Source organism: Saccopteryx bilineata, chromosome 2 (genome assembly GCF_036850765.1).
Source record: "Saccopteryx bilineata isolate mSacBil1 chromosome 2, mSacBil1_pri_phased_curated, whole genome shotgun sequence".
Lineage (NCBI taxonomy): Eukaryota > Metazoa > Chordata > Mammalia > Chiroptera > Emballonuridae > Saccopteryx > Saccopteryx bilineata.
The window spans coordinates 246,345,922-246,418,010 of record NC_089491.1 but is presented as its reverse complement, the minus strand read 5'-3'; the positions used below and the strand labels follow the sequence as shown (position 1 = coordinate 246,418,010).

Below are 72,089 nucleotides of genomic sequence, written 5' to 3'. Positions count from 1 at the left end.
TAGAGTAAAAGAGAAACATGTCAAATGCTGAAAAGCCATGATAATGGCATGTATTTCTACACTTTGAGCTGATTTCTATTCCTGAGCTGGACCCATTAGTAAAGACTGTAGGTGCTTCAGGAATGGGCTCATTAACAATTGTTTTAGGAAATACAAATGTAGTAATTAATAAAAATTGAACTATTTTATCAGCTGTGTAGTGAGAATAAATTTGGCCTGTAAAATTTGCAAAAGCAATTTGCCATTTAGTGGAAGTTTCCCAGAGCCTTTATTGTTGATCCTTTGAAAAAAGAAACAACAATTTGAGGCTCAAAACCTATAAGCTGTAAGAGTCATCTATGCCCCTTGATAATCAAGGAGGCAACAAGATCAAAATACGGAGATAAAACTTTTTTAGAAGTAACAGCCAAATGAATCTATTCAATAGGACCCCAAGTTTGCCACAATAGTCCTGTTGGAGTGTAATCCACAAAAATAGTTAAAAACAGGAGTTGAAACTACAGTCTGAATATTGAGTCTGACCCACTGTTTGTTTTTTAAATAAAGCTTTATTGGAATACACAAAAAATAAATCTTTAAATGCTAGAGATAGCCATATACTCTTAATCATTTCAATCTGGATGCCAATGACAAAATTGAGAAGTTTATAAGTAACCACAACTCTTTCACAATGTTGCTGGATGCGTAACTCAGTCACTTAGTGACTTACCAACTAGATGATATGAATGCTCAAAACTCTGTTCTATGATAAATGATAGAAGAAATTCAGAGAAATAAAGGTTCCTGGTAGCTGTTTTCAATATTTGAAGGGTGGTGGAGTAGATGAAAGATTTGGATTTGTTCTAAATGATGCTAAAAACTACAACTAGAGTAAGATGTAAAAACTGTGTAGAAATGTAACTGCTACTGTAAGATCTATATATTAGTAATAATAGCAAAGAGAGAGCTAGTTACTGAAAGGAAATGAGTTTTGGGATAGAGTAAGACTTCAGGAGGAAAGGCATGGACAGTTTCAGACATCAGATGGAGGCCTGGATCATAAATCCCTTCCAGTTCTGAGCAGCAGTAATTCTAAGGCTCAAATGAAATGAAGCTTAGGAGCAAAGCATATAACAAGTTCATCTGAGTCACAGAAGATGCAAAAAGAAAAAAAAATCTATAGAACTATAGACAGGATTTTTGCTAGAGAAGACCAAACTCACACAGAGAGGACTGATGTCCCTTGTGCATTGGGCTTGAACAGCCAGGCTCTGACACTCTGTATAAAGCAACCGAATACTAAGAAAGAGACACACAGTGGTCCGAATAACATAAAATCTGAACAGATTAATATTCTTGTCAATTGAACCAAGAATGTTATAGCATATGTGTTGCTAGGAATGACAGAAGTTATTACTAAAATGAGATTAGAATCTTTTGAAATATCAACAGAAGCATTATAGTTGGTAACATTCCCTTCTAAAATAAATGGTGCCAGTGCTACACAACCCACTAAGGAGAACAGTGTAAAAAATTACAGACTAGATTATTTTTTTCTATATTGATTTTTCCTTTCGGAGTTTTTTATTTGCCGTCAAATCAATTAGTTTTACTCTATCCTGAGTACAGTATCAAATTTCTCTGTTTATTGTTTGTTTGGTTTTGGTTTTGGTTTTTCTTTTGGAGAACAGTAGGGCAAGTTGGTTGGCTTTCCTGCCATTTATGATGACCACCAGGGTGTAAATAGATTAACCAAATAAATGGGTAAATGAGCTGTAAACAATGCCCAAGGTTGGGGTGAAGGTGTTTCTTCTGTCTCATCTTCACAGTATTGGTCAGGGTGACCTTGCCTCTCAGCTGGTTAAGTGCAGTGTGAGTTCTTGTGTTCCAGGTTTTATAATCCCCATGAAAAGCAAAATACAGTAGGAGACTATGTTAATATTGGAGTCTGTTCACCTCATCTTTCTCATCCTGTAATGAGTCAAGCAGCATCAAGAACTTTGATATAACTCTGTCCTTAAAGTAAAGCTAATACCAAAGTGTTATATTCCTCACTTTGGAGCTCTTAAGTACATTTGGGTAGGTCTAGAGCAGGGAAAATAATCTTGAAAGTCATGCCTTTTATTGGGATAACTAAATATTTTAAATAGAAAAGGACCATTTGACCTCTTTGGCCTTACATGTGGAAGTGCTAAGGCAGTATAACAAGAACGGATGGGTCCATATAGGTAGAGAGATGGAAACTGAGAAAGAATCAGAAGAAAATATTAGAAATAAAAAGCATGGTAACAGACATGAAGAACATCTTTGGTAGGCTCATCAGTCTGGCCAAAGAAAGAACCAGAAAACTTAGGAATATATCAATACTTCAAGTTTCAAAACTAAAATGTAAAGAGAAAAAGAAATGGAAAAAGTGAGACAGGCTATCCAAAAACTGTGAGATGATTACTAAAGGTGTAACATAAGTATAATTAACATAACAGAAGAAAAAGAAAAAAAGGAACAGAAATAATTTTTTAAATGAACAATAGGTACCATATCATACATCTAAGAAGTTTAGAGGGCACTAATTATGAAAAATACTTTTTAAAAATCGACACCTAGACATATCATATTTAACTTGTGAAATAATCAAAGACACAGAGAAAATCTTGAAAGAAGCCAGAGGGGGAGGAAATTCTACCTCACTTAGAGAAGAATAAAGGTAAAATTATATCAGACTTCTCTTCATAAACCATTAAAGCAAGAAAAGAGTGGAATGAAATATTTAAAATGTTAAAAGAAAAAACCCACCAAACTAAGATTCTGTATCCAGTGAAATTATTCTTCAAAAGTAAAGGAGAAATATATATAATTTTTCTGCCTGTAAGAAGCAACATTTGCACTATTTTTTCCCCTGACAAAATAACCCTTGGTTGTACCTGGGAACAAATTCATTTGCATAGAACAAATGTAAAAGGGTAATTTAAAGATAAAAGAAATAAAATAAGGAAAAAAAGCTTATCAGAAGTATATTTTACATGTAGTGCTTTAAAAAAGATAATCCAGCCTTGATTGATTATTGCAAAAAAACAAGGAATACTAGGAAGCTTTAACTGAAACTTAGACCTCTGTGAGATGTGGTTCTCACAGCACTGGTCTGTAAGAGGAAAGAGTTCACTGGGAAACAGAAGAGTTGGACTTTTGCTTGGTTCTGCAACTTATTTATTTCAGAAACTTGACCTAATCCCATAACCTCCCTGGTTTTATGGTCACTACCACCAATGAATTCTCATCAAATGCTTTTATGAGCATGAAATACCAGATAAGAAGGGATTTGATATTTTGGATGAGCAATTCTGAGTCCTTAGCCTGAATACAAGAGAATAAACATTATGCATATTATATGCAAAAATGATAGTCCTAGTGAATCATCAAGGAACGCACTAATTAACATAATGAATACATAAATGCAATGCATGGTTTGTTATATTGGAAATCTTTGGTAAATACATATGAGTGAAGAACGAGGTCCCCCAACTTGGCCCTTTGGTAAAGTCACAAGAATTGTGAATAGAATTCATCTTGCATTCTAACTCCTATCAGTTGTTAGCAGCCTGGAGTCCTGTGTGGAGAGACTGGTGATTTTTTCCAAGTAGAGCAGGGAAAAATGCTGTGAGTTATCAAGTATGTAGGAGAGAAAGGGCAGGGGTTTGAGTGTAGAAGAAACTTTCAAGCTCCAAGATGGCTTTGTACTTACACAGAACTGGGTTGGAAGTCTTGCTTTGTCACCTAACCAGGTGACCTAGGACAGACTGAGTCCCAGCTTCTTAATGTAAATAAAGTATCTAACACCTACATTCCATGCTATTATACATATGTCATTATATAAAGCATCTAGCACAGTGTCTGGCAAATAATAGTTGGTCATTGAATATTAACTTCCATGACTGGCAATACACCTTCTTCAATAGATTACAGAATAACTGGGAGGTTCTCAGTATTGTGATAATTGCAAACGAAGATCTAGAGATCATGTATTTGTAAGGGCTCTAGACTTCTCTCATCCTTGAAGACATTTCTCAATACTAATTCTTTGCCACTTTATTTGCAACCTCATATCTTAGATTTATGTATTTCTTATCATCTTCTTCTGTTGCTTCTTGTCACAATTTTCCTCTAATTTTTAGATTTGCTATATTAGTGAATGTTGTTAACATTTATGTCCGGACTCAATACACAAAACCTGAGAATCAAGGATGCCCTCCATGGCTACTATTTTGATAAAAGGAACCCAAAGTACAAATTATGTAGCAAAGACTGTCACAAGGTTACCCTACTCAAGATTTGCTCTGTTTCCTAAATAACCTGTACCCTGTTCCCCTGCAGTTGAGTCAATCAGAAGCTCCCAATAACCAAGGAAGTTACATATAACTACTCTGAAGGCCTCTAAATACCCACTTTCTAGTTTAGATCCATTGTATGACTGAATAAAGGGAAAGAGCCATGTGTTTCTTTTTCTTTCATTATTATGTGTATTCCCTTGGACCTCCTAGCCTTCTCAATGCCCTTTGCTGCCTGCATAAACAGACAACACTTCCCAGGGCAGGTCTGCAAAGGATTTTTCTGACTGAGGCAACCTGAGGTCAAGAAAGCACACAGTGGTCAGTTCACAGTTAAGTCAAGGGGAACAGACGCCTGTGACTTGGATGCCAGGCTCTCACTCCACCAATCTCACCAACTCTTCAGCTAGACAATAACCACGACTGATAGAAGAACAAAGTGACTTCCCAACTTTCCTCCCTTCCTCCTTTTCTCCCTTCTTTTCTTTCCCCTTTCCTTCTTTCCTTCCTTCCTTCCTTCCTTCCTTCCTTCCTTCCTTCCTTCCTTCCTTCCTTCCTTCCTCTCTTTCTTTCTTCTTTTTCTCTTTCTTTTTTCTTCTCTCAGTATGGAATCCTTCCTGTTTCTCTAGTAATGTCAATGTGTTCATCTGTCAAACGGAAAGCTGTCCCACTGTCTTAGGTGCAGAGAACTTCAATCACAGCAGCTGCCGCGAGCAGTCTGCGAGCCAAGCTCCCCATTTGTTTTGGCTAACGCTGAGGAAGCAGTTTAGGCATCCCCTAGAACAAAATGGTGCACGGGAACTGAGCCAACTATGGAAGACAAACAGCAAAATTGCAACAGATTATTTGTCTGCTAAAACAGAAGGAGAAAGATATCAAAACCTGGATCCATTTGAATCCAGCCTCCTTAACATATTCTCTATTTGCAACACAGAAAACTTCCTCTAATACCATTCAACAGGTGCTATGAACTGTAGCTTTTCTGAATATTAATCATTGCAACCTTGACAACAAAGAATTAGCAAGTAACAAGGGGGTTTCCAGATATCTTAGGCTATTTCTACTGGATACTCAACATAAGATTCTATCTATCTATCTATCTATCTATCTATCTATCTATCTATCATCTGTCTATTTATCTATCATTGGTGCTTGTTAACTTAATCATAATGAGGAAAATATCATCGCCCTCTATGTCCTCAAAGTATTGCAATACATTGTGCATACCTGTATCTCAGCTATGTAACACATTGATAGTAGACTATATTTGCTTTTGTGTCTCTTAGTTAGGCTGTAAGCTCTTTAAGATAAGTTTATCTTTTACTTAATTCTCATTCTCAGAACTAGCACCTAGTAGCCTCTCAATAAATATGGGTTGAATGGTTGATTTGTTGAACTAAATTGCATAAATGCATAACATGTTCCTATTTCAATTTCATTAGGGAGGTTTGAGTAACTATGGTCATTTCTGGAAATTTACCAGCACTGTTTATCTTAAAAGTTCCAACTACAATTACATTTTTATCTGCTGGAGACAAAGGCCAAAACTTCACAAATGTAAATGTTTAATTGAGTCATTAAGTCAATCTCAGTCTGTGGTTCAGCACCTCCAGATAGCTGAGAAAAAAAAGTAGAGGTTGGGAACGTGAACATAATACAGCTTCCTTTTTTTTTTTCTTTTTTTTTTTTTTAGATTTGTCATAAAATGGCTAATCTGACCTCCTATGTCAATATTGTAGATCTGATTAGGGAAGGAAAACAAACAACGAAGCCAAACTCCAAGCCAAACAAAAATAAAATTAAATGACAATCTCCATGTAGTTAAATGCCTCAACAACTTTGAAGGTGTATCTCAAAACAGGACAGCTTTGTACGATTGTTCTCATATGGGCCAGCCTATTCTGGGAAATATCTAAAATAGGTACTTCTCTAGGGCAAGGGAAACCAGCACCCAGCAGTAGTAGACTACAGATGTTGTAGTGTTCCACTGCTTGAATTTCCTAGCTTTAGATTAGTGATGTGAAGAGAATGAATGGGTCATTCCTGAAGCCTGAAGTGTGTCTAGTACCACTGAGACACTGGCCGGAAAACAGAGGGAGAAAGAATCCTTAGCTATAAGTCAGTGGTTAGATCTATCTTGTATGGCTCTCTTCCCAAACCACAGTGATGGCTGGGATAAAGACACTGCAGAAGCAGCCTCCTTTGTAGAGTCGAAGTTAAGAGGACCAGTGTCTCTCTGAGCTGTTGGAGATGGCCAGACTGTCCATGGAGGAGGAAATAATCCAATCAACCTTGCCTGGCCCCATCCTTCCATTCCCCTTGCACATGATTTCAACAGTAAAATAGTCAATTTATTTTGTTTGGCTCATTGTTTTCTCGACACAAACTCATCTGATAACATTTGGTTAAAATCATTAAATTTAGAAAAAATATTGGAGTAGAATTGTTTGGCTCTGTGATGTTAGTTTGATCAAAACAATTTTTATTTCTTGTTGCTTATTTCTGTTTTTTTTTAAAATAGTACTATGGCATCTAGCTATAAATAAAAAATAGTTACATATTCAGGTAATATAACTCTATCATGTCAAGTATTAGATTTAGGAACATTAGGATAATCAAATAAAGATATTTTATTTCCAGATGGATATTTGATGTGTAGTTATAGCCTATGTAGGGTAACATTTTAAAAATTAACATTATTGGAGCATAAATAGAAGAACAATATGATTCTTCAGCATAAATGTGACATTTATGTCAAATAAGCATAAGATTTAAATAAACCAATTAATTTCCAAAAGCCCATTGCACTTAGCAGAAAACTCTGCATAATGCATGCAAACCTGTAACATTGCTTCATAAGCCAAACTCTTTGAATTATTACTGAAGATTTCAGTCCAATTCAACCAAATGCATTATATATGTGTCTGTACATGTATGTTAAAAATCTGAAGTCTCCTAGACAGCAGGTTTTCAACAACATAGCAGGTGTCAACTTTGCACCAAGAAATGGTGGGAACCCTAAATCAGAATATTATAGACTTAAATTAATTTGTTCCAGTGAAAGACACTCAAGTATCAAATGCTTATTCAAAGAGAGACCACATATGTCTTTTTTATGGATGACTTTCGCAGTTATTTCCCTTCTTCTAAGTATGACCTAGTATCGCAAAGAATTTCCTTAAGACTGAAGTTTGGCTATCTGTGGTATGGGGACAGGATTGGGACAGACTTGACACAGTCCCTTTAGCAATTAGTTGTTGAACTCCTGAAAGTATATTTAAAGTGGCTTTCAAATGGGTGAGAATTCTTGTCTGACATTTGACATTGGAAACCTGTGATGGGAATCAGTCTGGACTTTGAAACCACAATTCAAGAATATTAACACTTGGTGTCTCTCTTTAATCACCAAGCAAGAACTGGATTGGGTTTGATTCTCCAGTGCTTGGCCACTTGAAATAAATTTTAAGATGTTGTAAAAGATCCATTAGCCTTGAACACCATCTTAAGAGTAAAATCTTTCTAAGTAGACCATACTAAACCCAGCAAGTGTATTCAACTGTAAAAACGTCATGATGACCAATGGCCCCTCTCTTGATGTGGGACCTCCATTACTCTTAGGGTGTGATCTATTAAAATTACCAGTGGGTTTTATTTTCAAGAAACTTTGATACTTCACTCTATGTATACTCCAATATCAAGCAAGTGACCTCGAGGTTTGTCAACAACTCTGAAGAGTAAAATTATTGATAGCCCCAAAGGATTTGTGTTTATGTGGATATTATCTATAGATATTTACTATATTGGAAATTAAATCCAAGCATGCAAAATTATTTAATCCTTAAAGAGTAAGAGTAATAAACCCATCCTAAGTTAACATCAAAACAAACGTTTAGAAAGAATAACTGTATTTTGCAAAAAAAAAAAAAATAGAACACTTACATTTTTTTGCAAATTTCTTTATTGTTTTATAGAAGTCAGAAGAGTTTCAAATGTGCATCTGAATTCACTCTGTAGTGATGCCACACTGCATGCTGCCTCTGGGAAACTCCACTGTACGTTCAAGAGCATGGAGTGGAAAAGGTACCCAGAATTTTAATATTAGTATTCAAAATCGTTTGGGTCTTGTGGGCTGCCTGATGCCCACGTGTCTGCAAACTGCATTTTGAGAACTACTCCTTGGAAGAAAAGTGGAGGAAAACAGTAACAATAATATTTACAACTAATTAATTTAAGTATTTTTCACGTGTTATCTTGTTTAATCTTCATAGCAACTCCACAAGGTAGGTATTGTATAGCCTTGTTTTTATCTTTTAGATGAAAAAAAACTGAAGCTCAAAGAATTTAAGTGACTTTTCCATGAGCATAAAGCTCATAAATGGTGGAGTCTATTTTTTTTTGCCACCCATAGCACTTCATTCCTGCTTCTGATATGTACCGGTATATACAGTTGGTGTGGACGTATAGCACATTAATCCACAAAATAATCTTATATACTGTGAACACTTCTGAGTGTGAGGTGGCAGACTCTACTCCAAATAGCTCACTGATGATGGAGGACAAGGATGTTCAAAGGAGCCGCCCTCCTCTCTGAGGACATTCATGGGGGCTGTCTGTCCCCCTCCCCAGTACTAAAGCCTTCCCACGAGCCATCTGGGCCTCCCACCTGCTCTAGGCTCTAGCTGTTTCCAAAATCTTTCTCCTCAAGTAGAAGAACACTGGTTGGGGCAGAAGCTTCAAGCTTGGTAAGCTACAGTCCTTACATTCAGAACTTCAGGCTAAGGAAAATAATAAGGGTAAGAGGCCATTTATCTTTATTTTTTAATTTTTATTGAACTTATTACAGTGACATCAATTAACAAAATTACATAAGTTCAGGTATACAATTCTAGAATTCATCATCTGAATATTGTAGTGTGTGTTCATCATCCTCTCCCCAACAAGATCCTCTCCCCAAGTCAGGATCCTCTCCATCAACATTTAGTCCCCTCTTTGCCCTCTTCTATCTCTCCTCAACCTCAGTTCCCTCTGGTATTAACCACACTGTAGCCTGTGTCTATCAGTTGTTTGTTTATTCATTTATTTAATATTTGCTTAATCTTTTCACCTATTTCACCCAGCCAACCAACCCCTCCTCCTCTGACAGCTGTCCATCTGTTCTCTGTATCAGTGAGCCTGTTTCTATTTTGTTGGATAGTTTATTTTGTTTAATAGCTTCCACCTATGACTGAAATCACATGGTACTTTTCTTTCTCTGAGTGGCTTATTTCACTTAGCATAATACTCTCTAGGTCCATCGATGGTGTCACAACATGGGATACTGCTTGGGGAAGGCCAGCTCAGCAGCTCTGTTCTAGGGGACAGTATTAGGGGATTCTGGTAGAGTTCTAGATTAGACCTGAAAACAGTGGAGATAGTGGTGGAGGTTTGGGAGAAAACTAGGAAAAGAAAAAGAAATATTTAAGAAGTTGTGAAAGAAAATTTGATGTGAGCAGCAAAACCTAAATTTCTCCAATGTGCAGTTGTATCCAAATCTGGGTTGATGTGATAACCATCAACACTATTCCATGAAGCAGGAGGCCAGCACTTTGTAAATACTCCCAGAGGAAAAAGAGCAAGTTTAATTGAAATAGCAATACACAAAACTCCAACAGGGGAGCTGAACCAGGGATACCCCTTGTCTTTATCAAACATTTCCCTCTCCATCCTTTGTCAAGGCTTGCTCTGTTCCGAGGGAATTAAAGAATCCATTTCCCCACAGCACCAATCCCATAGGAGGCTGAAGTTTCCTGTAACTGATCCTGGCATTTAGAATGAGCATAGTGACTTGTGTACGTTAGCAGGGTCAGGTGCACATCTGAAACAAGAACCATGAGTTGCACCAGAGCTTATACCATATGCTATGGCTCAAAACTTTCCTTCCAGTCTTCAAGTCAAGCCAAACTCATTTCAGTTTGAAGTATCCCAATTTAGCAATCAGTTAGCCTGGGCTGCCATCTCTTCCCACTGAACAGTCAACCTACCTAGATGACATTTGGATAAAATTTGGTAGAAAAGCTGGGAGAGCTCCTTGACAAATTCCTGTGAATCCATGTCAAACTCATGGGGCATGGCCCAGTGAGTTTGGGGCATGTGATTGGGGCATGGCCCAGTCCCCAGGGGAATTCTGTGGGCTGTACAATCCACGGGAAATGAAGCAAAGGTTATTTTCAAAACTACTTCCAAGGAAGTGGGCTCTGTGGAATCTCAGTTTTATGAGCTCTAGATTCTGGAACTTGCACCACAGAGTTTAAGTGTTCCCACAGCACTTAATGTACTTTTAGGGGATTGCCTCACCAGGCATTCACTTTCCTTACCCATCACCCTATCATATATCCATTTTAAACCATGGCAAGTCAGTACCTGGGAATGACACATTTTTTACTCGAGATCAAGAAATAAGAAAATGGCTGGACTGAGCTAAGTGCCTGACTCAATGGATTTCATTGTATACAACCTACCAACACTTGATCTTTGACCTCTTTAAAGTTTGCAGGCATTTTGTTTTTCATTGTAGGGTGGTGGCCACAGCAACAACTCAGAAGTAGACATTAGAGCAACAACACATTAGAGCAAATAAGAGATTGCAGCCAAAATCAATAGAGCAAAAAATGGTCAGAGGAACATGAATTGCTATTGTAGTTGAGGGTTTCTCCCAGCAGTAAGGAAAGTGACTACTGTGTCCTGTGGACTGTCGGAGACCAGGGAGACTGAAAAAGGACATGGTGCTAAAAACTAGCACATTCTTTGAGAAATGAAAGCCAGGTCAATGTACCCTTCGCCCCTCCACATCCATCCTGACCACCTGTAGCCAAGCAACCTTTCTGAGGCAAACATCACTGTCCTTTCTATTATTATTGTCTGTTACTGGGTTTCATAGATGGAATAATACATCCTGTGTGGAAAAAAAAAAAAGAAGTCTTAATAAATACGGGGTCACAGAAACGTATATCAAGTTCTTTGGGGAATTGACTCTGAAGTGGAGATTTGTCTGCCAGGAGTTCTTCAGGAGTGCTCTCAGGGATGACAGTCTTGAGAGGGTTAAGAGAGTAGTACTGGGCAGAGGGAGAAGCTGAATGATGGCGCATTCACAGAAGAGGGCGCGACTGACACCAACACCGCAGGGAGTTCTGGAGGCTGATAGTCCTTCACAATTGTCTGGAATTGTGTCAGAGGCCCTGGATAGTAACTACCCTAGCAGATGAGACAATACTTAGCACATAGTCTGGCATTTTATAAACCCACATCCGTCCAATTGAAGGAAGTAGTAGAATGGAGCTCAAGTATATGCGTTGAGGACTGACTCCCCATGACTTTCAGCGATAAGCCTCAAGTCCTCCCCACAGTGCCAGTGCCAGTGGGCAGCAGGCAATATAAAAACGCTGAGGTCATTTGTTTTCATTACCAGTGTAACCTCTCTGAAAAGGATAACCTGATTCTGGGGGTGGAACGTTGTCCACACTAATTTACAAGAGCGAATTATATTCCAGTCAGCACTTGCTTATTCGTGTGGGCATTTTCCACTTCTAGATTATCATGGAATTTTTCCCCCTCCAATTTCAGGTTGCCTTCTCTCTGCCACCCAGTATGTGGCTGGGCCACATCCCATCTCAGCTATTTAGTGTGGGCTTAGAGAATGCAAACTCATTTTAACATTTTCCTGAGCAGAGAGCATCGTTGGGAAGGAATCTGAATTCCCCAAAAGCCATACAAAGCATTCCAGAGTAAAATATAAGAAACGGTTTGATTGTTTTTCTGTTTTGGATTATTTGTGCCACTATTCATTTCCTGTATTTGTGGATAATCAAGAACTGGCTGTAGGACTTTAAAGTTGCTGAGAAAACCGCAGGGCATTGCAATGTGTTAAGGGTAAATTCCTAATCCCCAATATTTACACTCGATAACACATGCTGCCTTAGTCAAGGGGCATACAATAAATAAGGTAGATAGATTTAATAGTTTCAACGTAAGATACCTTTTTTTTAAAAAAAAAAAAAAGGAAATAAAAGCCTCAGCTGTTTCAAATCATATCAAGCCAATTCTGATTAAAATCAGAAAAGAAATAAAGAATGGAGACAGAAAAAAACCAACAAAACACCATCTTAAACTGCAAAGTATTTTCTTTTTTTAAGATTGACTTACACAAATTTTAAAAAAGAAAGAAGAAAGATTATGTTTTATTTATTTATTTTTAGCCAAGGAATTGTTTCGCACCATTTACTAAATGTTATTTCTACACCTTTGAATTGTTTTTACCACCAGCCATCTGAGTGCCTGATCACGGGCACTACGCTTCCGGGAGCACACAGCACAGATAAACCAAATGGAACATTCCTGTTGCCTCATGATCACTAGGGTCTTCATCACGAAGACACTAATCCAAATATTACACATAGGTTATCTTTAATTTGGGTCTCAAGGTACCTAGGGCCACCTAGTCAGTAATGGAGTGCCTCTGAAATCCAGGGGCCTCTTGGGGTGGAAGTGAAGAATTGAGCTGGAACTCAGGGTCTCTGGGACCTTTCCATGGTTGTGTGCTCCCAACTCGACCCCAACAAGACTTTAAAAACACTCTTAGGAAAACAGACCCACAGCTTCTTCCTTTGCAGGGAAGTATTCAATTTTAACATAAGCAATTCAGTTTCATGTGTCTAGTTTTATGATGTGCTAAGCACAGGACATTAAGGTATGAAGTGCAGAGATGAACACTGTGTAATTCCTGTCTTCAAACAGCTTACAGTCTAATATAGGAGACAATTGCACAGAGAGATATGCACCCACTGTCTCAGACACAGTCATGCTGTATTGGTTGCAAAGAGTGCGATGAGAACACAGAGCAGGCATCTTGAATGACATTTTAGGGAAGCTCATGGTGTTTGAGCCAGATCTTAAAGAATGAAGTGGATTTTGACAGATATAAGAAGAAGGGCAAGACTTTTAAGCCATCAGCTGATTTTCCCCAGAGGAAGCTCTACCCTGGGACCATACACTAAGAGAGAACATTGCAAGACAAGCTCAGTAAAGAACTAAGGAAGGAATACTTAAAAGTGATAGAAGTTGGCATTCAACAAGTGAGAAGGCTTACAGGCATAAAACCTTAACTGCTGGAACTCTCTCCTGACAATAGTCATGCCTCCCTCCATGAATTCCTTTCTTTAGTAGAAAGCGACACACTCACACACACACCCCACTCCAGGAGGAGTCCTGACTCCTCCAACCTCCAATGACCTTTTCTTCCTTTAGGATTATTATTGTTACTTTAAACAACAAAATAATAAGATTATGAGCTACTCTGCCTCCCTCACAATCATAATAACAGTTAACATTGTTTAGTATTTATTATATACTAGGCATTTATGCTTAGCCTTTTCCATCTATAATCTCACTCACTAAATTTTCACAACTGCCCCTCGAGTTCTATAGTTTTATTAACATGTTGTATTTTACAGATGAGAAAACTTTAACTTGGAAACTTCAATGTGCCCATGGGGAAACAACCAGGAAGATTGAAATCATGGTTTTCTAATTCCAAAGCCCAAGTCCTTTGCCTAGTATTCAGTCTTCCCAGGAGTGTTACTCTCTTATAACAATAATACCACAGTTTTATATAGTGTCTTACAAATGCATATGGAGTTTATTCCTTTTTATTTGGTCATTTAATTACAAAAGCCTTATGTTGTTATTTTAATGTTTAATTTTGTTTTTTGTTTTCTCCTTGAGAATGGAGCTATTCAGTAAATATGAGTTAAAAAAAAGAAAGGTGAAAGAAGGGAGGGAGGGAAGGAGGGAAGGAAGGAAGGAAGGAAGGAAGGAAGGAAGGAAGGAAGGAAGGAAGGAATGAAGGAAGGAAGGAAGGGAGGGAGGAGGGAGGGAGGGAGGGAAGAAGGAAGGAAAGAAAAAGAAAGGGAAGGGAAGGGAAGAGAAGGGAAGGGAAGAAGGGAAGAAAGGAAAAAGACAATTTTATGATGAAGAACTTGAAGGTCAGAACAATTAAACAAGTGGTCACGAGTTGTAAAAAATCAGTTACAGGGCCTGACCTGTGGTGGCGCAGTGGATAAAGCGTCGACCTGGAAATGCTGAGGTCACCGGTTCAAAACCCTGGGCTTGCCTGGTCAAGGCACATATGGGAGTTGATGCTTCCTGCTCCTCCCCCTTCTCTTTCTCTCTCCTTTCTAAAATGAATAAAAAATTAAAAAAAAAAAAAAAAAAGAAATCAGTTACAATACCAAGATGAAACTTCAGCTTATCGATACTTTTTCATCTTTTCACTGAACTTTGGAAATAAAGGACCAGTATCTGTTCTTTGGATATATACAAATACAGAGTGAAGAGAGATTTAAAAAAAAATTTTTTTTTAATCTTTGGTCTACAGAATGATATCATAATGAGATAAGTGAATTAGCTTTAAGGCAGCCACTATTTCTTTCTAGGAAAGAATAGTATCTGACATGACAAATGAAAGTCACCTAATGTGGTCAGGGCCCATTGCTTTTCATGGCGACAGTCACATACCAAGCATAACACAAGTACACGGAGTGGGGAAGAGATGAGTCTCAATTAGAAATGCATGAGAGGTGTGTGAGAAGCACATGAAGAAGGAGCATTAAGTGTCTAGAACCGTGATGGTGAAACTTTTTATAAAAACCGCCCACTTTTGCAGTGCTGGTCAACCTGGTCCCTCCCACCCACTAGTGTGAGGTCCAGCTTTTATGGTGGGCCAATCGCAGCACTGTTTGATTGCTCCGCTATCTCCCACCATGAAAGTTGGAACACCCACTTGTGGGTGGGAGGGACCAGGTTGACCAGCACTGCAAAAGTGGGCGGTTTTTATTAAAAAGTTTGCCATCACGGGTCCAGAATAACAGCAATGGAAAAGCTCCTGTTACTCGTAATGAAGTAGAATTGGCTAATAAAGGAGTCCGGGATGAAAATTCATTCTGAATGCCAATGGGAAGCAAGTTCACAGTTATCATCGTTAATTTAGGAGCTTTTTGAAGAATATTCCTTGTCTTGCCCCGATACTTAATCCCTAGAATTCCTTGATTCTGAAATTCTTCTATGAACAGATTTATAATAATCAAAATGATACTGTGACATCAAATTTAAGGAAAACATTCACCCACATGTGATGGGAAGAAAAAGAAATTAGTAGTGAGTTTGGGGAAAAGAAAGTAGAAGGGGCAGAAAAAGATTCGACACTAGGAAAAGTCAATTAATCAGCTGGTAAGTGTAATTGTGCCCGGAACAGCTATTCTCTTAAAACAATTCCCAGCTAAGAAACATAAGCCATTAGACTGATTCATGATGAGACTGAAAGAGAAGGTGACAGTGACAATACCATGGGGGTGGGGGGCAATGGGATTACATGAGCCATGGGGAGGCCCGCTAGAATCTAGCTACTTCCTGTACTAGCGTGGTGGAGAGGGAAAAGATTGGGTTTTAGAGTATGAGACTGAGACAAATTCTCATCTTGCTCCTCTTCATCCTGTTACCACAGCATAGGGTTTATTCCACGGACTTACAATGGTAAGGGGGAAAAAAGACAACAGGTTCAAAATGGAATCATTTGTGCTAAGTCTCGTATCAGCCAGCCAAGGTTTTAATACCAAAGCTAATTGCAGACTCAGCCTTTCCCAGGAATGTAATCTTACCCATTCAATCTGGAATTTCCTGATCAACGCCAGTGAGGTAATCTGCCTGACAGACACCCCTGCTTTTGCCTAAAGAAAGGTGACTTTGCTTGAAATAATCCATTCTTTTATATTCCTTTCCCAGCCCCCTTTCTGCTTTTAAAGGTCTCCCACTTTATACAACCCCTCAGAACTCCTTTTCGTTTGTTAGACGGGATGCTGCCTGATTCATAAATCATTGAATAGAGCCAATTAGATCTTCAAATTTACTCAGTCAAATTTTGTGTGTGTGTGTGTTTTTTTTAACAGAAAGACTTAGATCCACTCCTAGCAGATCAGAACTTATAGCCATACGCAAATATTTAAACAATGGGTGGGTTTTTAACCTTAACCTTGGAAGGTCTCAGAAGTCGTCTTCATGCTGGTTATTAAACAAACCTACCAACAAACAAAGCAAAAACACAAAAGCAAATGGTAACTAACTTGAAGAAAAGACAAACAAAAGAATTAACCTGTAGGCAAATCTAGGAGGAAAATTTTCAAAATCATATTTCTTTTTCTCCACACCAGTTTTCACGAAAGGGCGACAAGTGCTCTCTGGGATGCATCACTTTAAGCAAGGTTAAAAAAAAAAAAAAGGATACATATTATAAACTGTACGTTTTCCTAACAAAAGTATTCCAAGCCACCTCTTCTACATGGCACCGCACAGTTTTTGAAAATCAATCAAGTCCCCTCATTCAGTGAAAGCCCAATCGCATTGTCTGCCCCTTCCTCCAGAGGCCGGTTCTGCCAGGTAGAAAATAAAGTTTCTTTTACTCTTCTTTGAACACAATGCTTCAGCATCGCAGAACTGTTGTTCTGTGTGGGAAACCGACTTCCTGTCTCAATAAACAAGCACACACAGGCTTTTCTGCACACATAATGGAGCCTTTTTTATTTTATACAAAAATCATTCCACACTTAACACATCAATGAAGCCACTTAAGCTCTACTGCGTCTGAATTAAAGAGGAATTGTGTGATCAAAGGGTGTGAAAAGAACCACACAGGGTGTTCTTCAGATCCTCTACTTTTGTTACATTTGATACATAACAAACCCAATAAATATGCTTATCCCAGGAGCTAGTTTCATTATCTCATACCCTAAAGCCTGGGGAAAGTATTCCTGTATTACCCTTCATTCCACAGTGTTCATTTTGTAGTGACAATTTTGGCGTTGAAATAAAAGATATTGGCATGTTTCAAGAAGCTGCAGGAGTAGGTGGGGGGGATAAGTAGTTTTCTCTTGGGGTTTTGTTTGTTCCTGTTTTACTGAACATAAATGTACATATAAATGAATATGCGTGTATCTCTGCCTATGTACTCACTATGAATGAAATAAAACATGTAAATATATAATATGTATATTGCTACATTTATACATACACATATGAAATAATACCATGGGAAATGTTTTCTTACCAAATAGCATAATATTAAGCAAAAAACAATGAAAAAATTTTAATGTTCAGAATTGAATAAGTGACTAGGGCATTCTATAATTCTTTTATGGTTTTTCGTGATATAAACATAGATTCTGTGAATGTTACTAGGTATTTAACATTCACTGTATGTTTTAGTATTACGCATCTTAGAGAGGTTGGAAAATTCCTAAAGAGAGTTTGCAGGCATTTTCATAAGCCATGTATCACTGGTATACACATACTGAAGCATATTTTGTGAATAATAATTAAAGTACTGCAAAAATGTGTCTTCCAGGCTGTCGCATAGAAATATAAAATGCATGATCTGCAGTCGATGAATTAAAGTTGATTGAACACATTATTATTTAAATTTGTGTAATCAAATCAATATTGGATTAAAATCTATTCCTTTAGCTATCACGTAGATAGCTGGAATGAATTATTAAACAAGGACCCAAAATTATTCTGGTAAAAACCCTTTCATTGAAGAAAAAGAGTTTAAATTAGAATTAATTCATTCAAATATCATCTGTGGAGTGCCAATTATGAGTCAGCCACTATTCCAGATACATGAGAGGTAAAGATGAAAGAGACAGTCTCCTACTCTGCTCATAGTCTGATTAGAAAAAGAGAGAGAGATATGTGGACAAATAATGACAATACAAAGTGTGACAACAACTCTGTGGGGAAACAATGAATTTGGTCCAGACAGGTCAGCAAAGGCTTTCCTGAAGGAATTCTTACTTGAGCGAGATCTTAAAAGATGCATCAAAGTATAGAAAGTTTATTAGATGGAGAAATTGGAAGAAACATGTATCAGGGAGAACGCAGATAACAAAGATATGCTAAAATCATAAAAAAAAAGCATAAACACTTTTAAACTGGTGCATAGTTTGTGAAATTGGACAGAAAAGCAACAGATGAGGCTGGGATCAAATAACAATGTGATCTGGGTGCCTTATTAGCACATTTCGGCTGTATACCCTTTTAAGAACCAGGTAAGGTCTTAGCAGACTGAGTGACCTGAATTACATTTATATTCTGTCGCAGTGAGGTGTCTATACTGATCAACCCTTGCTCTCAGATTTCACAACTTATAGATTTCTAAATAAAATAGTTGCGTGCATTTTTCTTCCCTAGCATTCAGTGGTTTGGCATTGCATGTCATCAGCCATGGAGATGATGGACTGGAAGGTTTGGCTTATATTCAGATGTCTTTAGCATTTTGTAGACAATCACAAACATTGAAAGAAAATATTATATATCCCATTGAAGGTGAAAGTCTCTTTACCATACTTTCCAAATAAGTCATTGTTGATGATATCACTGATAACAGCTCAGTTCTGTTTAAACACAGTTATTAAGATCAGATGACCATCTGTTTTCTGCTACAGTTTATGCCATGCAAATCTTTCCCGTGAAACTTATAGACTATTCTTTGTTGCACAGTCAAATAAAGCTCAATAAATAACCATAAAAATAACAACATATTGGTACAGTTGTACATTCTCTTCCTAATTAGTTCTGTATGTATATATACCCAAGGTCTAGACATACTCTATTTTTTACCCAATCTGGATTTCTCTGTGGAAAAATAAACCTGTAAGATTGTTTCTCCCTTTACTAATTCTATCCTGAATTTTCTGTCATCTTCCACTTAAACGCATGTAAAACAATGTTTTATTTTGCTTTTGAATGATGATGGATAGAATTCCTTTCTAGCTTATTTTTTATTTGGAATTTATTCATCCTTGAATTGTATGGCCTGCACTTGATGTTAGGATTTAAATGTAGTCTAAGGCAATATCTTTCTTTCTGTAAAAATTTTGAAAATAACGAGAAAGAGATTTTTCAGTAAACAAATACCTACAAACATACCTCTTCAATGAGATAAGCACAGAAAAATTACATGTATTGACTAATGAGGGCTCACAAAAGAAAAAAAATTATCTACTCTTCACTCTATAGATTTTTCAGTGTCTGAACATGAAGAGGCTCAGACATTTATTCTAATTAATATACTTTAGGAATAGAGTGCCACAGAGAAGGGTACAGTGGTGCAGCCTCCTCGATCACCAGAGATGGGTGTTCCAAGTGTGTCCCCATGTTGGCTGAGTGCACCTTCTTGTTATAGTTAAGACTTGATTACTGTTGGCATGGCAATGAGAGTGATTTACACCCCCCCCCCCCCAGGCAGATCGGTTGGGAAAACTGGCCTCAACTATGTTGGAGGAGCTGCTGTGCATGGGCTGACCCCACAGAGCAGAACTCAACTTTAGAGGAGCTCAGATATCTACTGACTTTACCCCTTGAGAAGAGGTGGATGTGGTTGGGTAATGCTTTGGGATGGTGTGAAGCTGTCTAGTTGGTATGCTCACTCTGCAGTCTCCTGGGAGGTGCAGGCCAAGGTCAGGCACTACCAGTGCCCTGCTTGGGACCACCCAGCATAAACTACAAAGCAATCTGCAGATGGCAGCTACTTACGTTGGGCTTGTAGGTGTACAGGAAAGGTCAAGCTGTGAACCAAAGCGAAATGCTGCTAGTGCCAGGCCTGGAGCCACTTAGCAAGATGTATAAGGCACACAGGGGCCAGATGCTATTTGTTTGAGAGATTTTACAGAAGTCTGAAGTATGAACCAAGACTGACCATTCCTATGGAAAAGCCACTGGAAAGGGCATAGGTGGGCCTGAAAGTTAGATGGGGCAGTGTTTTAGGGAATTACCAGGGCAAGATCAACAGTGTTACCCAAGCTGATGAAGATTCAGGTATGGTTTCTGCCTGACAGCTTTGTAGAGGGGTGGGCTGAGCAAAGGAACAATTAGCCTCTGCCAACTCTTCTGTCTGGAAGAAATCTGTCCCTCTGGGTCTTCTCCTGCTGCCAGACAATTTAGTCTTCCTTGTACATCCCTAGTGCCTTCAGAGCTGCTTCTCCAGTGCTGGAACTCAGAAGGAACGCATCAGTGTAAGTTCGTGTAGACCCTTTAAGAGGAGCTGCCTGGGACTCCAGGAGCCCTCCATCTTACTTAGACACAATCTCTGTTGGTTTTCCAGCCAGAAGTTAGGAGTACTTCTCTTCTTGGCACTAGTACCCAGGACTTGGAGGCCTGGGGTGGAGCTGGAACCCTGGCCCATCAAGGCTAACCTCTGTAGCTGAGATACCCCTCCCAATTTTTAACAGCCATATGCAGAGGTGGTATCCACTCGTTCTGAGTCTCTGCCCCTCCTGCCAGTCTCGATGTACCATTTTCTATATAATCTTAATTGCAGAACTCCTGTTCAGCTAGATTTCAGGTGCTTCTGAACAATAGTTATTCTGTAGTTTAGCTGTAATTTTGATGTGGTTGTGGGAGGATTCAAGTATTGCATTTACCTACACCACCATCTTGACTGGAAGTCCTATGGAATGTATTTTTATTTTAAAATCAAAACATATTATTAAAATAAGTTGATTTACTTTTTAATATGCCAAACTATAGAACAAAGGAAAGACGAATTAAGCACCTTAAGTATATCTTTCTTTGCATTTGTGGATAACTTTAGTGTAAACCTCTTAAAATGCTTATTTTCAGCTGATTTTTAAACAACATCTTATTAGTAATTCCACACTAGCATGCTTTTGGCCAGCTTCTCCCTTTGGTTTTAGAAAAGCTAGGTCTGTTTTTCTCCATTATTCTGAAGAAAATATCTTCTAAAAAATAACCTTTATGTTATTTTTATTTAAAAAATTTTAGGTAGACTTTACCTACTAACTGTCTCTATGGAGCCCTCTGAGTCCCAGGGAAACCCTATTACTTATGCTAACCTGAATAATTGTTATTCTGTTAGCTATTCTTTTAGCTATTCTAAAGATGTGTGGTGGTATCATTTTACCTTGATGGATTTTAAATAAAGTACTTACGTTGGCGCTGGATGAATAACTTGACAAGTTGACTTTTAAGCATCCTGGTTTTTAAAAATATATAATATATTAAAGTTAATCATTTAATAATAATGAGCAAACGTATTTCTTCAAAATGGCTATATAATATCAGCTTGATTAAGCGGTGGAGAAGTAGATAGAATGTCAGACTGGGATGTGGAGGAGGACCCAGGTCCAAAATCCCGAGGTTGTCAACTTGAGTGCAGGCTCAACTGGTTAAGCAGGGGTTCACCAGCTTGAGTGTGGGGTCACTGGCTTGACCGTGGATTCATAGACATGACCCCATGGTTGCTGGCTTGAAGCCCAAGGTCACTGGCTTGAGCAAGGGGTCACTCACTCTGCTAAAGCCTCCATACCCACCCCATCAAGGCACATATGAGAAAGCAATCAATGAACAACTAAGATGCTGCAATGAAGAATGAATGCTTCTCATCTCTCTCTCTTCCTGTCTGTCTGTCCCTATCTGTCCCCCTCTTTGACTCTCTGACTCTCTATCTGTCTCTGTCAAAAAGAAAAAATAATGGCTATACAATATCAAAACAATCTATTATTTCCATGAAAAAATATCAGCCAAATAAAATTGCATAAATAAAACTGACTACTACAAACTTTTACATTTTGATTAATTGTATTTTTTTCATGTTGGTATGACATAGCCCAAATATTTGGAATTTTAAGGATAAACTAATATATAACAAAATTTTACAATGCATACATTTATGTTTGTGTGTGCATATGTATCCATCATTAATTATATATATATGAAGAAGAAAATATTTTCTGTTTTATATATATATATATATATATATATATATATATATATGCACAACCTCAGGTAACAACTAACTATTTCAGAAGACAGGAAATAATATGTAATGTGTGTTACATCTCTAGGTGTTATATTTAATAACCTACAGTTATTATATTTAAAATGCCTAAATGCAATTTTTCATGAAGAAAGTATTAAATACCAAATACACATCTGTATTTTCTTTTTCATAATAATGCATCTCATGAAAGCATCCTCTAAGACAGATATAAAAGCAACATGACCAGGTCTAAGTTCTTGATAATCTCAAACAGAAGAAGACATTTGCTATTGATAAAGCCAGTTCATCTCCAGAGTCAGCTTGAGCATTATGTATTTTTAGATGAGAATCATAGATATTGATTGGCATTGGCTCCCTTCTCTCTCTTTTGCATTTGCTTCTCATACAAGCTTCAAGTGTCTACCTCAAAAAGATCTATGACTATGATTCTATGCATTATACTTCAGTTTTATGAGGAAAGAGATTCTAACGCTGATAAAAATAAATTATCTGCTTTCTTTAATTTTGAAAATGTCTTTACAGACATTAACAGATACATCTGATGAGGAATCTATACCACCCTGTAGTCTTATCACCCAAAGGGATCTTCAAATCTTCAATTGTATGTGATATGACACATTGCCAACTACAATGAAGAATTAACTTAGCTCTTAACAATAATTCTGGAAGCTATGTAGAAACTGAAATTGATTCCATGTAGCATTAAAAGAAAAGATTCCTGAGTAGCAAACTCCTGGATCCATTACTTAGGCCAAGGACATTATGGCTTCAAGAAATATTTTTTTAAAGGGAAAAAATATAGCCAAACTGCAGCATTTACTCACAGCTGTGATTGATTTTAATGTTAGCAGGTATAAAATGAAGTAATGGCTACCTCCAATGTAACTCCACTTAAGGAAAAAGAAAAATCTCATTGGCCAAGTGATTTTTTTTCCAGTGGGATGAGTGACAGCATTCATGTTCCTGGAATGGAAGTTTGGGAACACAGTTTTTGCAAATTATTGGTTTGTCCAATGTGTAGATAATGAAAGTAATCACACTGACATCTTGTTTTTCTCTAAAAGATATTCTGTAATATACCTAGAGCCATTCACCACAGTTTTTCTAGCTAACATAGTATCTGGTACTCAAAATGCATTTGTTGGGTGACTAACCAAATTAATGACAATAAATATTTGTATTTTATTATAAAAAAAGTCCATGTATTTGCAACCTTGGTTTTGACCATGTTTTCCAGGGAAATACTAGGGACTCAAAATTAACAAGGCCTAAGTACTGTCCACATTAGAAGAACCCTCCAGAAAAATTACTAAACATGTTTGTTTCATAGAGATCAGTTTCAAAAATGTACCAGATAGAATATAGTTAAAAATAATGAATACATATTTGGTTCCAGTTATTTACAAGTTAATGTGCGTGAATTTTTACTTTCTGGACAATAGAAATCTATGTGAATCAAATTGGTTTTGGCCCTCACCAGTTGGCTCAGTAAACAGAGCGCTGGCCTGGCATGTAGACGTCCTTGGTCAGGGCACATAAGAGAAGTGATTATCTGTTGCTCTTCCCCTCCATCTCCCCCTTCTGTCTCTCTTCCCCTCTGGAAGCCACTGACTCAATTGTTTCAAGAGTCAGCCTAAGGCACTGAGGATAGCTCAGTTGATTTGAGCATCAATTCCAGATGGGGATTGCCAAACGGATCCCCATTGGGGCACATAGAGGTGTCTGTCTCACTATCTTCCCTCCTCTCACTTAAAAAAATAAAAAAATAAAAAGGATTGTAAGAAAATATTACATATAACTATATGTCAACAAATTAGACAATCTGGAAGAAATGGAAAAATTCCTAGAAACATAATCTTCCAAAACAGAATCAGGAAGAATCAGAGAAGCTGAATAGACAGATTACAGCCTGTGAAATTGAAGCAGTAATAAAAAAACTCTCAACAAAAAGTCTTGGACCAGATGGCTTCACCAGTGAATTTTATCAAACATTTAAAGAAGAATTAACACCTATCCTTCTAAAATTATTCCAAAAAATTCAAGACGAGAGAAGGCTTCCAAGTTCATTTTATGAGGCTAACATTCTCCTAATTCCAAACCCAAATAAAGACACTACAGGAAAAAAACATTATAGTCCAATATCTCTGCTAAACATAAATGCTAAAATCCTTAACAAAATACTAGCACACCAGATCCAGAAATTTAGTCTAGAAAGGCAAGGTTGGTACAACATCCTCAAATCAATAAATATGATACACCACATAAACAGAATGAAAAATGAAAGTACGTGATCATATCAATATATGCAGAAAGAGCATTTGATAAAAATCTAACACCCATTTATGTTAAAAACTCTCAGCAAAGTGGGAATAGAGAAAACATTCTTTAACATAATAAAGGCCATATATGACAAACCCACAGCTGACATCATACTCAAGAGACAAAAAATACAAGTGTTTCCCATGAGATTAGGAAGAAGACAGGAATGTCTGCTAGCACCACTGTCATTTAATATAGTCCTGGAAGTCCTAGCAATCAGACAAGAAGAACAAATAAAAAGTGTCCAGACTGGAGACAAAGAATAAAACTGTCACTATTTGCAGATGACAAGATACTGTATACAGTGAAACCTAAAGATTCCTCCAATAAACTACTAGAACTGATAAATAAATTTAATAAAATAGCAGGATACAAAATAAATATCCAGAAATTAGTTGCATTTCTACACACCAATAATGATCTATCAGAAAGGGAAACGAAGAAAACATTACCATTCACAGTTACTTCAAAAAGAATAAAATATCTAGGAATAAATTTAACCAAGGATATAAAAGACCTACACTCAGAAAATTCTAAGACACTGAAAAATAAATTGAAGAATATAAATACAAACAAGTAGAAGTATATATTGTATTAATGGATAGGAAAAAGCAACATCATTAATATGTTCATATTACCCATAGCAATCTATAGATTCAATGCAATTCTTATCAAGATACGAATGGTGTACTTCACAGAAACAGAACAAGTATTCAAAAATTTATATGGAATCTTAAAAGACCCTGAATAGCCATAGCAACTTTGAGAGAGAAGAACAAACTTAACAGGATCAAGCTACATGATATTAAACTATACTAAAATCCGATAATAATCAAAACAGTAAAGTATTAGCATAAAAACAGACATAAATCAATGGAACAGAATAGAAATTCAAAAAATCAACCCACGCCTCTATGGTCAATTAATATTTGACAAAGGAGACAAGAGCATACAATGGGGTAAAGACAGTCTATTCAGTAAATGGTTCTGGGCAAATTGTACAGATACAGGCAAAAAATTAAATTAGACCACCTTCTTACACCATATACAAGAATAAACTCAAAATACATTAAAGACTTAAATATTAGATGAAAACCATAAAAATACTAGAAGAAAACATAAGTAATAAAACCTAGGACAGCAATATTTTTTCAGATATATTCCTTTGAGTGAGGGAAATGAGAGAAAAGATAAATAAATGAGACTACATCAAACTAAATATTTTTTTGCATAGTAAAGGAAACCATCAGCAAAATGAACAAAATGAAAAGACAACCCACTGAATTGAAGACTATATATTTGCAGGTACCTCTGATAAAGCATTAATATTCAAAATTTATAAAGAACTTATAAAACTTAACACCAAAAAGATGAACAATTCAATTTAAAAATGAGCAAAAGATACGAATAGACACTTTTCTAAAGAGGACATACTGATGGTCATTAGGCATATGAAAAGATGCCCAACATCACAAATCATTCGAGAAATGCATATTAAAACCACAGTGAGATTTCATCTCACATCTGTCACTGGCAATCATCAATAAATGTAGAGAAAAAGAAACCCTTATGTACTATTGGTGGGAATGCAGATTGGTACAACCACTGTGGTAAGAAATATGAATTTAGCTCAAAAAATTAAAAATCAAACTGTATTTTGACCCAGCAATTCCACTGGAAATATAGCCTAAGAATCCAAACATTAATTTGAAAAAATATATGCACCTCTATGTTTATTGCAGCATAATTTACAGTAGCCAAGATATGGAAACAACCTAAGTTTTCATCAGCAGATAAATGGATAAAAAAGCTGTGGTACACTCACATAATGGACTACTACATAGCCATGCAACAGCATGGATGGACCTGGAGAGCATGGTGCTAAGTGAAATAAGCCATTTAGAGAAAGATAAATACTATATGATTTCACTCTTATGTGAAATCTAATGAACAAAATGAACTAGCAAGCAAACTAGAGACAGACTCATCCATAGAGAGCAAGCTGACAGCTGTCTGGGTGAGAGTGGGTGTATGAGGGATGTGCAAGGATCGAGCAAAAAAGTACAAAAAAAAAAGAAACAACTCATGGACACATCTGGTATTTGCAATTACAGTATGGTCATTGCAGAGGCGAGGGAAGGCAGTAGCTAAGGTTACAGGGGCAAGAATAATGATGGACAAAGACTTGACTTGGGGTGAACACACAATACGGTGTACGGAGATGAATTGTAGACTTGGGCTTCTGAAACCTGTATAATTATGTTGACTAGTGTCACCGCCATAAATTTAATTTAGATAAAAAGAAGTTGAAAAATGTGATCCATAACCAGGAGAAAACTCAATAAAAACAGACTCAGAAATGAAAATGACAGCAATAATAGAATTAACAGACAAGACCTTCAAAATTACTATTATACACATGTTCAAGGACTTAAAGAAAGATATGGATAAAGTGCAGCTATGAGTAAAGCAGAGAAACACAATAGTAAATAAAAATCTTTTAAAAGAACATAAAAGACCCAAAGAGAAATCCGGGAACTTAAAGAATATCTGAAATAAAAATGTCACTCGTTGAGCTTAACAGCAAAAGAAAGATTAGTGAATTTGGAAAATAAAAAATATAGAAAATAAAAAAATATAGAAAAATATAGAATATATTCTATATTTTAGAAATATAGAATATAGAAAAATAAAAAATTTCTAAACCGAAGCATGGTAAAAAAAAAAAAAGGCTGAAAATGTTTAACAGCATTTCAGTGCATTACAGCAATAGAAAAAAAGTCAAAAGTATGACAGCATTAGAACATAAATAAGCGAAAACTTATGTACGTATGTTTTATATGTGGTTGGTTGGTACTAATTCAAGAAGACTATGATAAGTTAAGTATTCATACACATTCTAAAGCAATTATAAAATAAATAAATAAAATGAGGTATACATAATGAGCCAACAGAAGATATAAAATAGAATAGTAAACATTACTCATCCAAAAGTAAGCTGGAAAGAAGATAAAAAAGACAAAATACAGATGGGATAAATAAAAAATATATAGCAAGACATCAGTCTTACATTCAACTATTTAAATAACTGTACTAATTATAAATTAAGTAATCCATTAAGAAATGGAATTGCTATACTATATTAAAAATAATGCCCAAATATGTGCTGATTACAACAGACTCACATATGATATAAGAATACTAATAGCTTAAAAGTAAAAAATATAGACAAAAGATTGAACACATTAATGAAAACATTAATCATAAGAATGATGGAGCGGCTACCTCAATATTAGACAAAACTGATTTATGAAAAGTAGTTTTAGCAGAAAAAATAGAACAATGATAGAAATATTAAATCATGATACAGTAATTATAAAAGCATCTAATAACAACATTGGAATTCATGAAGCAAAAATGGAGAAGAGGAAGCAACAGACAAATTTGTAATTATAGGCAAAGATTTCAACATTCTGATTTCCACAATTGACAGAATAACTAAACAGAAAATCAAAAGGCATACAGAAGATCTGAACCATCTTATCAACCAACACAACCTGATTTATATGTATTAATCACTACTCACAGTAGAGTGACCAAAAGACTAACCACTTCAAATGTTGCTGAGAATATGGAGCAACTGAATTTCATACATTTTTGACAAAAGCATAAAATGGTACTCTACTTTTGAAATTTGTGATTATTTTTCATAAAATTAAACATATACCTTATTCAGTAATTTCACTTCTAGGTATTTACCCAAGAGAAATTAAAATTTATCTTAAAACACAGATACATACAAAGTGTTCACAACAGCTTTATACGTGATAGCCAAAAACTATCAAGTGACCCTAATGAGCAGTATAGGAGAATGGAGAAATAAATTATTATATATTCATATAAGGGAATAAGGCATGAACTATCGAGAAAAGCAGCAACATGAATGAACCTCAAAGACATGTGAGCTAGGACCCAAACTGTACAGAGTGCATGATTCTATGTATATGAAGTTCTAGAAGCAAAACTAATTCATGGTGGTCGAAATCAAAACTGGGACTGGGACTGGGACATGGTAATTGATTGGGCAGAAGTCTGAGGGAACTAACTGGAAATGTTCTAGTCAGTTAGTTCTGCTACAACCCTCACTTTGAAGATGAACATTTGTTCTAATACAATTGCCATATTAGGGATAAATTTGAGAAAAATGTGAATTTTTTATTTGCTTATGTGTGATCCTGTCTGCAAAAAACACTAAATAAGTGCAGACAACGATACTCAACTGTATTGAGCTGCATAGGAGAACACACGTATCACATCCAGGAACAAACCTGAAACATCTAGTAGCTACTTATGTTCTTCTTGGACATTTTGAGCCACAAGAATCTATCGATTGTTATATATTTTTGTCTCATTTCAGGCAGCCCTCCTTCCTGCTCTTCACAATAATTCCCATACTGATGCCCACGCTCACTAGAAAATTTCAGGTCTTTTACAAGGTGAAGTTTCTTATTTCTTTATTTATTATTAAGTGAGAGGCAGGGAAGCAGAAACAAGACTCCAGCATCTCCCACATGCACCCCAATCCGGCAAGCCCCCTACCCGGTGATGCTCCGTCTGTCTGGGCTGCTGCTCCATTGCTCAGCAAATGAGCTGTTTTAGTGCCTGAGATGAGGTCATAAAGCTGTCCTCAGTGCCTTGGGCCAACTTTGCTTGAACTATTCAAACCATGGCTGCAGGAGGGGGAGGTGGGGAGGAGCAGATGGTTGCCCCTCCTATGTTCCCTGACTGGGAATTGAACCTGGGACTTCCACACGCCAGGATGACACTTAACCGCTGAGCCAACTGGCCAGGGCCTAGTATTATTTTTTAATATAGACAAATAGCTTTTATTGTTTCTAACATCTAAAAATTAATTTTAAAAATTTAATATCTTTTATTCTATATTTTTAAAACTTTCTATTGAATTGATTGGGGTGACATAAGTTAATGAAATTTTACAGGTTTCAGGTGCATAATTCTATAATACATCATCTGCATATTGTGTTCACCACCCCAAGTCAATTCTCCCTCTTCTACCCTCCTCCACCTACTCCCACCTCCTTTCACTCCTGCAATCCCCTCACCGTTGTCTCTGTCTATAAGTTCCTTTTCTTTGCTTAAACTCTTTACCTTTTTTCACCAACCCCCAAACCCATCCCTTCTGACAGCTGCCAGTTTGTTCTCTGTATCTATAAATCTGTCTCTATTTTGTTAGTTTATTTTGTTCATTAGATTCCACATATGAGTGAAATCATATAGTACTGTCTTTCTCTGACTGGCTTATTTCACTTAGCATAATGCTCTCCAGGTCCATCCACGCTGCTGCAAAAATTAAGATTTCTTTATAAGACACTGAAGCATATTTATTGATAGGAAGAATGAACATCATTAAAATGCCCATACACCCAAAGCAATCTATAGAGTCAGTGCAATTCTTATCAAGATACCAATGACATATTCACAAAACTAGAACAAATATTTTAAAAATATATATGGAGCCACAAAAATTTCATTTTTATTATATCATTTAAAAACTTCTTAGTCACCTAATGTGTGAAACTGCACTACTATTTTTATCAAGCTACTATTTTTACATGTCACTGACAAAGTGTTTGAATGTTGTGCCCCAGTCCCATTTTTTGCTTAAGACCTGTGACGTTTATTGCCTGATTTTGCACGGCAGTGGTGATTTTTAAGAATGTATATTCCACATTGCCGCAGACTTGACTATATCTTGTTGGGGTATGGAGTGTAGAAGTGAATTCAATGGTCAAATCGAATCCAATGGTATATCTAAAATCTGTATATTTTCTGGAAAGTAAACAATACCTTATTAAAAGAATAGTAACATTAAATTAATAACACACTTATCTGTTTAATGTTTATACCTTATAAGTATGTTAGTCCTAGATTTCTCATACATTTCACTTTATTTCCTAGTGAATGGCAAACTACTTACTCATAGTCCACTGGATGTGACATGTTTTCTGTCGCTTTCTGAACTCACATTATTTATAACCATGATGTTTTCTTCTCCCATTTTGCCAGATTAATTTCTACTAATCTTTTGAATTTTAGTCAAAATCTCACTTCTTCTAGGAAGTATTCCTGGCTATAATTTCCTCTTCTGTCTGAGTAAATGTCCGTCATAGGCGTTCTCATAGCTTTGTGTGCTTAGCTCATTCATAGGTTTTGTCACACTTTGTAGCAATTATTTGTCATTGCTCTGAGGTCATAGCTTTCTAGGTAAGAGTTGTGTGCTTTATGTTTGAATCCTTATTCTTCACTCAGTGATTGGCATGTATTTTATGCACCAAATAATATTACCTAAAAATTATCTGTGTAAACAAATGAATATACTATTTCTTGAACTAGTTTATTAGTTTCTTATTCCTAATTTCTTATAGGTTATAATTCTGATTTTATCATTTTTCATCTTTAAGCTAACTCGATCTTTTTAAATGATATTTATGCCTTTAATCAGGAGTGTGTAAACAATCTATATTACAATTTTATAAAGACATGTGAACACTTAACAGGTTTGGGGAGCCATTTGCAGTTTAGAATATCTAGATCAATTTTTTTTTCTTGGAGATTATCCTGTACCAGTAACAGACAGATAAAATATTTCCTGTGCCTGTGAGTATTTAGGAGTTCCTCTGTGTGCCTAGACCTAACTTTCTTTTTTCTCTCTTTTTCTCTTTCTTTCTTTCTTTCTTTCTTTCTTTCTTTCTTTCTCTCTCTCTCTCTCTCTCTCTTTCTCTCTCTTTCTTTCTTTCTTTCTTTCTTTCTTTCTTTCTTTCTTTCTTTCCTTTCTTTCTTTTCTCATAAAGGGAAGTGGGCTGAGCAAAAGAAAAATGACAAGATGTGAAAGCTTTGCTGCTATGGGATCAAATTCCAAGCAGAATTCCTTTATAAACTTTCATTTCTGTTAAAGTGCAATGTGGTGTTCGCTTTCACTGTATCTGCTCGCTTAATTGTTTCTGCCTGTTCATTTTCATTCTTCAGTGAAAACATTAGCCTAAGGGACATTTGAAAATCAAAAGGTAAGGTAGGCTTGAAGTTGAACAGGAAATGAGCAGTGGTGTTGCTGCAATATTAAAGTAGAAGTTTAGAACCAATAGGAAAAGCCATAATTCTCAGGGCAATATGTCTTTTTTTTTTTTTTTTTTTTTTTTTTTTGCTGTTTCTCTTTGCTCTCCCAAATGTCAAAATTAAAGAAAAACATTCCACGGTTTCAACATTTTTACATGGCCTGGATATAGAAAGGATACTGGGAAGTTTGCCTCAATGGAATTTATCTTAGATGCAATGGAAATCAAGAGATTTTGAGTTATTGTGTAGCAATATCTAAAATCCAGGACAGATTTCCTGACAGATGTAATTATTTAGTTCTTTTAGACTTATCCTTTCCATCCCCAAAACTCCTCTTTCCAGAATTTTCCAGACAATTAAGGAGGTGGTGGGAAGGTTAAAGTCTAATCTATCTCAAAACCAAAACTAATCAGATAATTATCCAACTTCTCTGTTTCACTTACAATGTAGAACTATGATTTCAGGGTCTTCGTGTGTGCTCCCAAAGTTTGAGCACTAGTAGGGAAGTGATCTTCAGACAGAAGAGAACTTGAACTTTGGAAGTTCTGTACTGGACAGACTAGTTGCCCAACTACGCTCACGATGGAATGGCTTAATTTCAACAAACACCAGTTACGTGAAATGCCTGTCTTTTTCCAACGCAAGATGACATGTCATTATTGTCCAGCTTCTCTCTGATCACCGCGACAAAAGATCAAACCAATACTCAAAAAACCAAGTTCAGAAGATTGCAACTTAAAAGACTGCCTATTTTACAATGACTTTCTCCATCTTAATAAGGAAATCAAACAATTGAAGGGGGGGGCAAAGCAAAGTTGTTTAAAATGGCGCACCAGATGCAGATACTTCAAGAGTCGAACAATAAGCTGAAAAATATCAGACTTAAAATAAATAAATAAGTAAAAGACCTGGTGTGTAAATATACAGTTTATTAGACCATTTATTTTCGGATATAATTTGAAATAATTCAAATGGACACGATGAGGAATAGTCAAACAACAAGTAACTCATTTTTTTCAGCCCTTGAATAACAATGAATTTGGGATGGGTCCAAATTTATAAAGCACAGCCATGATTTTATATTCAATTATCTAATGAAAAGATGGCCACGCTTTTGTATTATTTGCTAATGCCATATTTCATAGGCATTACAGACTTGGAGGAGTCATTTAATCAAAAGTTGTATTCAATTATTGATTGCTCATGTATCACACTAATTAGTTTTAAGAATAGCAGAACAAAAGAAATGTTGATGATAAAACAATTTGGGGGAAAACTGGTTCATTTAGCTACCTTTGCAGTGATCGTTCTCTGTGGAGAATATAATCTTTTGGCTGTTTCTGGTACTGGAGTGAAAGCAATATTTGTGTCAGGGAGGTAGGGGTGCGATACTAGGTATATAGGTTTGAAATGGGAAAGCAAAGCAAATGAACAAATTGAAAGTTAAATACTTTGTGGGGAGGGGATGTATTTTTACAGGTATCAATTATTGTCATTACAAGTAATAAATAATGCTAAATAAAACATGTAACTAAACAGGCATTAAAGACCTTTTACATACATAGAAGAAAAGAAAACCTCCCCCCCCCCCTTCTATGCTGCAGACTGCAGGCATTTTCCTCTCCCTCTGTCAAGTGCAATTCTTTCTTGATGAATGACAAGGCAGGATAATAGGCCGTGGTCACCATGGCAACCAGACAGCAGCACTGTGTGCCTAGCATTTTTTCATCTGAAAATGAAACCAGAAGCAAAGAAAAGCTGAAAATGTAACCAATAGCTTAACTGATACAAAAAAGAAAGAAAGAAAGAAGGAAGGAACAAAAAGGCAAGTTAAATTACAACTAATTAAAATTACAGTACCTAGTCTTTCTCTCTCTCTCTCTTTCTCTCTCTCACTCACACCGAGCATATTTTAAAATTCCATTTCACCAATCACGTTTTATCTTTGTTTAAAAAAAAATCTCATTTGTTTTTGAAATCTAGCAATACTGGAGTTTTTAAAAAGAGGCATTTAATTTCACTAACCATTGCAATTTATTAAGCTTTATGTACTGTGTTTGTACTGGAATTTCTAAAATCCTTTCCTCTCTGTGCCATCCCTGAACTAGCCAGAGACCAAGGGCTTAATGTGCAACAGTTTTATCTGAGGACAGGATTGGTGGGGAGCCACAGAAGAAAGGTGGCCTGGAGCTGAGCAAGAGGGGCCGGTTCTCTACTAACACTGGGGGGAGTCTACACGCCATCCATTGTGTTTGCTAAGTAATCAGTGTTGCTCTTCTGTTGAGTTCAAAGAAAACTGCAGTTCTCTACTATGTCCTCATTCCTAAGCAGAAGGAGGTTCCTGAATCCCCCATTCCTAACACTGTTTATTCTGCCCATGCAACTTCCTTTCATTTACTGATCTCAAAATCTTTCTGGCTGGTTTTCTTCTAGATGGTCTCTGTTTCTACTGAACAGAAACATAAGTAAAAACAGACATACAGGTGGATTTTTCTGAGAACAATCACTCATTTGCACTGATGTCTGGTGGAGGCAAAGAACACTCCCTGGGCTGGACGTCGGAGGACAAAAATCCTGGGAGGAGCTCAGCTTTGCAACGTCAGGCCACTAGCAGGGGAGAAAACAGGCCACTGAAACCAGTACTGTACAGAAGCTTCAGTCATACTCGACCCTTTGGTGACAGAGAGTGGGTATCAGTGTATATCAGGAACGAGCCAGAGGGCTTTCAACTTCTCTGAGCTTCAGTATCTTTTATCATTTTTAAAGTGGGCAACTCTCACCTACTTCATGAGACTTTTCTGAGAAGACGAGTGAGATCATCTGTTAAAAGTTATCTGGCGTATAACATGAGTCAGTTCAAGATTCCTTTTCTTGTAATCAAAACTCTCCATTTTTTAATCTGGTAGCAGAAATGAGTTGTGTGTGAGTGAGAAAGAAAGAAAGAGCAAATGTATACGTAACCACCTATTCAGAAGGACGTGGATCAAATAAGTTAATGTATAGGAGACGCTTTGCAAGTGTGCGATGCTCATGAAAAAGGAAGTTGTTGTCACTCGGAGATGTTGAGAAACTTCTTCTCCGAGAGAATCCTAGAGACGGGTGTCTGACTCTGACCTGTGCTGGGACAGAGAGATGGACTGACCAGTTCAGGAAACTCCGAGGCTTCCTCTCTCACGAACTGCCCCCTTGTGAACAAGGACATTGGCGCGGCAGGCCCGGGGAGCCAGGCCACAGAGTTTTGCGGGAGCATCGAGGTTTCTGAGAGCTGACACCTTCTTGACGTGTCATCTCAGAGCACTCCCCGTTTCCCTCTGCCATGCTCAGTGGTTGCACTGGCCACCCACAGCAAGGCCTAATAAATCCTCCCTTTGTCCCCGTTTCCCCCAACACACACAAATACACAAATACAAAGTCAACAGTTGGATCAAAGCTTTTAATGTGCTTTGTACTGTTTTATTTGAAAAGATCAGGTCTGATATTTGAGAGGAAGAGTCCATCTGGCTGGGCTGAGCTCAAGAAGCCTCCGACAAATTGTAAACAAGACTGGGGCACAAACTCCTCTCCTGCCCACAGACTCACGCTGCCGTTGCCAAAGCACCCACAGCGCTAGCCCGCGTTCCCTGACCACTCATGCAAAGGGAACTTACTGTATTAGAACGGACACTCTTTACAAGCTTTCCCTAGAGTTTCTTAGCCTCAACAATGCCCACAACTATTGCCAGTTCTGTCTAAGCTTCTATTGTCCTGGGACCGTACGTATTTTATAAATTAGTATCATGGTGCTTTACATATTATTAGGACCTGAGCTGTTCAAATGAACTCCTTAATAATTTAAAGTAAAATAATTTGGAATAAAGATTTGAGGAAAGGGAATGAATCATTGTTTTATTAAATGTAATATATATGTATTTTTCAAAACTTTAGCCTGTGGTGGCGCAGTGGATAAAGCATTGACTTGGAACGCGGAGGTCGCCGGTTTGAAACCCTGGGCTTGCCTAGTCAAGGCACACGTGGGAGTTGATGCTTCCTGATTCTCCCTCTCTCTTTCTCTTTCTTCTTTCTGAAATTAATAAAATCTTTTAAAAAATTATATATGACTTTGTGCCACCTGTAGAAGGGTCACATAAATTGCATTTTCTCCATCACAGCAGTTATCCCACTTGATGTTGTTATTTATAGTTATTTGTTCTTGCTGAATTGTGAACTCTTTAGAGAGAAGGGTCACGCCTATCTTGCTTACTTAACACATCTATAGGGCCTAACAGAGTACTTAGCTCATAGTGGGCACTTAATGAATATTTGTTAATCAAATGGATGAGGCTGAAGTCAGACACTTCTATGTTTATACTGTAGTTTTACTATGTACTAGTTGTGACCATGGGCTTTGCTTTCCTGAACTTAAATTCTTATATGTAAAATGAGATGTTAATTCTTCATATCCTTATGACTACTAAGTAAGACGTGTGTAAAAATGCATAGTTCCTGACATAACATAGTAGATATGTAATAGCTACTAATTTCCTCCTTTTTAATTCAATATTTTTTGTTGAATTTTTAAGTGAATAGTTTGCCATCCCAAAGGTCTTTCTTGAAAACCTTTGGAAGCCCATCCAATGCTAATAGAAGAAGTATAAATTCCTAAAAGGTTCATTCCCCAGAAAGTGGTCATATGGATGTATTCCAAAGACCGTGTCTGTTACAGGTGCAGAAGAGCAAATGCCATCCGTAATTCACTAGAACAAGGAAGGTTGAATCTGACTGGAAGGGCCAGGTTGAGAATTTCAAAAGCGAAGACAAACTCTTGGGGTTGGCAACAGATGAGGGAACCCAACATCAGTGCGCAGCAGTCGAGGCATTAATCTCAGGAGGACCACCTGCATTTGAGCATCTGGAGAACAAATCACAGGCCACAAGACAGAACGAGGAGGATGGGATGAACAGAGCATTAGCCGAGATCAAAGAGTAAACTGACATCCAGGCAACATTTACTGAATGCCTGCCATGTGTGGCGCATTGAATAGGTGCTTTCCCATATGTGTACCCCTTAATTTAGGAGCCAATAGCAGAGCAGTAAAGTGCAGGCTCTAGAGTTAGACCGCTGGGGTTTCTATCCAGACTCTCACTTCATAGATTCAGGATGAGGCATATTCCTTCAATTCTCTGGTCCCAGTTTCCTCGCCTGTTACCAGAACAATTGTACCTACCTCCCAAAATTTTTTGTGGTTATGAAATGCCTAAGTACATATAAAAACACTTAGAATAGGGCCTGTACATAGAAAGTATTCCATACATTTGAACTGTTTGGGTTTAATTTGTACTCACTCTTTTTTTAATATATATTCAAGTTAAGAGACATTGTAAACTTAGGACAGAAAAAGAGCTCAGAAGAGCTGGGTTTGAAAATCAGTTCCATCACAGCCTCTGTTTCCTTATCTGAAAATAGAAGTCAGAAGACCTGATTAAAAAAAAATGTGTCATGTGTAGTTCACTTATTAAAACAGACCAAGATTAAGTGTGTCCATTGAGACCACACAGGGGTAAGCGGAGTTTTAGACTACAGGTAATTGTATGGAGGAAATGCAGAAGCTGAGCCCAGGACAAGGGATCAGGGATTAGCAACCAGGCCCTCAGATGCTCAGGCACAGGGACAGGGGCACAGGGATTGTGATGGGTGTTGTTGCAATTCAGCACAACAGCCAACTTAATCCTGAGACATCGTGATGCCAAGTCCACTTCTCAAACACACAATTCAGATGAGATCATGCTCATCGGCCCCCAGCTGCTGCACACTGGTCTGAGAGTACAGATTGAAGCTTCTGATGTGTGCACACATGTTCTTCCAGGAACTTCCTTCAGTCTGTGCTTTCAGCGTTGTCTCCCGTTTGTGGTCACAAAAATACTGTCTTCTGTATATGCACACGGAATTCAGGAACTAGAGAGACACAAACATTTTTTAAAATTGAATTTATTGCGGTGAGACTGGTTAACAAACTATGCAGAAATCAGGTGCAGAATTCCATAACATATTATCTGTACACTCTATTGCATGTTCACAATGAGAACTCCTTCCATCACCATTTTTTAAATGTATTTATTTTTTTTAGAGAGAGACAGACAAAAGCAGACAGACAGGAAGGGAGAGAGATGAGAAGCATCAATTCTTCATTGCGGCACCTCAGTTGTTCATTGATTGCTTTCTCATATGTGCCTTGACCCGGGGGCTCCAGCTGAGCCAGTGACCCCTTGCTCAAGCCAGCGACCTTGGGCTCAAACCAGCGACCTTTGGACTTGAGCCAGTGACCATGGGTCATCCTACGATCCCACACTCAAGCCGGCTACCCCACGCTCAAGCTGGTGAGCTCTCACTTAAGCCAGTGACCTTGGGGTTTGAACCTGGGTCTCCAGCAACTCAGGTCAATGCTCTATCCACTGCACCACTACCTTCCATGACTGTTTCTTCCCCCTTTACTCTGCTGCGCCTTCCCATACTCCTCTCCCTCCGGCAACCACCACACTGTTGTCATGTCCCTGAGCTTTTTCCTTTTTTTTCTTTTTTTTTCTCAATCCCTCCAACCCCAACCTTGACCCCCACCCTCACCCAATAGTTGTCAGCCTACTCTCTACCTCTGAGCTGAGACACAAACTTTTATCTTCACTGTTTTTTCCACCTGGAGCAGTATTCTTTTCCATCTCCATCTGTTCAAGTTAGTCATTACCTTTGAGTCTCAACAAAAGGCAACTTCCCCTGTGAAGCTGTCCCTGGGCCTCCAAGCTGTAAGTGTTCTCTAGCATTCTAGGGCTATTAGCAGTTTCTACTTTGTATTAGAATCATTTGTGTATCTGCCTTTCTCCTTTAAACAATTACAAGTTCTTTCAATGGGCAGAGTGTTTAATTGCTTCACCCTTGTTTGCTTGAAAAAGGGTTTAAACAGACTAGTCAAACAATATAAATTTGTTATTTGTTTGTTAGTTGTAGTGAATAAATAAATGAATGAGTGAATTAAAAAGTAGGCAAATAAACAAATCTCTTACCTGAAGCCAGATTTGGTTTTATAATAAAAACAAAGCTGACATAGACTTTAGTATCATAATAAGAACAATAACTATAAATTTACATTTATCAACACTATTTTGAGTTCCCTTTATTGAATGAAGAGAAGGGGACGCAGTGGTGAGTGAAATATACACATCTCTACTCTCCGGAGCTCACAGTCTGATAAAGGGGCATACATTTATCAAATCATTGCCCAAATATATAATTTTAAACCATGAACGGTATACGAAGAACATTATAGCCAGTGATAAGAACACAAATAAATGGGATCTAATTCCAAAGGTCAGGGAAGGCCTCCATGAGGAATCGATGAGTCCACTCAGATTTAAAGGGTGATAGCAGTTGATCATTGGTCGAGTAGTGACCTGACAGCAGAGACTGAATAGAATAGCCATTTGAAGGCATTGCTACCCTACAATCAGACGTTTCTTCTTATGAGGCTGGAAAGTGGTCTACAGTCAAGGCTAATAATTTTGACTGTATGTTGAAAACAAAGTAGGCAGACAGAAGTACAGTCCAGAGAATAATATGATAAAGGAAGAGAGAGCTACAGTTGAGTGGTGAAAAATAACTCAATTAATAAGTAAGAAACCTGAATAAGTAAAAAAAAATAAACACCAGGCAAAAAGGAAGACATTATGAGCATGCCATCAATCTTCATCTTAGGTGTCAAATAAATCTTATGAATCTTGAACTGGAATTAAATGTGAGGAGTTAGAGTCTGTGCTTTGTGCTTCTGATTCTTGTTAGATATCTACTTGTGAATATACTTAGGTTTGAATTGATGAAAATTAACTTAGCGGTTGCACTTGGAAAAGTGGGAGAGGGCAGGTCGTTACATTTCCTCTGCTTACCAGTTTTCCCCAAGCTAAGAGTGTCAGAAGCACAAATAAACAGCATTTAACCTGGGTTCTCCCCTTTACCTCACAAGTCTGTCATGGTGTCAGGGAAGCCAATCATGGAAGAATTCTTCTCTGAGATAGTCAATCTTTTCAGTCTTCAAGGTTCCCTTTATTAAAGCATATTACCCATGGGAGGAACCCACCTTATTAAATAATACCTTAAAGAAGCATTAATCTATCCGTTATTTTCTAATAGGTACAGAGAGCTGAGCCGGAGGCCCTAAAGGGAGGAGACATGTGACAGAGCGAAGGGTTGGGCATAGGCACTACTTTTATTTTCTGAGTAGAAAAATGCTGGAGATAAATTGTGTTCAGCTGCACAGGGGAGGCTCAACCAGGGTCTCAATTATACCAGAGCCTCTGTTGGCTTTCAACAAACAACTCCTGGCCTAACACAAAGTCACTGGATATGCAACACTTCATTCATAGAGGGGTCACTTGCATCAGTTATACAATAAAAATAAAAACATGCACATCTTTGAAGCATTTGTTCTTTTGTGTTCATTTAACTTCACATGGTCAGATGTTTAACCAGGTGCAAGAAAAAGTCATTATAGGCTACATACAAAATGAAAAGCATGCAAGGCTTCTTCACTACAAACATGATTAACTCATGCCATGTTATTGCGAATGGGCATTATGAGTGGCAACCATCCTATAAACAAATTGGCTAATCAGAATTCAGCAATCCCTTGATTCCAAACTGGTCACAAACACAAGAAATACCAGTTTTCAGAACTTGATAGCATAACTTTAAAAGTTTTCAATAACAAGACTTTATCAACACTTGAAAAGGTGAATTACTTACTCATGGTTATTGGCTAATAATAAAACCATAATCACTGTAAAAACATCTTGAAGAACGCAAGATGATGTGTAGGGCTAATAATGGAAATAAGACATGTTTTAAAAATGGCAAAATATGTGACCTCTGATAAAGGCGACTATTTTTTAATGGCTTTCTTTCGGAGTTCCAAATCCAATTCTAAAATTTTTCTCAACATTCTCTCTAAGATGGTTATTATGTTATTTCTGAGGTCCTGTAACTGAATATATAATGAACTTGACACTCACAAACTGTAGAACCTCTTCTCTTTTTAAGGTCTGAAGAAGGTTTCTGTGATTCACCTTGAGGGGTCTCAAAATCACTTAATCTCAATTAATGTGTGGTATTGGGATTGTGCCCTTTGAAGAAAAGATATGTAAAAATTAAAATCCAGAAGATAATGTTATTGCTCATTACATGTCTTTATAATCAGTTGGTTTGGACTTAGTGTTCATGAGTTGTAAGTTCAATCCAGACAAACCAGTTAGTTTCTACTATACCAACACTTGTCAGTCCTCGTTAGTACCATGATCTAAGATAGTTCAATTTAGGTCCAGCTAGCAAATACTATTCTTTAAAGGAAATGGAACCACAGTTTAAAGAAAGTGTGGGTGGAGCCATGTGTATCTTTGACATATGTGTCTCTAAGTAAATGTGGGTCAAACCATATTGATATATAAAAGAATAACCTGGTCCTGACTGGTGGCTCCGTGGATAGAGTGTTGGCCCAGCATAAGGACATCCCAGGTTTGATTCCCAGTCAGGGCACACAAGAGAAACAACCATATGCTTCTCCCTCTTCCCTTCTCCCTTTTCTCCTTCTTCTCTTCCCACAGCCAGTGGCTCAGTTGGCTCAAACATGGCCCTGGGTGCAGAAGTGCATCAGCCTCAGGTGCTAAAAATGGCTTGGTGCTCAAGCATCGGCCCTAGACCAGATTTCCAGGAAGGGGTGCATGCAGGGGAATCTGTCTCTCCATCTCTGCTCCTCTCACTTAAAAATGAATAAATAAATAATAAAAAATGAAAGAATAATGTAAGGAAAAGGACTGTTTAGGGCAGGGGTCTCAAACTCGCGGCCCGCCGAACAATTTTGTGCGGCCCGCAGACTAATCCACGAAGTTCAAAATATTTTGGATAAAATTAAGTAAGCCTAGGGGCCTACTTGTATTTTTCATTTCTCTAGCATCCTAGCTAGATATTAGCTTAGTTAACAGCAGTTGTGATGCGAACTACAGTTTCTGGTCGTTTTGTGACACTGAGTAAACTGCATGTACAATTGTGCTTGTTGTACTGATTTTTTTTTTGTTTTCAACTGCAGTGAGAAAAGTGTTGCGTAACAGTTGCCTTTTGTAGACCTAGTGTGGCCCGCCTAATGGCTGTGATCTTGCTCTGCGGCCCACATGCTGAGTTGAGTTTGAGACCCCTGGTTTAGGGGATAGAGGCATAATTTGAAGAATAAACATGTTTCTCTGTTGCTAGTGACTCCCCCTGCAAATATTTTTAATATATTTAACTTAATTATGCATAAGAATAGACAGAATAGGATCATGGCATTCTAGACAATCTAAAAGCTATTTCTTTTTTACTTTGGAATACTATGCTCACCACTCCAGCATAGATTTGCTTTTCTTAGGATGTTTTCCTTAACCTAGAACCTGCCTTTAATAGAGTAAGTAGGTCATTAGAACCTTTATGCAAATTCTCATCTTTCAGTTTCTTCTAGATATTTTCAGCAGACTCTTTGTCTTTGTTTCCCCATGCACAAATCAGACAGAAACTCACACTATGAATTTTCCTGGGATTGAATGCAGTGTAGAGCCAAAGAAGGACAATCATTCCTTTACAGGTCTGTTTCCTCTTGGTGAGCACTTTGAAGTCCAGGAGTATCTATTACTCATCTTTCTATTCCCTGGATGTGGTAGTTAACTAATTAATGTTTTTTGAATAAAGTAAGTACAAAATATGTAACAACCCATTCAAATATTTGCCAGTTTATTCCATTTTTTTTCTGAAGTTGGAAACAGGGAGGCAGTCAGACAGACTCCTGCATGCACCCAACCAGGATCCACCTGGCATGCCTACCAGGAGGCAATGCTCTGCCCATCTGGGATGATGCTCTATTGCAACCAAGGCCATTCTAGCACCTGAGGCAGAGGCCATGGAGCCATCCTCAGCACCCAGGCCAACTTTGCTCCAATGGAGCCTTGGCTGCGGGAGGGGAAGAGAGAGACAGAGAGGAAGGAGAGGGGGAGGGGTGGAGAAGCAGATGGGCGCTCCTCCTGTGTGCCCTGGCCAGGAATCAAACCCAGGACTCCTGCACACTAGGTCAATGCTCTACCACTGAGCCAACTGGCCAGGGCCATTCCATATTTTTTTAAACTGTTGGTTTAGCATAGCATTGCATTGCTCTGGGTAAGCAAGTAAGTGGCTATTTCCAAGGCAGATCTATATATAATTACATATAATGTATTCTAAGGGTTTGAATTGATTTGGTTAATGTAATGAAGAGGAAACACCCACACCCATTTCTTGGTGGTAATAAATGAGATTCCTTCTCAAAGCCTGCTGATGGTAACCTGTGTGATCGAAAGTTGGAGCCTTTCACTTTTGCACATAATAGGGGCACATTATAGGACCCTTAAAAGCACACCTAATCCAGTTTTATTGTTTTATAAGCTATCATACTCTTCTTTTTCTTTGTCACGATGGGAAGACAGGGCAGGATCTAAAAAGGGCATAGAGAACCACGAGGCTTGGACAGCTGAAAAACTTTGAGATCATGTAAATAATAAAGTTGGTATGTTAAGAAACTATTTGCTTGCTAGTCTCTTTTTCACTTTTGTTTTAGAAAATATGTAAGTACATGAAACCAGGTAAATGAAAAACGTAGAGATTCCTAATTATCTTGTGCACACTAAAATTGTAAAAATGAAACAGTGCCATAACCAATTTGTAGAACCAGGTAGAAGACTAGTTAACTATAGCAGGGAAACAAACTACACCAAATTAATATGTTTAGTGAACTAAAAGCCAAAGGTGAAGTCACAATTAAAAAGCCATTATTTGTGATCATAAAAATAAAATTCCACATGAAAAATTTTATATTTACATACTGTTTGAGTGGAATTCTTTTAAAAAAAATTTTTTTTTATTAATTTTAATGAGGTGACATCCATAAATCAGGGTACATATGTTCAAAGAAAACATGTCCAGGTTATCTTTCATTAAATTATGTTGCATACCCATCACCCAAAGTCAGATTGTCCTCCGTCACCTTCTATCTAGTTTCTTTGTGCCCCTCCCCCTCCCCCTTCCCCACTCACTCCCTCCTCTTGAGTGGAATTTTTTAAATTAGGCTTAGTTTGTATCTGAACAGCCAATGACAACTTTTACTCAAAACTAAGTACTATTCTAATTTCTTTTTGGACAATAGACTTATAGATCAAAGCAGTTCACCTATATTCAAGAAGCTGAAATAGAGTTTGAATTTTATAAATTAAAGATGTCCTCCAAGATTTCAAAGAAAGTGGTAAACTATGAGCCAGAGAAGCTGAGTTCAAGTCTTGTCCTGCATATCTTTGTGGTAGTTGCTCAATAGCTCTTCCCTCAAATGTCTTCTTTACCAAAATGAGATAATTTCACATGGATATTAGGCAGTTGAACAAAATAATAAATAAGAAAGTCCTGCTCTAATCCTTTGGGAGAAATAAACCATAGAAATATAAGGGGCTATTATTTTTATGATGTCAAAATTAGCCACTGTCTTATATCCAGTTCTAGCCATCCAGCAAAAGATAGATGTGGAAGTAGTTCAAAAAAGAGCCATCTTGATGATGATAAGTTCTTGAAATAAATGTTATTAGAGGAGATTAAAGTAACTAGTAAAATCTGTCTCATTGACAGTTGAAGGAAAATGAAACAATAGTTTGGAATCAGAACAATGTTTCTCAAAATGTTGTCCCAGGACCAATACTAGCAGCCACACATGGGAACCTGATAGAAATGCAAGTTTCAGGTGTCTAGCCCACACCAACTGAAGCAGAAACCCTGGGGACAGTCCCTAGGAATCTGTGGTTTAACAGCTCTCCTAGATGATTCTGCTGCACATTCCAATTTAAGAACCACTTAGAGAATAGGGGTGATGGTCACAAGGAGAATAATGAGCTTGAGTGGTGTTAACCACTGGGGCAGAAGAGAAGGGATGAGTGGGTTATCTTAACATTGTTTTATTCAAAGGTGAAGTGTTGAGAACACAGTAGTAGCATGAGAAGTAAAGTCTCAGGTACACACCAAATTCAAGTAGTGATGTCTCTTATAATACATAATTTTACATAATCAGTAAAAAGAGCCATATATGCCAACAAAAAAAAGAAAGAGGGAAAAAAAAGAAAGAAGGAAGGAAGGAAGGAAGGAAGGAAGGAAGGAAGGAAGGAAGGAAGGAAGGAAGGAAGGAAGGAAGGAAAGAAGGAGGGAAGGAGGGAGGGAGGGAGAGAGGAAGGGAGGGAGGGAGAAAGAAAAGGAAGGATAAGGAATTAAAAAAAGAAGGAAATAAAGAAGAAAAAAGCAGAAGAAAATTGAGGACAAAAAAAGAATGGCCAAGTCTCAGTACAAAAAGAGCAAGGAAAAGAATGAAGGGAGGACTTGAATGCTTCTGGTTAACATTACTATCCAAGAGCACAGTACACTTGAGCCTTGCTAAGCATGCTGTCCTCTGGGGCCAGACTGTGGAACCACTTTGGCATGAATTTCAATTCATTTTAATGATACAAATTACGTTGAAATGCCTTATTATGAGTGTCTTTAGGCAATTTAGTAACTAAACTTATTGAATACGTGCCAGACCATACTTACCTTATATAACTTCCTTCCTCCTTTAGGGAATTTTTACTGCAGGGAGGAACTAAGATTTTTTTAACCTTTACTTTTACTTTATTATGTGGAATAGACAAGTGCAAGGATGTATTGACATGTTAATATCTTTATATATAATAGACATAGATTTCCAACTTCATTTACTCTAAATTTTCTCTTTCAGGGACTATTATTATCAACCCAAAGAGAGCCAGAAAGAGGAGAATTCAGTATTTGAAACATCAACATATGCAACAGTGATCTCACATACGAAATATCGCCTCTTCTGACTATCTGAAGCAAAGAATTGATCCCAAACCAGTAGTCCTTAGCCAATCGTCATTCACCTAGATGGCTACTTCCCAGCATCAGTACGCTTTAAGAAAAACTAATGTGAATATGAGACCGAAAGAAAACAAAAACATCTGGATTAAATTCACTTTTTTCTTGGACAGTGAGTAGACTGACAGTTTTGGGGAAGGATGTGTGGGATCCAAACTTCAAGAAGTCACTGAACCAGGCTTCTTATAATCTTCTCTGGGGAAGTTTGAGTCAAATATGTGAATAAGATGAAACTAAGACATATTTAATATATCAGATATCTTTTTTATTTAAGTGAAGGGGGGGACAGACAGACAGGAAGGGAGAGAAATGAGAAGCATAACTCATAGTTGAGGCACCTTAGTTGTTCATTGATTGCTTCTCATACATGCCCTGACCGCAGGGCTCCAGCTGAGATAGTGACCCCTTGCTCAAACCAGAGAGCTTGGGCTCAATACAGTGACAATGGGGTCATGACCATGATCCCATGCTCAAGCCCCCAACCCTATGCTCAAGTCTGTGAACCTGCACTCAAGCTGGTGAGCCTGTGCTCATGCCAGTGACCTCGGAGTTTCAAATCTGGGTCCTCAGCATCTCAGGCCAACGCTCTATCCACTGTGTCACCGCCTAGTAAGGCTCAGATATCTTAATTAGGATAAAAATATGTTGGTAGACAGACGCATGGGCTGAAGTGAAGGAGGAAGGAAATTGTGTTTGACAGTGGTATGTGCAGAATAGACTCAATGTTTTAGTGGATGGTAAGATGATAAGGGTCAACACTGTTAAATGGTTGCCACGATGATTAATATGAGGTTTTCTCATAGAAATTCAGTCCTTAGGAAAACATTTGCAAGTGATTATTATTATACTTACTCCCCCCCCCCATTTGTCAGTCTACATCTAGAAAATTTTATCCATTTCTGAGTAACATACTGTAAAAGGCAGATAGACAAACTGGAGTGTGTAGAATAATAAGAATAATCAAAGTATTTCAGATAAGACCATGGGAGGAGTGACTGAAGAGGTCAGACGAGTGCAGTCTAGAAAGAAATGGACTCTGAAAGCAATGTGATTTCTCACTTTAAGGATCTTTAGAACTGATAAGGAGAAGAGATCAGACTTACCATGTATGATTTACAAGTAAAATTAGAAATTATGGAAGGGTCTCTTGTGATTCAGTATAAAGAAAAGAGATTTAAAGTATTTGTTTGTCCAATGATGGATTACTCCTCTATGAGGTTGTATGTTATAGGAAGGCAGATTCCAAGCAAAAGATCGACTAGATGGCTTCTATGGCTTCTTCATTATCAAAAGTTTATAGATGTAGAATCCAAAGGAAAATCTGGTTGAAGCATATATCAAAAGCGCCTTCTCAAAAACTGTACAAAATGTTTAAAATAACATCTGCACTCCTACTCTTCTCTATTACCCTGGGTAGTTAAAAACCAATGGTATGGAATTTTGCTCACCTGGCTCTGGTGTCCAGGGGGTCTTGTACTCTTGAGTCCCACAGGACTTTGACAATCAAAGACAGAGAGGTGGCTCTTGGCAGGCTGCCATCCACGAGGCACTGTGCAGATGGCAGACTGAGACCTCCCTTCACCAAGTCTTTCTGTAAATAAAGCCTTTTTGCTTCTCCTGGAGCTTTGGCCCGAGGGGCAGGCTTTAGTTTTAGTGCACAGCAAGTGGGCTAGGGAGCTGTTTTTAAGGAGCATAGGCTGTGAATGCCATCCAGGTGCTTGTCTGCCTTTCTCTGGCTCATTGGTATCGCCTCCCTCCCCCCCCAAAAAAACAGATTATATAGGGGTGAGCATGAGAGAGAGAGAGAGAAACAGAGAGAGAGAGAGAGAGAGAGAAACAGAGATCTGTTCCTATATGTGTCCTGATCAGGGATAGAACCAGCAACCTCTGCACTCCAGGATGAAGCTCTAATGAACCGAACTATCCAGCCAGGACAGGGAGCCTACTTTTTGCAACTGTCACCCAGGGTACACCTGGCCAGTGGGGTTAACACTTGAAGTCCCAAAGAACTGTATATATTGCTATAGATTTAAAAGCTGCTGCCTGAAGATCTGGCTTCCAAACAGCCTAAATCTATGTGCTGATATTCCCCCTGTAGGGATGCTGACAGGTCTTGACACATTCTAAACTACTGAGAGCCATGCAAAAGAAAACAAGCTGCTTGGACAAGAACAAATGCTTGAGAGACAACAAAGAGCTGGGGCAGGGTCAAAGGACAGTCTTCCCTTCCCACGTGACACCTCACCTATGAGAGCAGAAGCAATGGCTGTTTATCTACTGTATAGAAACTAACACAAAGAGTCAAATAAAATGAAGACACAGAGAAATGTGTTCCATATGGAAGAATAAGATAAAACCTCAGGGGGAAAATACCTTAATAAAACAGAGATAAATAATTTATCTGATAAAGAGTACAAAGTAGTGGTCATAAAGATACTCATCAAACTGGAGAGAAGAATGAATAAACATAACGAGAACTTCAACAAAATGATGGGAAATATAAGAAAGTGCCATCTAGAAGTCACAGAGCAGAAGAGAAAAACAATAAATGAACTTAAAATACACCGGAGTTCAACAACAGACTAGACAAAGAAGAATCAGTCAACTCAAAGACACGGCAGTGAAACTCACCCAAAGTAGCAAAAAGAAAATAAGAATTTAAAAAGTGAAGCCAGCATAAGGTGCTTATGGGGCAACACCACATGGACTAACTTTCACTGATGGGTGGGCAGAAGGAAAGAGAGAGAGAGAGAGAGAAAGAGAAAGATATTTGGATTTGTAGAAATAATGGCTGCAAAATTCCCTAACCTGAGGAATAAAACAGATATTCAGATCCAGGAAGCCTAGAAAGTTCCTAATGAGTCAAACCCAAACAGACCCACAGCAAAACACATAATTCAAATGTCAAAAGTTAAAGAAAAGGAGAGAGTGTTATAAGCAGTAAGAGAGTTTTAAGAACATTTTATCATATTTACTTTCAATATCTTCAGAAATTAAGAGCAAGTCAACTACAATGTTTCTCATTTTACACAAAACCTATCTGAATTCCAGAAGTTTGAAGAAAATAATTATTGATAAAGTTAGATCGAGAACATGGGTACTTTGATTCACAAAAATAAAACTCTTAACTATGCCTTTTGACATTCACTATCTGACATATTTTCTAAAATTCTCCCTAATGTTGATTGACTACCATTCAAAGCCATAACTTATTATTCTATAACCATGATAGTATTTTATGAGGGCAAGTGTTTAATCATTTTCTCAGTAGATGGAGAAGTTGTAAAGGTTCTTTCTCTAGAGATCTTCAAGATATTATGATCATTCAACTAGCAGCAAAGCCACACTTCCCCACTAAACCTACTGTTATCACACTGTGGGCAGAGTGAGAGAATACTCTGGAAATAAGGAATGCTGATGACCTACCTGTGCATCTACATTTTGGTTTTCTTGATCACACTGCGCTATGACATCACTTTCTTCAATACATACTTGATTCCATTTAGTGATGATGGTGTGCCACTCACAATCCCTGTTCTAGGTATCAGCAAAAAAAAACAAATGGTTCTTTTTTAGTCCTTGAGTTTAATAAAACTTTAACACTAAACAGACTTACCTGATGTCAGGAAATAACCCTGGTCCTTAGGTAGTTAATAGTCCAAAGGGTAATAATCCAAGAGTTGAGAGGAGAAGCCTAAAGTTTTCTGATGGGCTAACTTAAGTGATTTAGATATCAGGTATGAGTGCTATAATCAGAGCTAAGTTTAAGCCTCGTGTCCCATGTGATTTTTTTACTAGTAGATTAATCTGAATAGTTTTATCCTTGAAGAACTCTCCTCTCTAGGCACATCCCTATTACCTAGGGATCCCCATCACCTTGATTGAGATTCACATCACCTCATTATAACTCTGCCACCTTGTAAAACTTCAGTGGGTTCTGTCCAACCAGGATAACAAACATCTCAATGTGCTGAAACAGTTGGTGGCCAATATATGCATGGCATAAATTATGCATATTGGTTAATAACAATAATCACACACACAAGCATATAGCCATACAATCTTTTTCAGGACTGATTTGTCTGAAATCTTGGCATCATAAAATGTCAAATGAATTTCAAATATGATTATCTAAGCCTCCTGAATGGAAAGACAGTAAACTGGCAGAGAAATAGGAATAATATGATAATTTAACATTCCACATTTTGCTAGCTAGATCATGTCATCCTTGGGGTTCACAGATGCCAGCATCTTGTTCAGTTAAGTAGAACACCACCTCCCTAGAGCTTTCTTTATGAAAACTGAATATCCTGACAGTATGTCGATAATAGTAAGATTTGGCTAAATATTCATTTTTTAAAATTTGAGTGTCATTGAAAATGTAGGAACCTAAAAATATACACAAACCAAATGTGAATGTATTACAGAATTTGCATGTTATGATCTCCTTATTACATCTGGTAACTTCATGTTATTAGCTACACTTGGTACAACTTGATATAGCTTGACAATATTTGGGATTTATTAAAATATAAATGACAAAGCAGAAAAGAATGTTCAGACAATTGGATTACTCCATTGGCTGAGTGTTCCAATACAGAGTCTATTTTTGTCAAAACAATGGGGGCTCCTGCTGGGGAATGCTGAATGGAATATTCCACAGCAGGGTTCTGGGGAGAACTTACTTACATCAAGGAAACTGAAGCCTAATCATTGCATGTTGGATTCACATCTCCAAAGGCAACAGACTGCCAATCCTTTCTAAAATAAATTATAATTTTGGCACATAGTTACTGGAAGGTAATCATCCACAACTATGTATTCAGTATGTATTATTGGATCTGTAACTTTATTCATAAAAACAATGACACATTTGTTTGTTATTTTGCCCTTGGCTTGGGCTTATTGTGGTGATAACATTGTGTGATGAGCATGAGTATACGTGATATGGCAGTGAATATGGACAATGCAAGAGAGATACTTTTCTGATTGGAATTGTTATTATTTATTCCAGCGGAGAGAAGGTTGGAGTTAGGTAGGTGTCTTTAAGGAGTTGAAGGGATTGAGTTTAGAAAGAATGGAGACTAGCTGTTCTTTCTCTCCACAGGGAATGAGGGAAAATGGGATTAGATGACACAGCATGAGGGATTTGGAATAGAAATAAAACAGAATTTCCCAACTGTGTAGGCTCTCAAACACTGAAATGCATTTTGAAGGAAGTATATGAGCATTAGTTTTATTCTGATGCCTTACAAAATGGAAAGGCATGTGTTTACTACACAGTCTTCTATGGTTGAAGCGTGCACTAAATAATTTATGGTTCCTGGATTTTCTTGATCTACTAGTAAAATCTAAACTGCATTGTGGTGGTACCTAAGAAAGCTAACTTTTTTCTTCCTTTTCTCTTTTTTATTATGGTAGCTGATTTTTTTGATGGTAGCTTTTTCTCATGGGAACAGATTGGCCATTTCTACCTGTACTAGGAAATATTAAACAATGAAATGTCATGTAAAAAGGTGGGTGAGAACAGAGAATGTGGGAGCACAATGCCTTCTTATTTTTTTCCTCCCACTGCCATTTCTGGCTATTGAGTTGTTCAAGTTCAAAGGCAAAACGTTCTTCCTAGTTATGTGTAGACTTTAACATATGTTTATTAATTTTTGAATTTATAAGAATGTGGTTAGAGTTTCTGAAAACTAAACTCTCTTTTTACACACACACACACACACACAATGTTGTATGTTGTCAAAAAATGTTGTACTCAAACTAAATGAATCTATAATGTTCACATTTGATTATCACAGAGACATTTTGAGCACAAATTGATCCAAATTCAATTCTTGCTTTAAAAATTTGACCACAGTGGATGCTGGTTGTCTGTTGACTTGAAGATAATTACATTTTCCATTACCTGAAACAGTTTGGAGTAGCAAAGAAAGCACCATGTTAGGGTCAGAAACATGGTGTTAGGTTGTATCTGGTCATGAACTGGCTATTTGCTTGGACAACTAAGTGACTCTTAGGTATCAGTTTACATTATGAGAAATAAAAAGTAAAATGAGGATAGGCTAAACAGGTAATTTTAAATTTTCTCTTTTTGGTGCTAATATGCTATCAATTATCGATATCAAAAGCTCTTGATCTCTGAGTTCACTCTAAGATTATGTCACCATAGGTTAATAGTTCTCAACTTTTGTTGTACATTATAATCACCTGGGGGGCTTTAAAAAATGCCCAGCCCATACCCATACCAATTATATCAGAGCCTTTTGAAGAAGGACCAGGTATCATCAGTATTTTTTTTTAATTCCCCAAATTGTTGCAATGTGCGTACAAGGTTGAGAACTGTTTTGAGTACAATGTAAGGAGAGGAAATGAAGTAATGATATTCATGTTGCTTCACTATAAGCACAAGAATTGTGTTCATATGGTTCCCTCCTATATCCCCAGTACTTAACAAAATATCTGGTACATAGTAGATATTCTGGAAATAATTAACAGTTTAGGTGAATTTTGGCCAATCCTTAAAAAGAAATAGGTCTTATCAAATCTGGTATCTATTTTGATCATTTTCACTTTGATCTTACTCACCGAATAACAGCTCAGTCCTCTATTTTCATTTTCCAGTGTAAAAAAAAAAAAAAAGGAAAGTGAAATAGTAGGTAATCCTATTGCTGTGATACAATTCAACTATTCTTGGACTGAAAGTAAGAAAATCATCTAGCCTCATTTCCTCTAGAAAGGGGGCCCTTTGGAACCTGAAGACTTGTCTCCTGACTCTACATATCTGGGCAAAAGCAAGTGAAACAAAATGTCTACATATCCAGGTACATTATATATTTATTTAGCTTATATTTATAAAGTACTTACATTGTGCCAAGTACTGCAATAGACTATTGAAGACTTTCTCAGGGTTTTATGCTAGAATCAAACCTTAATACCCTGGGCATCTTTACATGTGACAAATTAATTTACTTCCTATGCCTACAGTACAGTTTTAGTTATATTGATATATCATTCCTGGAAGAATTTCGAAAATAGCCACTCAAATAATTGTCTTGCTCTGTGCTTCAGATGACAAACTCTGGTTAAGAAAGGCTACAGTTCTGGGGGTGGGGATGAAGTGACAAATGAAATAGTACTTATCTTCAAAGTATTGTTTTATACAACCTTCTTGGCGATGAAATTGTTCTTCATCTGTGCTGTTCAAGAGGGTGGCTACTAGTCTCACATGTAGCTATTGAGCATTTAGATGTAGCCAGTGCACCTGAGAAGTTGAATTTTAAATTTTATCTAATATAATGGATTTCAGTTGAAGTAGCCACATATGGCAAGTGACTACCCTACTGAACAAAGCATCTCTAGAATGGCATCTTTAAATGAAGGAGACTGGTGTGTAATCTGGGTGGTCAGTGTTCATGTGACATAAGCACAAAAAGCCATCAAAGTGCCTGTGAAAGAAGCTAGTCTTAAGGGTAATGACAGGATGGCTGAGGCGAAGACTTCCAAGAAGAAGTGACTTTCCAGGATGAGACATGAAGGACAAAGACGTGGAGTCTGGAAGCGGTCGTGGAGAAAGTAGTAAACAGAAGGTTTTGGTGTGTGAGAAAACCCAGAATATAAAAAGAACATCAAGAAATGGCAAACGTGTATGGTAACAACATAGAAAAGCAGTGGGGAAGGAGGACTGGATTAGTCCAGAGAGGAATGATGAGCCAGGGTCCAGGACATGAAGGGCTTTAGGTGTCATGAGATTTCAAGGGCAATGGAGAGTCAATACAAAAACTTTGAAACTGTGAATGTTAGGATATATGTAGTTTAGAGATCTCCCTGCTTGCCACTTGGCAGCGAGGAGGGAAAACTGTAGGCAGGATGCAGTAGTTCAGATAAGAAATGGGCATTGTCTTAACTACAGTCGTATAGAAGGTAGAGAGAAGCAGACATATTTGAAAACAGAAAAAATAAAAAATAAGAAAAGATTTACCTGATTGACTGGCCATGACAGGTGAAAGAGAAAGAATAAGGCTCACACCTTGGTTTCTGACTTGGGTCGATGATAGTGACCTTTACTGAAAAGCAATATGGGGTCATTTAGAAATCATCTCTAGAATAAAAATTTCCTAGCAAGATCATTTGCTCCTCATGAAGTCTGAAGCTAGCTTTGATATACACTAGTGAAAACAAACAAATTATGAGAGCATGTTCTTCCAAGAAATCAACACAAATTCACAGTTGAGGCAATATTGCTTTTATTGGGGGTTCAAGGGATATATAACAAAGTCTTATAAAATGTCAACAAAGTCACATTTTGTTCTTGGCTACTTAAAAAAAATCCTGTTTATTTATGAACTCATTTAATGAGAACTGCGTGAGATATGGCCAACGATCATTTTGAAAACAAAACGACCTGAGCCATGACGAGGTCTAAGTCTGACAATGCCAGATGTCTAAGTGGAAATTTACAACAGTCAAATCTCAGGTACTATACTTTTGGATGTCTAGGTGTTTGCCTTTAATTGGACCCGGCTTACCTGAGTCTTTCAAGACAGAACTGCATTCCGAATACCTGTGTTATCCAGCTGACCACTTGATTAATTATTACTAAATACCAATTAAATGCAAAGGGCCTGGTAAAGAAGAGTGACATTTCCTCAATTCTAGCTTTTTATGGCTGAAGTACTCTTGAATTGGTACATTGATAAGTGAGGATTAAATTTTCAAATAACATTGATATTTTCAAAAATATAAGGACTACTGAAATAGTCATATATACATATTCATACAGAAGCACTTCTATGTGTGTACTGTGCACAAAATTTGTTAAGAAAATACTTAGAAGATTTGATTTATTTAGGTGAGCTAAAAATTCCAAACAACTTAAGAATATCATTGAAGACATTGTACTTAATAACTTGGGCCATTCTGTGCTTTGGGGGGATGGACCATTGACAATTTCTGGATTTAAAGATGTTAATTCACGGCTAGCTAATTTTCACATTAACTTGGGAAGCCAAAGAGGTACAAAACTGAAGCAATCCACTAGCTAGAATGATCCCAAATCACCCCAATAAAATGCTTTCATTGGTCAAATTCAAGTTGATACTTTATTGAGGCAAGGTGGAGTATGTAGTTCAAGTGCCTCTGAGATTAGACTCAGGTTTCTGGACCTCACTGGGCCACACTCAAATGTCACTCTAACTTTATGAATGTATCTCATCTGTAGAAAAGAATATTGCATTAGGTGACTTTTAAGCTCCCCCATTCACTTTGTTTTTCTTTTCAAGAATTTGAGACTTTGTGCAGAACAAATTAAAGAATCTCATTAAAGTCTGGCAAAAAAAAAAAAAAAAAGCCTAAAATACTGATAAGTTCTATTCCACTCTATTTTCAATTTCCTATCAGGCAAATACATGTTATCACTCTAATGTCATTGAACCAGAAATCTGAAAAATTTGAGGGGATAATTATATCAAATAGCTCTTTGTTTGCCATAAGAACTGTCAAGGAATATAGAAGTAGTAATATAATGATTCCAATCCTGTGACTTAATATCTTAGATCAACGATTCTCGACATTTTTCATCACATGGCACACATAAACTAATTACTAAAATTCTGCGGCACACCAAAAAATATATTTTTTGCCTATCTGACAAAAAATAGGCATAACTTTGATTCATTCACATTGGACAGCTATCATTGTGTTGACTGTTGTCATTTTTTTTATTGGAGAAGCTCACGGAAAAGAGGTCAGAACCCCTGACTCAATAGTCAGGAGTCAGGTATTGCATATTTTAAACATTCTTGTGGCACACCAGGGTGCTGTGGCACACCAGTTGAAAATTGCTGCCTTAGGCCATGAGCTTTGCAATTGCAATTCTGAATGTGAACCTTATAAAGGGCAGTTTAGCAAGTTACTTAGTCTCATTAAACCTCAGTTTTCTTATCTATAAAATGGGGATAATATCTATTTTTGCAAGATTTTTGTGAGGCTTCGGTGAGTAAATATATATAATGCTTAACATATAGTAAAAATTCAATAAATTCCAATTAATATGTTTAACAAAAAAAAATGGCAAGCTCTCATGTTATTACCAGTCACTCTTACTTGCAATAATTGCAAAGAAATACAATTACAATTTCAAGGAACACCTGGGCTGAGAGAGGAGACATGTGTTATGAGATCTTTACCATACATGCATATAAACATTGGCATTAAATGTCAAGAGTGATGTCAACTAGATGTGTGTATTCATAATGCCCTGAACTCACCAGGTAGGTCACTTCCTCCTAGGCTTTGCTCACACAATAATGCATTTCTCAAAAAAGACTATTTTCTCCTTTCTTTTCATGTATGTAATGCTTTAATATCCTTTATGATTCACCTTATAATTTCCTCCTTAGGGGAACTTTCTTACCTAAACAGACCGGTTTTGTTCAGGTTATGGTGACCTCTTCCGAGCTTCTTGTTTAAATAATTTGTTTGGTTTTTGGTTTTGGTCCTACCATCAGTTGACCCAATTTGTTACATATCCTTTCAAAAGTTTAAGTACCTCTGTCTAACTGGATTTAAATTCTTTAGAGGCAGTGACCATATCTCACAGAACCTAGCTTGCCTAATAAAAAGAATGGTTGGGCCCTGGCCGGTTGGCTCAGTGGTAGAGCGTCGGCCTGGCGTGCAGAAGTCCCGGGTTCGATTCCCGGCCAGGGCACACAGGAGAAGCGCCCATCTGCTTCTCCACCCCTCCCCCTCTCCTTCCTCTCTGTCTCTCTCTTCCCCTCCCACAGCCGAGGCTCCATTGGAGCAAAGATGGCCCGGGCGCTGGGGATGGCTTCTTGGCCTCTGCCCCAGGCGCTAGAGTGGCTCTGGTCGCAACAGAGCAATGCCCCGGAGGGGCAGAGCATCACCCCCTGGTGGGCAGAGCATCGCCCCTGGTGGGCGGGCCGGGTGGGTCCCGGTCAGGCGCATGCGGGAGTCTGTCTGACTGTCTCTCCCCATTTCCAGCTTCAGAAAAAAAAAAAAAAAAAAAAAAAAAAAAGAATGGTTGATTGGTTGATGTTAGGGGGGATAATGTGGCCTTTCTATACTGCATTATGACTTTCCACCATGATTTTATCCTTTGGATTACCTCTGACAATTTTGTTATTTCAAGAGTGCTTTATATTTTTTTTAGGTCGCTCTTAAGTTCAAACTTGGTGTGTGGCTGAACGTCAATCTATTTATAGCATTAATTTTGTTCCTTAAAACATTCACATGCTTATGTGACCTACTCTTTTAAAATTTGGCGTATCGATAAGCATATTAATACCAGGAAGAATTTTAAAAAACGAATGTCGCACTAAATTGAAATGCAAGTAGAGGAATACAAAGGAGGAAGAAAAAGCCTTGGCTCATTCAAGATCTAGATGGCATTATTAAGTTTCTGTTTCTTGAAAACATTGCCATTTGTTGTGAGAGGTCTATGGGCCGAAACTGCACCGCGTGGGTGCGCTGCTGAGCAGGACAGATGCCATCAGGTGATCGCTTTGTTTCGACGTCAGAGTTGGCTGGGTATCCACGGGCAGCACTCTCCGTGGTCCGTGCCCTTTCACTGAAGAGACATTCCTGAGGGGGGGGGAGCTATAGAACCGGCTGAAAGGAACAACACAACTAAAAAAAATAACAGAACATATCACAGAAAGTTATCACATTGACTCTTTAATAAAAATAAATGTAATGATTCTTTACCACCATGTTATTTCTAACTACAAATGAAATACTGAATTACCAGAATACCGTAGCTTTTTTAAAACATTTTTTTCCTATTGATCTGAGAAAGAGACACAGAGGAAAGGAGGGGGAAATGGAGAGAGAGAGAGAGAGAGAGAGAGGAGCATCAACTTGTTTTACTTAGTTGTTTCACTTAGCTGTGTACTCAACTGATTGCTTCTCATATGTGCTCTGACTGGGGGTCAAATCCATGACCTCTGGTGCACTAAGCAGATGCTTGATCCACTGAGACACCCAGCCAGGGCCTGTAGCTCTTTTTTATTGTTCACCTCGCTCAAGAACGAGTTGAGCAACAGCACTGCTTGAGTGTGTATAAGGGCACCATGCTAATCTCTCTGGGAGAAAATGCTTCATAAGAAGAGTCTCAGGTTTATCCAACAGGCAATTTACTGAAATAGGACACAGGAAAACAACAAAAGAGCACAGGACATTAAGGACACATTCAAGTATCTAAGGATTACATGCAAAATAAAATAATTGTTGATACATAAGTGCTTAGCAATGTAGGAGTGAATAAAGTCAATAGAATCGTTAGGAATTAATGTTGATTTTTTTGTATTTGTATTTCTAGTGCCTGGTTCAGAGCATGACACACGGTACCTAATAAAAGAACAAAAGGAAGGAAGGAAGGAAGGAAGGAAGGAAGGAAGGAAGGAAGGAAGGAAGGAAGGAAGGAAGGGAGGGAGGGAGGGAGGGAGGGAGGGAGGGAGGGGAATAAAGAGGAGAGATGGACAGAAAATAAAGGTTCTGCAATGTAAAAGAGGCAGAGCAACAGAATGAGCAGAGAGGAAAAGCAGCACAGGAGCCTTTCAAAGACTTGGAAGCCCGGGAAAACAGGCTTGCTTAATTCAAAGAAAAATTACATATTCAAGTGGTTTTAGAATATGGGGCAGAGCAAATTTCAGGAGGTTTTGAGCATACTAAGATTTAATTTTGGAAGTGTGGTGTGTTACTATAACTAGTGTAGGCTTTTGAAGGGAATATTAACGAGGTTCCAATAAATCAAGTGGAAAGGCATACGTGAAACTCCAAGACGTCAACCAATGGGAGAAAACAAACCAGACAGCAAGAAATTAAACGAAGGCATAAAGACGAAAGAATCTGGTCTTAAAATAGAAAAGCAGGTGCTTGTCTGGATTTCTTCTGTGTTCATGTTGAAGGAAATGGGCTTAGAACACAGATCCAAGAATTTCCTTCTCTCACTGCGGGGCAGTTTACACTTCAGCTGTTCCTCTTTTCTGTCACTGCCCTTCCTAAAAATGAACTTGACTTTTTTTTTTTTAGCACCAAGACAACAACACTGTTAGTAAATACGGTACCTGGAGGTGGAATCAAATATAACTTTAAAGGACAACTGTTGGCACAAATAGATCCCAGATTCAAGGATTCTGGGGCTGTTCTTGTACCTCTACTTTAGAATAGCTTCAAAAAATTCTCAGAGCTATCAGAGAATTTAGAGACCAACTAATCTAACCCACTCATTTAACAGAAAGGGATATTTGGGAAGAGCTGTATTAATGTTTCTTTTATTATACAAAAGATGTTATGAATGAAATACACTTTGCAGGTGGATTTTAATTTAACAACACCCTTTATTGTCAGACTCTTCATTAAGCTGGCACAATGAAGATGCATAATGAGTTAGGTACAGCAACAGAAATATGCTATCACATATCACTCCTTTCTGCCTTAAATACTTCAGATACATTAAAGATGTTTGCCCTTCAGACAGCAGGTATAACATACTTTCCCCTCAAAGCCTGTAAAATAATTTACTGTTAAATATTGTTAATAGGTATTTTTTTGGTTCTGACTGAGAATGCAATAACTGATCCTGGATGAGTAATTTAAATAGAATATACACCGTACAGATTTTAGAATTCATTATTTTGTAAACATAGAGTAGGAGTGTGCGGTGCTAAGCTTTTGCTACATGGGTGTGAGACTCATTTGTGAATGGCTTAAAATACTATTGTGTTAAGGAAAGATGTTTCACACAATATTTTTTTATTCTTTTGGGTAGCTTAATAATAGAAAGTTCAGCTGAAAAATAAACCAATGTATTGCTTGGGTGTATCATAAATATAGCCCATAGAAACATCTCTTTTCTAATATGGAAGCATTTAAAAAATAAATTTGAAGAATAAATAGATAAATAATAATAAGTGAACCACCATATTCTAGGTGTCTATCATGCGTCAGATGTTTAACAAATCAGCTTTATTTGGTGCCTATGCCTACTAAATTGGAATGAACATTATCTTGTATCATCTCAACATGAGCTTCCCTTGGAACACTTTTTGTTTCCTGATGATAAAAGTATAAATTGGGACCCTTGCATTGGTTTGCTCAGGTTCCCTCTGTGATCAGGTTGCGATGATTCTTGAAATTTAGACCAGATAATCATCACCTACTGAGCACAGAGCATGTGCCAATTGCCAGGTTGACCAGTCAGCTTGCTGTTGCTCTGCTTGGATTTCTCCTTCTTAGCAAGATCTTCAAGGGTCAGCATGGAAAAGGGGTTGCAGTCCCAGAACCCAACACATCGAGACACCAAAAGGGACGTAGATGTTAGTGCCCATGTGGCCTAAGGCAGACTTTCAGTTACTCATTGTGTGCCACACAAAATGGAGGAAAATTAGCAGAGAAGTTGTTTATTATTATTAGGATTTTGATCACTTTGATTATATTAAAATTGTTATCTCTGCCTCAGGCCATTTCTCTGGCATTTTATCTCATTGTTTTAATAAAGAAAAGGGATTTATTATAAATAATATTTACTATTCTAATCTTCTCCCTTACTTCAAGTTATTCAAAGTTAGGGTGAATATTAAATCAGTCAATATTTCACAAATAATGCAAATGTATCCCTTTTATACATGATAACCCTTTTAGACATGATTAATTGCCAACATCCAGGTTACACATATTCATTCTTGTATGAGAACACAGACCCTAGAGTCCCTTTATTCTTATATTAATTAGCAAGAATTTTTTTTAATTGACTTGAAAAACATTCTACTCATGAGTCATGTCAAATGGTGGGAAATGCCAAAGGAAAAAAAAAAATCTCAAGTAGGCAACATGTAAAGGAATACACAACTATATGCACATTAGTATAATTACACATCGCAAATTATATCGGATGTATCTAATATCTAATTTTTTGAAAGCTGATTCCACTTGAGATTTCAATAAGAGTGTCAACATTTTGCAGGTGGCTCCTTCTGTATAGTAGCTAAAGGGAATAACGCCTCTAATGTGCTTACGAGCCTCAAGTATAAGCTGAAGTTCTCCCTTAAAGGACCAACGAACAATAAACCCTGAGAATATAACCTTGATAGATAAAGCAAGGGGGTGGTCTCCACCAAATATAATACTCAGTGTGGTTATTTATCCTGTTCCTTCTGTGCATAGTATCCTTATTTGTTTCAAGCAGTAAGAAACAAACTTAAATATGAGCCGCATAACATGTGGGAGAGGCTTCATACATATTCTGCAGCAATAATATGAAAAACTAAAGGGTTCACAATTTTTAGACAAGGTTTTTAGATCACCTGATAAAAGAGAAATATGCAAGTGAATGGCAGATGATATCTTTGACTGAAAAGAGAGAGCCCTACATTAAAGTCTGCTCTTATTAAATGTGTGATTAATTTGCCCGAAAGAGGATACCAGATCAAAACTCCATTTTGAGAAAATCAGCTTTTGTCCTCATCTTTTGGCAGGTATCAACAAATCCTCAAATAACCAAATACATATTGGTGATCTTGGAGAATGGAGCATCTTTTTTTATTTTTTTTCAAGTGGATTGGATCCATTTTCTTGATTCCTCCTTAAAGATATGCCTGCTAATTAGGATTCCTACTTAATTATTTAATTAGCTGCACTTTTGTGCAGTGAAATATGTTGTCATATCACATACTTTATCATGCTGTTGCTGTTCACAATGATGCCTCTATAGTTAGCAGTTTCCTTTGTTCTGCTCAGTAAGTGATTTTAGAAAGGGGATGGGCCAGGAAGGAGGAGCCATGGGGTTTGTAACATGAAATCATACATTCCTGGTGCACATGCAAAACTTTATGGATTTACATGAATTCCTTTTCAGAAATTAAGTCGCGATTCCATTTGGAATGAGCTAATAGGCACATGTTGGTGACTTCAAATGTAGCCAGAGGGATACAACCCTACACCTCTCCGGTGTATTTCCACTGCTGTGCAATGGTAAAGCAACGGTTTCATTTTTTTTTTTTATCAGCAAGGAATGTCTTTAACAAGGAAGAAGTAAATTATGATAATTACTCTGAATAGTCAGATCCTTGAGCATTACTAATTAGCATTTATTGCCTGGATTATAGAACAATACATGCGCAACTGAACTGCCGTTGCTCTTTTCCGTTGAAGAACTGCAAAAGGCAACGGGGCAAAAAGGCAGCACCATCAGTAGTTGAGTCAGGAGTTTAGGTGTCCCTTAAGCTGTGTGGAATCCCTCACTTTTGAAATGTACAAATGCGGGCCTCCATGCATTCGGGCCCATTTACTTCTGGTGTTATGCACGTATTTGCATATGATATCATGGTCATGGGAGACTAATGAGAGGAGTAACATTTTGGGTATGATGTCATTTTGGGACAATTTTAACCACGGTGAGAGTTCAACAACAAAGAGCCTAAAACTTGCCATATCGTAAAAGTGCAAGTTTTCCTATGGAAATTGTAACTTGAAAATGAAACAAAGACTTTAGATCTCGGTGAATAAAATTTTACATTCACCTCCCTGCTTTCATTTAGAAGGACTACAGTTGAAAATAATTGAGTAAAGGTAATCAGTTTCTGGCTCTAGCGCCTTTTTTATTTTTTCCATTAGGAATTTCTAATAAAAATAGATTCTGAAATTAGAAATAAATGAGGTATTAATCAACAGACCAACATCAGCCATGCAAATAAATGCCACTCTTATAATTTGGCAACTAAAATTCCTAAATAACCTGGAAGGTAGGAGAGAAAGACAGGAAAATTAACCATTCATCATTCTCGCTGTAGTCTCACCGTTTCTCCCACACCTCGTGATAGTAAAGGAAGAGAAAAGAACATAGTAAAATATAAAGCCAGAACTAGATACAGTCACTAGTCTTCCTGCTACCCTTACGGATTCCCTACCTTGATCCTTTTAGTTTGGAAGAATAAATTTGACTAAATCTGCGAGGAGATTAAATAGGCTGGTGATAAAGATTTTGCTGAATGAGCAAATGCATTTGGATTGCAGAGATGCAAATAAGATAATACTTTTCCTTTGACATACCAGCAGATTAGTTTCGAATGTTAAATTTGATTTTATTAGAATATATTAGCAGTGTTTTAATTAATACCAATTAAACATTTTCTTTCCCTGGGGCTTGATATATTCCTAACACTCTCTAAATCCTGTCTTTTATCCATCAACTGCCCCCCTCCACACCCCATCAAATCACCAAAGCCTTTGTTACATTCTTTATAATAATTTTACTGTATTCGACAAAAAACTATGAGCTGTTCACCTAAAGGTGTCTCGCTCACAAAATTAGTTCCTGGTTGCTGGATTTAACATGAGTACTGTTCATTAGTACAGTTGATTTTTATTTTTTTAAAGGTGGGATTAGGGACTCAAAAATAAACAATTTTTCTGTGTTTTTCTTGTGAGGAAAATGTTGCAGAAAGGAGTTTTGGGCCGGTTGGTATAACTTGGCAGGATTCTCACCAGAGCTTCCTAAATTTCCAACTGCATTGGTTTCCAGTCGGTAGTTCTTAGGAAACGGGGAAAAGGAATAAAAAAGGAGGGGGGTAGAATCTAGTTAAAATGTGGTGAACCAATGTGCCCCGTGGACTGAATTGTAACTGTTCCAAAGGGGTGCTGCACTGGCTTTCATTCATCACCCTCCCCTTTCTCTCAGCTTCCTGTCTTTCTGTGTCCCAAAGCTCCAGTTCATTTCTTTCTCTTTTCTTCCTACAACGCACAACCCCCCCCCTCCAAATTCCCTGCCTTATTTCTTTTTCTTTTTTTTTTTTTTTTTTATCTGCCAAGCTGGATTTGCACTTTTAAAGATCGGTATCAATAATGCCCTGCTTGTTTCGGTTGCACTCTCCCTTTAAAAGACAGCCCCCTCTAATTGATGCGTCTGGGCTAGTCTAGACTGGTAGTGATTGAACCAACCACCAATTATGTTATTCATTTCACTGAACTTCACTGATGGGCTCGGTGAGGAAGAAGGGGTGTTGAGAAACCTATCCTCACACCGAAGCAGTTCCCTGCTGAAATATCAAATCCTGTGTGTCGTTATGCACTCCTAAATGGCTGTATGATCAGTTGTATGACAGCAGCCTCAGAACACGAGCAACCCGCTTCAAAACACACACAAAAAAAATGGAGAGGGTGCTTTCGAACACAAACTGTATCACTTGTATCAAATTACTATCCCGTTATAATTTAAAATCACAGAAGAATTATATCTAGCAGGCTTGTATTGACCCATGCATACATTTTCATAAAATTAACTGCTGATATATTTTGACTTCAAAAAGCACCGTTTCACAGATATTTTATATAAATCGTGTAGTACTATATATATCCATAAGTTAAATAGATGCTTTTCCATCATTTCCAAATACCTATGCATACACATCTGCTAAGCTGGGGGGGGGGGGATCATTAATCCATTCTATAGAAATCATAAGATGACTTGAAAATCAGATAACTTTTCTTCAAAACACATTCAGACTATCAAAGGCTGGAGAGTGATATTTAAATATTACAAGGACACAAGAGGTTTCAACAAAAGGCCGGGTGCAATTGTTCCACAGTTCATCTTCTCAATTCAGTTTTCTGATACAAAATGGTTTCTTGACTATGATTTGGAGTGAATGGAAAAATTGCCATGAATACTTAAAAAAAAGCAACAGGGGAAGATGAGTTTCCTTAACCTTTGACTAGATGCATAAAACAAGGTTACAACCAATCTAAATTCTTTAAATGAAAAAAGCATTTGAAGTCAGGATTGATTTAGGTATTTTCCCAAAATAGAAGACAAATGTTGGCCCAAGAATACTAAAATTGTTTTAATCAAATTATATACTGCAATTCTGCACAACAAAGGAGAGGTAAGTTACTGTTTCTCTTCTCTAACTACGCCATAGATCTAAATCACTAAAATTATTGTTACAAAATGTTACATTTTCAGAAAACCACAAACTAGGTAATGCTAACAGTTATCTTAAAAGAAGGTCATTTTAAATGTATAGTTTGCTGTTAAAAATATCTATATTGGATTGAATTTAAATCCTGATAAATCCTTTTTCAATTTTAAACAAAGACTAAAAGGCATAGTTACTCTTATAGGATATAATAATTTTGTGTGTGTGTATGTGTGCAGTTATTTCTTTCCTATGCTACACACACAGAGAAAATATCCTTCCAATCCCTATTACTTTTAAACTTATCGTGCATAACATTTAAAAATAAGATCTTGCAAAGAAATATAAATGTGGTATTTATTTACACCGTAACTTCAATCCTTCTTCTAGAATAACAAGAGTAAAATTTTTAGCCTATCAATATTTTAGCCCAAATTATTAGTTTGTCCCTATCTTTATCTGTGTGTTCACCAGCTAACCATATATGATACACACGTGTGGGCACTGAATATATAATGTGTCCACATGCCCATTTTAATTGGGCACAATTTTAAGATTAACTGTTGAGCTTAAAAGTTGGAAGCATGGGGCATGCTGGGACTTCAGCTGATACATTCTGAGGTCAAGCACCAGGTTCTGAGTTGTTCTTGTTGCTCTCGGAAGGTACTGCATGTTGCTCTCAAGGAATAAAGCATGGAAGATAAGTTCCACAAGCCTCAAGCATCAATAATATACACACAGCAGCCAAAGTATGTTATACGTATTATAAAAGAATACGTACTTACTTTCACAGAAATCTAGAAGCTGCCACTTTCTGGTCACCTGATCCCATCCAACAATGAAAACCTGAGATGCACTCAATCACTCCAGACAAAGTTTCTTTTCTTTTGTTTTTGCTTTAAAGAAAAAAGTTCCACCCAATTTCCAGGAGGCTAGAGCACTACTCGCAGCTCCCAAGAGCCTAACCCGTGGATTTAAACGGTAAACATCACAAGTTAGGGTCTCAGGGATTGAGAGGAGTGCAAGAAATTGTTCTTTCTTGAGACAAAACAAAGCAAAAGAAGAATGACAGGCAATTTCTGTTCTTGCTTCATGATTAAAAGGCAACAAACAGGTGGCAGGATACTCCCTTACTCTCTAAGCTTTTAGTTCACAAGATTTAGATTCCATTTAAATGTAGTGCGTGCACACACACACACACACACACACACACACACACACGCAATAGCTCTGGGCGCATATACATACCTGAACATACAATCGTGAGTACGTAAGAGAGAATTCTTTACAGCTTTGGGCAAAATTGTTTACTAAAATGGAAAATAATATGAATAGACCCAGAAACCGCCCATGTTTGTAAAACCATGGTCTATAAGAAGGATTAAGTGTCTCTGCAAAGCTTTAATTTACAACGAGCACGAACGACTTGTAAAGAAAATAGGAGGCATCTCTTTCCCCCACCTCCCCCAACCCCGGGCAAGCATGCCACATACAAAATGATAGAAATTCGATTGTTAGAAGGAGAAGACCAAGATGTAGGTTTTGGAAGCTGTGAAGAGTATAAACACGAATAGCGTTTGAAACTCACCCGGTTGGAAGTGGAGCAGGGCTGCAGCCTCCCGTCGCACCATTTCGAGCAAGAGGGGAATGTGAGCTCTCAGTGCACTAGGCTGGGTGAGGTGTTTCAATAGAGGACGGAGTACTGGGCGGGGAGGGGAGGCGGGGGCAGAAGCGATACACCAAATCTAGAGACTGTAACTCTGTAGTTTATGCTTTGACCACAGAGAGAGCGAGCGAGAAAAAAAAAGGGGGGGGGTAATTTTGGTGGGAATGGAGGGAAGGACTGAGACTGATCAAATTTTGAAAATATTCAGTTAAATGTTTTTGGGTTTTTGTTTTTTGTTTTGTTTTGTTTTGTTTCATTAAAGAATGAAAACCTCCCCAGAGCTGCTTTAAAATTGTTCTTCCTTTTTTTTTTTTTTTTTCTTTTTGCATGCACTTTGCCAGTCCTGCAAACGGGGCCTCCTGAGCATCAGCTGCTTGGCTGCAGCCAAGGCCAAGTCACCCGGAGCCAGCACAGCCTGTCATTTGGTGGATGCGAAGTGGGAAGGGTGGGTGGGTGCAAGCCGGGGAGACACAGCTCCCCCGCCCCGCTCCCGTCGCGGATCCCTGGGAGCTTCTTGCCAATTTTGCGGCGGAATCTGAAGCATACCCCCCCCTCCGTCTCGCAGACAGCTACTGGTAATGTACCTGATAGTCGTGCCCCCCCCCTCCCATCTGCCTGGAAGCCGAGATTTCCTAGGCGTAGATGGCTCCTGTGACGCCTCCCAAAAAATGAAACAAAAAGGAGGGGGAGTTGCGGGGGAGGACTCTTTAAAATGTTTTCCTCCTTTTTCTTTCTTCTTTTTATTCCATTCTGAGCAAGGTAGATGGCTAGCCAGTCTAGAAAAATGACAAAGCAGCCCTCAAAGAAGACACTAGATAGGGGCCCGAAGCACTTAGTAAAAAATGCTAAATATTTTGTATATATTTCCATATGCAACTAAAACTGTTAAAGCTCCAGTCTCTCCCCCATCATCTCCCCTCTTCAAAATAGAATCAGACCAGCAAGACAGCTAAAGGATGTCTGCTTCCCTTCCGTACAGGGGCTAGTCAGCATCCCCTCCCCCACCCCTCTCTTCAAGACTTTTTTTTTTCTCACCTCTGCGGTCTTCTCAGGCAGTCCTCGGATCAGTTCAGGGGCTCTCCTGTTTCTCTCCCTTCCCTTTCCCCTTTCCGCTCAGAAAAGCTAGTCCGTCACCATCCTACCTAGCTTCTCCCCCCTCCCTCTCTTTCTCTCCCCCCTCCTCTGTCTACCTCTCCCCCTCTTTCTTTTACTATTAAAAATAAAAATAATAATGGCCCTTTCGACATAGCAGCATGAAGTGGCCGCCTTTGAGAAAGCACATTTAATCTTTACTGGCTCCCCTAGGCTTCAGTGAAGAAGGAGAAGGCAAGGGAAAAAAAAAAGGAGAGAGAGAAAAAAAAGATTGTAAGGGAGGCTGCTGACGGACAGCAAGCATCAGGCACAAATCAGCGACAAGTTGAATTTTCCTAGACCACACTGCCCCCTTTCTTCTCAGCGCTCTCCCTGGGCTCCTGGAAAGCCCGAGTGTCTGGTTACAGGGTGCAGTGGGTCTCCTTTGCCAACCATGGTGCAGATTCCTCGCATGCCTGCTTAAATCTCGAGCAGAGTAAGGAATCAATGTCCCCCTCTAATCACCTTTAGCGTCCTTCTCTGAGGGCTCCCCTTGCTGCTCCCCCACCCTGCCGGGCTCCTCCGTACGAAGCTTGCGGTCCTGTCATTTCTCACTTCCTTCCATATCTTGGAGACAAGCCTCCCTTCTAATATCCTCCCGTGCACTCTCCCTTGCTCTGTTGTAGTGTGTCTTGTCTCTGACTCGCAGCACTGCCAGTTGCACTAAGGCAGCTAGCTCCCTGACTACTAATGAGACCAAAACTATACCAGCAGGTCAGGGGGAAGGCCAGACATTGTATTATACAAATACAAAAAATAAAAATAAAAATCCTCGGCCTGCTAGTTGCAACGACCAGGTATCACGTTTTTCTATAAAGATATAAAAGGGGGAAAGGAGTGAAGAAGAGACCACAATGCAGTTCTCTACCTACTTGGTTCATATCCTATGGGTATGTACAACTCGTATGCAGGTGATATGTTTTATGAATTCTTGGTGGGCTTCTCTACAGACACAAAGTAACAACGCCCAGATACTTCCTTGAAATCAGCATTTAGAGAGATAAAAGAGTGGTGATTTAATCTACATTTTATATATGCAGACACTCTAGGCATGTGATGACTACAGTGCTAAAATTTCTTTCCTTTCAGTTGCTGGGCTTTGCTCTTTGACTGTACTTGCCATATGTACTAATTACCACTCACGTTCCCTTGGAGTTTTGAAATGGACGGAGCAGTCACTGTAACTCATCCTAACCCTTTGCTTCTACTGCAGACATTTTCCATAATCCTGAAGCATGTCCATCTGCTTTACATGTCCATCAGAGACATACACCCTTCACTGATCAGCTTCAAGTCCCTTAATAATGATAGGTAATAATTCAGGTAACAAAAAGTGGCATGAGAAAAAAAAAAAAAAAGAAAGACACCCTGAGTTAACTAAGGGAGATTTTCCAATCATTTCTATTGAGCTACACAATGATCCTGTAAGGCAGGTAGCACCCCAAAACTAGGGTCTCTACCTATCTGTACTCGCAGTGGGTATACTGCCATCTTAACCCAATTTTCCTGGCTAGGACCGCGCAGACAACAGGCAGTGCTGTGTTAAGTCAAGTGCTGTGTTCTGTGCATAGAGAGCGAAGGAGGGCGGTATCTGAAAATGCAGGCTTTCTCCAAGTCAATATTTTTAAAAGGTAGCTTCTTTGTGCACAGCTCAGATACTGTGCTTTGTCTCTGACTGGGAAACCTGCAGCAACAGGGCTGTGTGCCAAGGAAAAGGAGAAGGAAAAGCTCAGGCAAGGAGACTCAGAGAGTGGAAGAGAGAGGAGAGGAGGGGAGGGCAGGGTAGGGGAAGGGGGGAAGGCAAGGGGAGGGGAGGGCAGGGGAGGAGGAAGGTAGAGAAGGGGGAGGGGAGGGAGAAGGAGGGCAATGGTGAAGGGGAGGAAAGGTGAGGGGAAGGGAGAGAGAGGGTGAAAAGGAAGGGCAGGGGAGGAGAGAGGAGAGGGAGGTGGAGGGAGAGGGAAGGAAAGGTAGGGAAAGGGAAGGGGAGGCTAAGGGAGGCCGAGGGGAAGGAAGAAGAACAAACAGAGGCAAAAAGAGAAAGACCTGCAATCACAGTGGTGGATTTCAGTTAATACCTTTTTTTTCCTTTTTGTCATTATTGGGAAGGAGAAAGATGGTTGGTAGGGGTTGGTGACTAGGTTAGAATATTTTAAAGGTTTGTCTAATAATGTGCTTGTTACAGTAGACTGATGGGAGAAAAAAAAACATCCTAGAATCATCATAAAGGGTGGAGCTATCAAACAATATCTTTGACTCACTGGGTGCCTCCCTGCAATGCCAAAATGAATCATTTCTAAGCAGAATCATCGACTGTCTTAGTGTGCTTGTGTATGAAGACCAGGGCACAGGAATCACGTTATGGCACTCATCCTCAGACAGGAAAGGTGCTCAGTCAGTGACATTTACTGAGACTCTTCTAAACCTCCATGTATTTGCAATAATCGTTCAGCATAATTTTCACAGAGTAAACTAATTTGCCTCGTCTGTATTCACTCTACTTACAAAGATATACAGACATATGAGTTATGAAAGTTTTGCTATGAACACATCATTTTCTCTATACAACTCAGGGATGTCTTTAGAGGATACTTATTTCAAGCTGTTAACACCTGACCCCAATTTCTGTGGGTAATTAGTGAGCTAGATAACCACACAAAGTGGGTAATTATTTAGTACCCAAGGGTACGCTAGAAGTGGGTAGTGGTTTTGTTAGCAAAAGCACATCTCTAATTATTGTATCTATGATGGGTGTTTTAAAAATACCAGTTACTATATCAAGTGAACCGTGATGAAAAAGTGAACTATTTTGCTGTCCTTATCATATCCATATTATATTTAATTGTAGTTAATAATATTTACCTCTCTTGTATGGAGTGCAGTGGAGATTAATTAGTTATCATCAATAAGACTCTCAGAGATAAAATGTGCAAGGGAGCTTCTAAAAACAGTATTAGTACTGTTATTAATATCTGGGCTAATAATCCCAGGATGGGAGAAGTTTAGAGCGTAGGCACGATTGTCCGGTTCACATCTTGGTTTGAAAATAGGCTGAGACCACAATTGTAACGAGTTTGATTGTGGGGAATGGTCTCATACCCAACTGAGTCTAACACAGGCTGTAACAGAAAAGAAAGGTAGATGCTAATTCCTTGAAAGCAGGCTAATGGTGTATCTGAGGAGCCAGGATAGGAGATGGAGGAAGGGAGAAGCAGGAGGCAGCAGTCAGCAATGAGCCAGGAAGCTGGCTGAATCAGCCGGACCACTCCCTTCTCCTGAAGTCTTCCATCTTTCCCTTCGATGAGCAGCAAATAGGCACACACAAAAAATCCTCAAAGAAGACATCCAGGCAAGCCCTGGGACAAATTAATCATCATTAAAACCAATCCGCCTGTTATGTAGTATTTATTTTAGGGAAGAACAATCAGTACAAATTATTTTAGCAAATGCAGATACATTTCAAAATATTACAATGCTGAGAACAGGCACGCCCAGATCAAGTCAGAGATCCTTAACCCAGGATATGAGAAGCAATGCAGGAGCACTTTCTAACTCAACAGCTTTTATTAATCAACCCAAGGATGGTAAGGAGGTATTACTGTGTTTTGCTGAGAAAGAAAAGAAAAAAAAAAGAAAAAGAAACCCCAAGCCTCAGGAACCCTGATGTTGCAGCGCAACCAAGCTTGGAAAACAAACAACAACAGAAACTTGCTGCTTCTTTCTCTGTAGAGGTTGCTGTCCTTGGGCAGGCTGTCTAGGTTCTAGCTGAGGCTGCCTCTGAGATCCACATCTTTACCTAGGCTCACCACATTTTTTTTCTGTCAAAGCAAGGTTGTCCTAAGGATTAACCCTAGGAGTGTGGGAGAGGCAACATGTATGGGAAGGGTGAAAGGGAATATGCAATGATATCGTATTCAGCCAAGTTAATAGTGTCTAGAGAATAAGAAAGGGGAAAGGCTCCATTAGCCAGCCAGTGGGTACCACTGCTGACCCCCTGCTGGAGGACAGCTTCTAGGACACGTGTTTACGTTGTGATGATTGGAGGCCAGTGGTGTGAATGAGCACAGCTTTAGAGTTTTGGAGCAAAGAGAAAATTTTTCTCAACCCAGGCTTCTTAGCTGAAGGCCATGTTTGTCACCCCTCTCTGAGCTCCGAAATGCAAAGGCTGACTGGCCTGTGGTGGTGCAGTGGATAAAGCGTCGACCTGGAACGCTGAGGTGGCCAGTTCGAAACCCTGGGCTTGCCCGGTCAAGGCACATACAACAAGCAACCAATGAACAACTAAAGTGAAGCAACTATGAGTTGACTCTTCTTGTTCCCCTCACTCCTCTCTCTGTAAAAATATATAAAATCTAAAAATACATAAATAAATAAAAAAGCCAAGGCTGACTGGCATTTTCCAACCCCAGCCCAGGCCCTTCCGAACCCACTCACTATGTGCCTGCCCCGCCTCCCTGGCAGAGATTCTGTGGTCCTCTCCCTGCTGTGCTGTAAGGAGCCAGGTTTATGTTCCAGTCCTTCTACCTGGCTGCTCCCTCTGCCATTGTCCTTGGCGCTTGGCTCTGGGTATTGTTTTGAAAGCCCAAATCAATTGCCTTCCCTCCCCCATCATCATTTTAAACACCTTTAGTTCTCTCTTCTCTAAGTTCTTTATGTTTAAAAATGTTTTCATGCCTCCCAGTCCCTTTCATCTCTGGCCACCGTTGTACCCTTTCTTTGACCTCTCTCAGTCTCTTGTTTCACATAGTTT

At 38.1% G+C, this 72,089-nt stretch overlaps 1 long non-coding RNA gene across 1 annotated transcript; it reads right to left on the bottom strand.

The window, feature by feature from the left end:
• Positions 1-35,114: 35,114 nt before the first annotated feature.
• Positions 35,115-67,338, bottom strand: LOC136325418 (uncharacterized). The gene is made up of 3 exons (XR_010729253.1): positions 67,247-67,338; positions 66,134-66,317; positions 35,115-37,567 (listed from the first exon to the last, which is right to left on the bottom strand). It is a non-coding gene; the product is annotated as an uncharacterized lncRNA (long non-coding RNA).
• Positions 67,339-72,089: the final 4,751 nt, after the last annotated feature.